The sequence below is a fragment of the Cornus florida genome, unplaced genomic scaffold (genome assembly GCF_030987335.1).
Source record: "Cornus florida cultivar Cherokee Brave unplaced genomic scaffold, ASM3098733v1 CherokeeBrave_3.0.0_Hap2_Chr09, whole genome shotgun sequence".
Taxonomy (NCBI): Eukaryota; Viridiplantae; Streptophyta; class Magnoliopsida; order Cornales; family Cornaceae; genus Cornus; species Cornus florida.
The window spans coordinates 46,038,106-46,110,194 of NW_026775579.1; the positions used below are offsets into that span (position 1 = coordinate 46,038,106).

At 36.2% G+C, this 72,089-nt stretch overlaps 4 protein-coding genes across 12 annotated transcripts; 3 read left to right on the forward strand and 1 right to left on the reverse strand.

The window, feature by feature from the left end:
* The first annotated feature begins 41,182 nt into the window (after positions 1-41,182).
* Positions 41,183-50,225, forward strand: LOC132273796 (uncharacterized). Of its 9 annotated transcripts, XR_009470255.1 has the most exons (4): positions 41,183-41,427; positions 48,817-48,852; positions 48,940-49,406; positions 49,665-50,225. XR_009470255.1 is itself a non-coding variant. In XM_059774865.1 (3 exons), the coding sequence occupies exons 2-3, from the start codon at positions 48,823-48,825 to the stop codon at positions 49,279-49,281; spliced, it is 372 nt and encodes a 123-aa protein (XP_059630848.1). In that variant the 5' UTR covers positions 41,183-41,427; positions 48,817-48,822; the 3' UTR covers positions 49,282-49,604. The 9 variants fall into 9 exon arrangements, 8 of the variants coding, with proteins under 8 accessions (XP_059630848.1, XP_059630853.1, XP_059630849.1 ...); XM_059774865.1 differs by lacking the exon at positions 49,665-50,225 and having other exon boundaries at positions 48,940-49,604; XM_059774870.1 differs by lacking the exon at positions 49,665-50,225 and having other exon boundaries at positions 48,947-49,604.
* A 739-nt stretch (positions 50,226-50,964) lies between these two features.
* Positions 50,965-54,115, forward strand: LOC132273797 (protein FAR1-RELATED SEQUENCE 5-like). The gene is made up of 2 exons (XM_059774874.1): positions 50,965-51,159; positions 51,901-54,115. Exon 2 carries the CDS (start codon positions 51,912-51,914, stop codon positions 53,970-53,972), a length of 2,061 nt encoding a protein of 686 aa, XP_059630857.1. The 5' UTR covers positions 50,965-51,159; positions 51,901-51,911; the 3' UTR covers positions 53,973-54,115.
* A 6,250-nt stretch (positions 54,116-60,365) lies between these two features.
* Positions 60,366-61,205, reverse strand: LOC132273798 (protein DMP2-like). The gene has a single exon (XM_059774875.1). The coding sequence runs from the start codon at positions 61,107-61,109 to the stop codon at positions 60,474-60,476; it is 636 nt and encodes a 211-aa protein (XP_059630858.1). The 5' UTR covers positions 61,110-61,205; the 3' UTR covers positions 60,366-60,473.
* A 1,559-nt stretch (positions 61,206-62,764) lies between these two features.
* LOC132273272 (RHOMBOID-like protein 8) lies at positions 62,765-68,131 on the forward strand. Its single transcript, XM_059774265.1, has 6 exons — positions 62,765-63,192; positions 65,949-66,112; positions 66,226-66,389; positions 66,479-66,750; positions 66,827-66,953; positions 67,792-68,131. Exons 1-6 carry the CDS (start codon positions 62,882-62,884, stop codon positions 67,912-67,914), a joined length of 1,161 nt encoding a protein of 386 aa, XP_059630248.1. The 5' UTR covers positions 62,765-62,881; the 3' UTR covers positions 67,915-68,131.
* The last annotated feature ends 3,958 nt before the right edge of the window (positions 68,132-72,089 follow it).

The following is a 72,089-nucleotide window of genomic DNA, read 5'->3' on the forward strand; positions in this document are numbered from 1 at the left end:
GGATAAACTTATCAGATAACAAAATGGGATAATCAGTGCACAGTGGACATGTAAGTGTAAATGGGATAAACAGATAAAGAAATGAGAGAGGTATAAGGGTGGTCCTGCAAATTAGGTAGCACTCTCTCACTGAAGTCACTGTGATGCACTTGATGGAGTCAAACATACAGATATGAGAATATAATCATATGACATCCATAGCAAAAATAGATATATAAAATAAAGAAAGTGCAGGTACAACAAAAATAGCAAAGCCGACAGACCGGCTGTAAAAATAATAATGTACAGTGACAATAGTAAAGTATCAAAAGGAGAGAGGGATCATAAGATAGAAAGGACTGGGAGCTCAGGAGGATGAGATAGGACGTGCAGGTCTGGCTCCGCGGGTATCTCTGGATAGATCTCTGAACATGGTTGCGACATCTGTGTTGAAGGCGGCAAAATCAGCTATGTGGGCTGTGAGATCGGCTCGGATGGCAACAACAGCATCCTCAAGCGTCTGCAGATGTACTCCAAAGCCAAGGGTCATATCTGGAGTCTCAGGCATAGATGAATCAGAAGAAAGCTCATGAGTCTACTCCTGCTCATGAATGGGCGACCTGGCTGGAGAGTCCTGCTCTGCATCGTCGGCAAGGCGCTCTAAGTCTATGTCTAAGTGCTCAGCAGCTGGATCGACTGGTGCATCGTCCGCTGCGGGATGTGCTGCTGCTGTCTCTGCTGGTACCGGTGTCTAGTCCTAGGCCTGGGCCTGTGCCTCCTCCAGCTCCAACTCTACTGCAGCCAGTACTGCGTGGTCCTGCAGCCTAGTAATAATGGAGCTGTAAGTCATGTTCCAGTCCTTCCTGAGGAAGTGACAGGAACCTGTCTCGGGGTGCTCCCGAGGATGGATGGGGTAGCGCTGATCGATGAGGATCTAGGTGGTAAGGTGGCTGAAGGGAAGAGACTTAGCCCGTCCGGGCGTCTCTTTGCTGATGTACTCGTCATACAACTTCCTCATCATACTCCAGATGAGCGTGGGAATTGACACCTAGTGCCCGGTGTAGAAAGAGTAAAGGGATGTCAGATAATCGCCCCTCCTCTGAATCTTGTGCCCCGCCATATATATATTCCGATAGAGAACGGAATCAATAAACCAAAGGTCGTCGGGAAGGAATGTCTGGGTGGCGAAGGTCTCGCCACTAGCATGGTGACCTGTGAGAAAAACTGCCATGTCAGCATATGAAAGCCTGAATAACCTTGGATATGTGTCTTGAAGCTCTGGAGGACATTTGTGTGGACAGCGGCAAGAGCGGGCTAAAGAGTCTACTGTAATGGTGATCGGATGGCTATTGATAGAAGTGACCATCTCGGCTGTGGTACGCGGTGATGGTCGAAGGTTCTGGTAGAACAACCGAACCAGCCGTGGGTAGACCGGCTCTGTGATAGGGGCAAGAATAACGGCCAGGCCCCTCTGAATAATATCATGGTAGGCGGATCGGGTCAGCACCGATCGAGAAAAGAAGGCTGTGTCAAACTCTGACTCATGGTCGAGTGTCATGCGCGCATATCGAGACGTGGGCCTATCACGTTCCAGATGAGCTTGCTGAGCAAGCTGTGTTGGCTGAGCTGGTATATGTGAATGCTCAACTCCATGATGCGGTGGAGATGGTGATGGAGTGAAAGCAGGATGAGCCGCAGAAGTGAATGGTATGTGGTCATCCTCAGACTCATGAGATGGTGACTGAGGCGGGGTAGCCTGTGCTGGCTCCAGCTATGCATAAAAGGGCTCTGCTAGCTCCTCTGTCCATGGCCTAGCATGTCGGGTGGGCCCGTGTTGCCTATTGGCAATGGTCTTCCTCTTAACCATGGCCTGCAAAAAGAAAAAGAAAAACTTGCAATGGGAGTTAGTGCCAGAATAAGAAATTTTTAAGCACGAAATAGAATCATGCATGTCAAGTAAAATAGACAAAACAAATATGACATGAATCTATGCAAGTCGTAGAATATGAAACATGCTAAACAATGTAAGTATGAAATGCATCCAATGTGGAATATCACAGGCATTGGGCATAGATATGATAGCATGAACATAAGATATGATGAATGAAGTGTGTGTGTGAGATCTGTGAAGTTCGATAGATCATAAAAAGAAGTGAGATCGATCACAAAAGTTGGATTGATTGAAAGTAAGTGAGATCGGTCTCACTACTTCGATCGATCGAAGACATGAGTTCGATCGATCTCTCAAGATCGATCGGAGATACTAGTTCAATTGATCGAACTGTGCGACGTTGAAAACTCAAAGGTCACAAATCTGTGACTTTGGAAGCATGGGGCCCACATGAACGTGTTCGTAGGCCTAACAACACATCAAATCAACAAGTATACATCACAAATCGAGGCCCAAACTTCAACAAATCAAAACAAATCTCAAAATATCTACAAAACATATACACGTATATACATATATATATACAATGCTTCGAAGGCTCATCAATGGCAGATTCATCATAAAAATGGCTTGGATTCAACACATAGAACATGTATGGATAAGATTGAAGCTTAAATGAACATGAGATGCTCGGGTCTTACCTCAACCGGAGGAGAGAAGTGGATGCGAAGAGGGAAAGATGGAATCCGAGATGAGAGAGAGATGCGAAGCTTGGAAACTCGCCGGAAAGCTTCGCTGGAGATGGTGAAGTGATTGGACAGTGACGGCGACGAAGAGGGGTTAGGGCTTAAGAATGAGGGTGAGTTAGATCGATCTTCGTAATTGATCTTGCAAACCCTCGGTTCTATTTTTAAAAACATTCCCGACAAAGTTCGATCGATTGAACTTAACTGTGATCGATCGAACTTTGATGAACTCTCTTCAAAGTATTTTTTTTTTTTTTAGATTTAATTGAATAAACATTAATAATTAAAAATTAATTAAAATAGAATATTTTTGAATTTTTGAAAAATAGAATAAAATAAAATGAAAATAAAATAAAATAAAAGTGAAAATATTTTTAGATTTTTAAAAATTTGAAAAGTCAAAATAAAGTCAAAATAATGAAATGAAGACTGAGATCGATTAAGACAAAAGTTCGATTGATCAGACAGAGAGCAAAAATATGCAAGTTTTTGGCTCAAAAAATTGGCTAAGTGTTGGAACATGAGATCGATCGAACTTGGAAGTTGGATCGATCGAAGAACTTCTTGATCGATCTTGGAAGGTTTCGAACGATCAGACAGAGAGCTGAAATATGCAGGTTGATGCAGGCTCAAAATTTTTCTAAGTGTCGAGTCATGAGATCGATCGAACTTAGAAGTTGGATCGATCGAAGATCTCTTGATCGATCTAAGAGTTAGTTTGAACGATGGAACAGAGAGGTGATTTAGCTGCAGGTTTCTGCAGGTCGAAAAATTTTCTAAGTGTTGGATGCAGAATGGAGTTCGATCGATCAAACTCAAGTTTGAGATCGATCGAACTATGCAGAATGCTCAATAATGTCATGAAAGCTTATGCAATCCTCACTAAAGTTCCTTGAAATGCATATGAACCAAAAATAAGTATCTAGACTTTGCAAGAGATGAAATGAAAGATAGAAATGGGGGAGGAATAGGGTTTTAACAACCTACGAATGCCTTTGCTAGTCTTTAACGCCTCTAGCAAGACATTGGGCTCTTTTAGCCCTGATCAAATATCTTATAATGCATCCCCTCCTTGTTGGGGTGATAGATGCTTTGAACTCCTCCCAACAAATGGTTCTTTGAAGAACTTGTTGGATTAAGCTCAAAAGAAATCTTTGGTCCCTTGTCTTTGCAATTACAACCTTTGGGCTTCCATGCCCTTTCAAAGCAAGAATTTGAAACAAGATTTTGAGAATGCAAGGTTGAAGATGATCCTTTGGAAGTTTTGGTTTTACACAAAAGCTCATTTCCTTGACATTGAAGATCATGACATTTATCTATAACATTAACTTCTCCTTCATATTTGTCAAATGAATTGGGTGTGGGATTAAAGATATTCAACTTCACCTTCATGTGGCCAAATGAAATCTTCATTATCCCCGTCCTACAATTGATGTTGGCATTAGCGGTTGCCAAGAAAGGACGGCCAAGGATAACGGGAATTTGGCTCTTAGGATTGGGAACCGGTTCCGTGTCTATGACAACGAAATCAACCGGGAAGAAGAATTTATCAATCTTTATCAAAACATCCTCAATTATACCCCTAGGCTTCTTAATGGATCGGTTGGTAAGTTGCAAAACTACTGATGTCAGTTTCAATTCACCTAGGCCCAATTTGACATAAACCAAGTATGAAAAAAGGTTAACACTTGCTCCTAAGTCAAGAAGCGCCCGATTAATGATATGATCACCAATAATGCATGATGTAGTGGGTGAACCGGGGTCCTTAAACTTTGAAAGAGTGTTATGTTGCAAAATTGAGCTTATTTGCTCGGTCAAAACCACTTTTCTTGGTGCTTGGCTCTTGTTCTTCCTCGTTTGGGTGCACAAGTCCTTTAAGAATTTGGCATAAGCTGGAATTTGCTTGATTGCATCCAATAGTGGAAGATTAACTTTCACTTGCCTAAACATTTCCATGATTTCATTGGTTTTTGCCTTTTGCTTGTCTTTTGAAATGGATCCTTTTAAGGCATCCGAAAATGGAACCTTTGGTCCAAACACTTTTTTAAAATTTTCTTTTGAACTCTCTTCAACACAAGAAGTTTTTAAATCATTTTTCAATAAAACATTTTCAACATCATTTTTCAAAACTTCTTTTTCAAACACATCTTTTAAAACTTTCTCATTTACAAGATTATGTACATGCAATGAAGGAGGAATGGGATGTGAAACGGGACGGGTGACAACTTGAGGTTGCACTGGTTCACTCTCTTCATTGGACATTCCAACTTGATTGTCCACAATCCTACCACTCCGCAAGGTAGTCACCACATTAACATGTTCAATGGTGTGACCTTCCGATGAGGAATGGGTTTCCACAACACATTGTTGCTTAAGTGGGGCATTTATAGGCATCTTTCCCTTCTCTCTTACATTGAGAATGCTTACTATTTGCCCTACTTGGGTTTCTAGCTTCGCAATAGATTAAGAGTGAGAATGAAGCAATTGAGTGTTAGCCTCTAAAATGCCCAAAGCATTCAAAACATTCTCTTCAAAGGCGGGACTTCTAGTATTACCTTGGGAATAAGATTGGTTAGGAAAATGAGAATTAGCAAATTGATTCCCTTATGATTGATAAGGTCTACAACCTTGGGATCCTTGGTTTTGAAGTGGAGGTGGAATGTACTTCCCTTGAAAACCGCCTTGGGAAGGGTTTGAGCCCTCTCCTTAGTTTTTCCAAGAGAAATTTGGATGATTCCTCCAACTTGGATTATAATGAGTACCATAAGGATTGTTCCCTTGGTTCACAAAAGCTGCATTGACTTGTTCATTAGGTTCACCTTGCACTTGTCCGTGAGGACAATGAGAAATAGAATGAAGAACACTAGAACAAGTCATACATGTTTCATTTGATGCACGATGAGAATGGTTAGGGAAGGATGATACTTGGTTCACCGAGTTTTGGTTAATCAAAAATTGATCAAACCTTTGAGATAAAGACTTCATTTCGGCGGCTATTTCATTTGAATGGTCGACTTGATGTAAGCTAACACTCTTCTTACCTTGTGAATTTCTACCATTCTTGGATGATAGTGTTCTATGCAAAGAATTTTCACTCATGCTCTCATAGAGACGCCACATGTCATCCTCATTCCTATCAATGTATGAGCCACCCATGGAAGCATCAATCATACCTTATAGTTGTCCAATAAGCTCTAAAAGAAGTATTGAACTAATTGCCATTTGGGCATGTCATGATGTACACACTTCATAAGCAATTCATTAAAGCGTTCCCATGCCTCATGAAACGTTTCTCCATCCCCATGTGAAAATTCTCGAATTGAGGTTCTCATGGCATTGGTCTTAGAAACCGGATAGTACTTCTTCAAGAATTCTTGTTACATTTCTGCCGAAGAAGTGATTGAAAAAGGCCTAAGATTGTTAAACCAATACTTTGCCTTGTCTTTTAAGGTGAATGGAAAAAGTTTAAGTCTTAAAACCTCTTCCGGCATGTCCGTATATTTTAAGGTAGAACATACTTCAATAAACTCATCTAAATGCTTGTAAAGTTCTTGACTTGGAAGTCCATGATAGTTATGAAGCATTTGAATGGTTTGTGGCTTAATTTCATAATGATGTGCTCTAAATGGAGGCAATTGGATGCATGTAGGTGCATTATACTCATTAGGCACATAGTGGTCTCTTAAAGTAAGAGGTGGATTAGCTACTTGAGGTGCAACATGAACACCTTGGTTTTGAATTCCTTGATTATTGATGGGAGGTTGTGGAGCATACATTGGCCTTGGCATTCCATATGGAACTTGGCCTTGTTGTTGTGGTGGTTGGTGAATGAATGGCCTAGGCATGCCTAATGGTACTTGTATGTTCTCATTGTGTACATTAGGATGAAGGACACCTTGTTGGTCTATGTGACTAAGGTCCTCAACATGATTATCATTATGGCCATCCATTGATAGATTGGCTCTATTTGAACTTCCTCTTCCCTTAGGATTTCTAACGATAGATTCAAGATGCAAATCAAGAGGGACAAGAGTTGGTCTCAATGAACGATGTCCATGCATGCACAATGCAAAACACAACAAACACAAAGAATGACAAATACTATGCCTTCACAACAATGCAATTAGACTTCCTCCATAAACACTTAATTCAAACTCCCATGCTTTAACAACAATGATGCAAGACAATTAAAAATAAGCCTCCACGCGGGCCGACGATTTAACTAAGGGATTGAGTAAAGAAAGTCTCACAAAGGTCCTTTGGCACTTCAACTCCAAATTTAAAGCTTAGCTTAGTAAATTTTTAGAATTTTTTAGCATTTTGCTTCCTTTGCTTGCTTGAATTGAATGCTCGATGGCTCCTTTGCTTGTTTCCTCTCTAACAATGCACCTAGTTAAGTAAGAACAACACAATAAGTAACCAAAAAGAAAAATAGAAGTAAAGTAAAGACACGATCAAAAAAGTATTAATCCTAATCAATTCCATAAATCCGACGTTGCCTAATCTAATTAACAAATCCCCGGCAACGGCGCCAAAAACTGGCCGGTGTATGCCGCACCACCGCTAAGCTTGAAGAGTGTGTGCATTATAAGGCGAGGGCCAAGAGTTTTACATTTATAGAAGCCACTACTACCTTTCACTAAAAATATAGCTAGGGTGAGTAGGGATCATCCCAAGGGATTGTGAGGATCAAGCAATGTCGTGGAATCGTTATTAGGGCTAGTAGGTCGAGTAATCAAACAATAGGTTGGTTGGTTGATTAAGGAACAACTAAATTAAACTAAGTGATAGCAAAAGAATGCAATTAAGAGTAAGTAAGAGAGAGATCTTAGGGTTTAGAGATCACCACCAAGCAATGCATTTCTATATCATTGACAAGTGATTAATGAGGGTAAAATGGTGTGTTGCAATATTGATGTGTGTATGTTTGGTTAATTCAACAAGCAAGGATGACTAGTTAAGCTTGTATTGTCTAAACATCATGTGAAAAGCACAATATATCTAAACAATGAAGCATATATTGTCTAAACAACATGTGAAGGGCACAATAAATCAAAACAAGTCATTAATCCTTTCATTAAGCTCATAATCTAAATACAACACAAGGATAGAGATATATGTTACTTGCATTCAAAAGCTTGGATCATCAAACAACAAGCATAGATTGTCCTCTCATTTAATACTACACTACAACTACACTATATCTACTCTACTAGCATGAAAATAAACTAGGGGAGAGGCATAATCCATCAAGGCATAAGTATGAACCATCAAGAGAATCACAAAAGCATTCCTTTAAGCACTATGTTTTGACAATCTCCAAATCTATAGCATCAATACGCATAGACATGCATCAATAACACAAAATCTAGAGACAAGCACATGAACATCTATTCTAGCATATATAGACATATGGATAGAATGAAATGATCAATTGGAAGCATTAAACCACATAAAACATTGAATAAACAAGATCTAAATATATCAAGGTGTCAAAACATCAATTACAACACTAATCCCTCAATAATACACAAGATTAAGATATAGAGAGCATGCTTGGGGCTAACTCTAGCCCCAAGAGGATGTCTAGCCACTCATGGGGATGATGCTCCAACCCTCAAGGGCTAATTTCATGGTTGAAATCTGCTCCTTGTTGATGAAGAACTCCAATGGTGTCTCTAGCCTCCTCTTCCTCTAAACTTCCTCTCTAAGAGATGATATGAAAATAATGTTAGCTCCTTTGTAGAAAGCAATCCTTATCCTTGTATAGGTAGGTCAAAATGACACCCAAAATGAGCTGGGGTCGTGCACACAATATTCCCTAATGATTGGATAAAGGACAACTTTCAATGATGGAATTTTAACTTTTTCGCACTAGAGGAAGTTCGATCGATCGAACCTTGGACTTGGATTGATCAAACTGGCTGAGATCTATCGAACTTAGGCTGGATCAATCCAATTGGATGAGCTTTTTGGGAAAAGACAAATCTGAGATATTTTGGAGAGATATTTATTGGAAAAGGACAAAAATGGTTAGTGGGTGGTATAGCTATGGATAGGATCAATCATTTCAATATGGACAAAAGTGTTCTATCGATCGAAGGATGGTGTTAGATCGATCGAACTTTTGGATTTTATGCTTTTGGTTCTAGGCTTGGATCTATCTTCAAGTGCTGAGATCGATCATTGTTCGATCAATTGAACTTTTTGCTGCTTGTCACCTTTGGCTTCATTTGCTTCTTTCTTTCTCCACTTTGCTCTTTTCTTTGTTTAATCCCATAATTACTTCCATTAAGCTCTTATTTGGCTGAGTTAGCTTATTTTCGGGATAAGTGCCTGAAATGAAAATAATATGAAATTAATCTAAAACGGTAAAGTAAGATAGATAAAGGTACTAGAATGCCTAAGCTTAAGGGGTTTAAATACTCACTTTTCAGCGCTCATCAAAGGTCACAATTAAGAAATGTATGTAATTTTGTGGCATTCGTTTCTTAATTCGAACCTAAAAATATACATGAGGCTGAAAATGATAAATCTTGGCTTTTGGCAATGCAAGAAGAACTCATTCAATTCAAAAGGAATAAAGTTTGGAATCTTGTCCCTAGACCTCAAAATAAAACAATTATCGGCACAAAATGGGTTTTTAGAAACAAAAAATGATGAGTCAGGAACTATTATTAGGAACAAAGCTAGACTTGTTGTAAAAGGATATAACTAAGAAGAAGGTATAGATTATGAAGAGACTTTTGCTCCGGTTGCTAGGCTTGAGGTCATAAGAATGTTACTTGCATTTGCATCTCACAAAAATTTCAAATTATTTCAAATGGATGTAAAGAGTGCTTTCTTAAATGGTTTTATTGATGAAGAAGTATATGTAGAACAACCACCGGGCTTTGAAAGCTATGATTATCCAAACCATGTTTTTAAATTAACTAAAGCTTTATATGGTTTGAAGCAAGCTCCTAGAGCTTGGTATGAAAGACTCGGTGGGTTTCTACTTTCAAATGGGTTTTGTAGAGGTAAGATTGATAACACACTCTTTACTAAAATCATTAATGGTAATTTGTTAATCATTCAAATTTACGTTGATGATATTATTTTTGGATCAACAAATGACACTTTAAGTAAAGAGTTTGCCACCTCCATGCAAAACGAGTTTGAAATGAGCATGATGGGTGAACTCAACTTCTTCTTAGGGCTGCAAATCAAACAAACTCTTGATGGAATTTTCATTTCCCAATCAAAGTATACTAAAGATTTGATAAAGAAATTTGGCTCGGATGACGCCAAACAAACTAAAACTCCCATGAGTCCTTCCTTAAAACTTGATAAGAATGAGAAAGGTAAGGAAGTTGATATTAAGAAATATAGAGGAATGATCAAAAGTCTTCTATATTTAACAGCTAGTAGGCTGGACATAATGTTTAGTGTGTGCTTATGTGCTAGGTTTCAGTCTTGTCCCAAGGAATCTCACTTGAATGCCGTCAAACGCATCTTTAAATACTTAAATGGTACTATTGACTTAGGTTTGTGGTATCCTAGGCATACATACTTTGAACTCGTAGGATTTACAAATGCTGATTTTGCTGGTTGTAAAGTTAAAAGAAAAAGTACAAACGGCGCGTGTCACTTTATAGGTTAATCACTTATTTCTTGGCCATGCAAGAAACAAAATTCAGTCGCATTACCCACCGCTGAAGCTGAATATGTTGCTGCTGGTAGTTGCTATGCACAAATTCTTTATATCAAACAACAGCTAGAAGACTTTGGTTTATTCTTTGACAAATCCCTATCAAATGTGATAACACCAGCGCCATTTGCATATCAAAGAATCCCATTCAGCTTTCTAAAACAAAGCACATAGAAATTCGATATCACTTCTTAAGGGATCATGTATCTAAAGGCGATATTGAATTAATGTTCATTAACACCGAGAATCAATTGGCTGATATTCTCACGAAGCCACTTCAAGAAAATAGGTTTTATACACTCTATCGAGAAATTGGAATGGCAATAGAGAGAGAAATTCATAACATCTGCTGAACCTTCAGAATCAACCCCACAGGATCAGCATTTCGGTAGACCAAAACAATGGTTCGGTCGACCGAAATAAGGATTGATGATTCTCTTTATAAGCCATTTCGGTCGACCGATGAAGCCATTTCGGTCAACCAAATCTTCGAGGCCCCATCACGTAAGGCCCATATCTAGCTTTAAAGAACCACGAATCTCATTTTAACTTTAAATCTTAAAACCCTATCTCTCTTATTCTCTAAGGCGACTGTGTATCGTGCGAATCCCTTGCGAATCTTTCACTCTATCTTTAAGGTAAATTGCACTTCGAATCCCTTATCTCTTCGTCAAAGTTCATCTATTTTGCTTTCTATCGTTGTTGGATCATGTGAGTGCCTAGAAGAGGTCTAGGCACTCACATGATACTAAAGCTGGAGGGTCTAATCTCCCAATTCCTGATACTTACAACCCATATCCTGCCCAGCTATGCGCCTATTTCGATCAACTGAGTTTAAAGAGGTTTATGAAACAAAATCCTTCACAAAATTGTTAAAAAAGGCAAGTTCTTTGATAGATTTAAAACTGAGGAACTCATCACACACACTTTCTCTCTTTTTGAAGCAATAGGCTTGGGTGAATTCTTATCCATTAAGGTTCCTATCTACCCCAAGGTAGTTAGGTTATTCAACACTCATCTTGAAAGGATAGTAGGGCATAACACTTTCCTTTCCTTCGTTATAGGCACTCAAATTACTCTCCCTCTGTTAAGTATTCGTCGTATTCTCAACATTCCCAATGGCAATATCACCTATTACACGGCCTATGACTGGTATGATGGGGAAGTTAACCCTTACCAAGTCGTTCAACAAATGAGTCAATTCCCTACCAACAACATTGACAAAATCTATGCAAGCCAATTAACAATACAAGCTCGTCTCATTTACCATGTCATCATTCACAACATCCTTCCAAAATCCAGTGGTCGCTCGGATGTCTCATTCATGGAAGCTTTTCTTATCTGGTGCATACTAAACGGAAAGAAATTCGATTTAGCTTTTTTTATCTTTCATCACATGATTGATTGCGCTAAGAAAGAAAAAACTCACCTCTTCTATGCCATGCCTCTCACCTTAATCTTCAGAGCATACAAAGTGCGAATAGAGGGCGAGGATAAAAAGGAGCTTACTAACCTCTACAGATTTGACCGAGACTTGCTTACTCGAATGGGTCTGAAAAAATCCGAAGCCAACATTTGGTATGATCTTAAGTTCGGTATTCCTTAAAATAAAGGCCAAGATATAGCCATGGATGAGCAACAAGTGGGAGATGTTGAAGAGGGTGGTGGTGGAGATAGAGAAGAGGAAACAGAGGTTGAGGAAGAAGAAGAAGAAGAAGAGGAAGCTGAAGGGGAATAAGAAACCACTGCAGTCCCCCCCCCCCCCCCCCTCAGAAGAGCAATCCCTTCGTGTGATAAGCTCCGAATATTGCATATTCAAGCGCCCTTATTTGCATTAGTTAATTCCATTAGTTGATAATAATGTATAGTTTAGCTTTATTTGTTTGTTTTCGTTTATTTTCAAGTCAGTTCCCCCTAATGTAGCTAAAGGAACGGTTTTGACAATCTTTTGAAGAATCAAAGTAAATCGTTGCTGGGACTGTTACGTGAGCCAAGTTCCTTGAGCCATTATATGTATAAATGTTGCGGCACTGTATTCAAAAGGGCGACCGCATCACTGGACCATCCAAGGAGGCTAAAAAAAAGGCTGAGAGCTTTTGGAAGTCAAACCTCCGCGGGCTCCCGCCGCCCCACTGTGGGCGCCAGCCAAATCCCACAGTAGCAAGCCCTCCTCCGCGGGGCCCCGCAGCTCTCGCAGGCCCCCGCCTCGCGCTCCTGTGAGCACTCGCCGCCCCATCACGAGCACCCGCCAAAACCCCCAGTACACCACTTCTGGATGCAAGCACCAGCGGGCGCCCACCGATCTGCAGAGAATAGCTTCCTGCTCCTGCTTTTGTGCTAATCCTTGTTCCCTCTGCATTTTGTGTGGTCCAAATGACCTCTAGGGTGGTTGGAGCTCGTGATGAAGTGGATGGAAGTAGGTTTTTCCCTAGATAAGAGGGAGAAGGCTTGTATAGATCCATATCTCATATTTGGCTAGGTTCTAGAGAGAAAATGAGTGAGTTTAGAGGGTTTTGGGTGTTCTTGAGCTTAAGGTGTGAAAATGGAGAGGGATTCTTCATCAATCTCTTTATTCCTTATTCTTATGGGTAAATAAATCCTTCTCTAGGGAGGTGATGAAGCCCTCCCTTGTAAGCATGTTTTAGTTTTGATTTTATTTTGGGGTAATGATATATAGTTTTGGTTTTTCCATGATCTAGAGCACCTTACTTCTTGTAATGGATTTTAATGAATATAAATGATTATTTTGAGTTGATTATCTTGTCTTAGATGGTTTCTTCTCTTAATCATATTGCTTGCACTTTCATAGTGACAATGGAAATGAGATCATGGAATCGTTTTATTGGTATGAAGATGGAGAACCTTGATAGTCCATGGCTTAGGTTCCCCCTTTGATGGTTTATGCTTGATTCCTAGCTTTATGTGCATTCATTATTAAATTAATGGCTTGATAATCTTTGACTTAGTAAGCATGTTTAAGGCTATACCTTAGTTTAGGTAGTTTAATCATGTGGACCTTTGATAGGTTATTCTTACCCTTTTGATTTAATGAACTTCTTGAAGATATTATAGTAACCAAGTGTTGCTACATATCATGACCATCATATATGTTGCATAAAACTTGTCTCTATGTGATGAATCAAGATCTATAAATCAAAATCCCTCGAAAAGTTTTTAAAACTAGCACGTTTCCCAACAGTGGTATCAGAGCATGGTTTAATTCATTACTAAAGATCATGTTTTTATCAAAATTCATCATTCATGGATCCAATTTTGATATGCATATATTTATTTATTGATGTATGTTGCTGTATGAATTAATATATTGATATATATTGATACATGATAATGTATGAATAATTGTGAATGAATGATAATGTATGGTTGGGCCATGGATGAAACTTATAGGTTAAATAAATGTAATTTTATCTTTGGATGAATGTAATTAAGGCTTTGTTTTAGCCGTTTGAAAGTTCAATGATGTAATTTAATTTTTTTCCATTGTATTTCAAATTGTAAATATTTATTAAAGCCATGTAATCTTCATCAAAGGATATTATGAAGCTTCAAGAAGGTCTGAAAGAGTTAAATTATGCTTCAGTAATTTTCAGGAATTTTCTAAATTTTTTTAGAATTTTTCTAGAATTTTTTAAGGCTTAATTTAATTTTCTGGAATTTTTCGTATTTTTCTGGGAATTTTCGGCCTTTTTTCCGGTACCGAAGGTTCACCGGCGGCGAGAAAAGGCATCGAAGGAGGTAGGAATCAAGTGCATTTGAGTTGTGGTGAGCCTGGCGCGTGAGGAGCACGCGCCAGGAGATAGAGAAGGCTGGGACATGCTGGCGCGTGAGATACACGTGCTAGCACAATGCATGTGCGCTCCACGCGCGTGGAGGCGCATCCAGGGCTGTTTCACACGCCACAACGCGCCCCAGGTGCGTGCCAGCTCGTGGGATCGCGTCACATGCTCCCCAAGTGCATGCCAGCGCATGGGGGCACATGGGAGCGCGTGCCTTGACCTGCCAGCTTCCCTAGGCGCGTAGGAGCGCGTGTGGGATCCTTCGGGCTTGTTCCAAGCAGCGTTTTCCTTCTCATAACGCATACAAGCTTCCTATGGGTGTTTACAGACTGTTGAAGGACGCCCGTACAGCTAGAATAGTATTTAAATGTTAAAAGCTGATTCCATTGGCCATTTAATTTGCTTTATCAGTTGTTTATTTATTTATGTGATGCATAGAATAGATACTTGTTAACATTGGATCCATGATATTTTATCTAAATGACTTGATTTATATTAATTAAATTATGAAAATTAATTGGATTTGATTACTAATTAATTAGAGGGCACTTATTGGGAAACGAAAAATTATTTTTGTAAATTATTTTTAAAGTTTGCCTCAAATTAAATATTAGTGAATTATTTAAAATCCAAATATTTTCTAAATTTAATTGGATTAAAATCAAAACGTTTTGCATGCATTATATCATGTAAATGAATAAAATAAAATAAAATAAAAAACCCTAATTATGAATGATTAAAAATTGAGTGGGAATGGGGATTTTTATACATTACCCCATGGCCTTCGTTATTAAAACCATTATAATTAGATCTTCAAAAATAAGGCCCCACACATGATTTGAAGTGTCTTAATATTACAAGAATGGTTGTCTCATGAAAATAATAATATTAAATGTTCATTGTAATTATATCTTTAAAAATAAGGCCCTACGCATGATTTAAAGAGTCTAGATTATGATGACAAGATATTTAATGTTTTATTTTTCATTAGAGCTTTAATAACGTTATGCACTCAATCTAAAATCAATAGTGTTAGCTCCCCAATGGAGTGGTATACACTAGGTGATTTTAGAAAGGCTAAATATAAATCGGGAATCATTTCATATGATAGACAAGGCATTGTCTTAAGAGATATGGAGATGATGGGATTTGCCCGCCAATAGCAATAATGAATTTCGCCAACCGAATAAGTTTTTGGCGTATTGGTTATTCGATTTTTCATGCAATGGCTAAGGGACCCACATACTATTTTAATGGAAGTGCTCGCCTAATAGTAAATGAATCGCAACAATAGTAATAATGAACTCCTCTAATAGGATAAGTTATTGACATATTGATTGGTTGATTTATTACGCTATAGAGTTGAGGGACCCGCATTAATTAAAAGAGATTGTTCACCAATAATGATAATGATCTCTTGTTCGATTGAGATTTATTATATTATGTGGTTAACAAACTCATTTTAATTTTAAATATGCATGACAGTATTAATAATTCACCTTGTATATTATATGAATGCATTTATATTCAGATTAATTATGTCTAATCCAGTTTATCTGCTTGCTTACATATTCAATGTAACTGGACCTCATTAATATTGACTGGGAAAGGACTTAGATATTTTATTCACAACGTAAGGGTACAAATGTATTTACTACTCCTAAACCTAATCCTTTTACTTTAAGATACCTAAGACAACTTTAATGCTTTGAATAAGTGAAATAAGGCAAATGATATGACTTGGTGCAATATTCTAGAGTTTACCTCGAATACGCTCCAAAACTAACATTTACATTATTTTATTTTCTTCAAGCGTCATGTTAAATGTCAATAAGATGTTTTGGTGAGATTAGATAGAGAGTATGCCAGAGTACTATGTCAGACTTGAATACCATCAAGATAGCCAAAGGAACTCCAATATGAAATCGAATTTTGAAAAATGATTGTTTATTATTTAAAAATTAGTTGGAGATCAATAGGGCTGACTTGGGTGGTAAGTTTCAAGTTGACATGATTATTGCCTTGTTACCAAACTCGTTCGACTCTGTTAGATTGAACTAAATAAGGAATCAGTTTGAGTTCACACTCGCTGATATTCTTGTAGAATTGGTAACAGATGAAGGGATAATCAAGAGTATGGGCATTCCTATCAATCTAACCTAGTCTATACCATCTTCTTCTAGGCCCAAGTGGACGGGCAAAGCAAAGAAGAAGGATGATAATAGGACTAGGCTAGCACAAAACATGGGTATCTAAAAGGTTAAAAGGAATAAGGCAGTGTATGTTGAGGGCGAAGGATATTGTTTCTTTTGCCGCTAACTATGACACTCAAGGACGAACTATCTAAGTAATGACGTGGCATAAGAAAATATATATTTAATCATTGAGCCATGTTATGAGGTTGTATCTATTAATTCCTGATAGATAGATTCTGGAGTCACTAAACATGTTTGCAATTCATTGCAAGGATTTCAGGAATCCAGAAGCCTCGATGATATGGAATATATTTGTACTTGACCCGAAGACAAGGTTGTAGCTAAGTCAGTGGGAGTATTACATCTGAAATTAGAGAGTACAAGGATATTAGTATTACAGAACTATCTTTATGCACAGAAGTAAGACGCTATCTCATTCTTGTTTCACTTGTGGTATATAAAAACTGGATTGTTATTTAGTAAAACTGGTTTTATAAAATTGAATAGATATGCGATTGCTTCTGGTGCATTGAAAGATGGTTAATTTACTATAATCACAAACTCTTAAGATTTGCAGGATGTATAAACTAATGTTGCATCTTCTAGATTGAATGTTAAAAGAAAAATTGTTATTCCTGACTCATTGTATTTTTAGTGTCTATTCTTGGGTTGTAATCAATCAAAATGAGATTCAAAGATTGGTCAAAGAAGGTTTATTACCTAGTGAGGCAGAGGAGCCTAATCCAAACTTGTGAATCCTGTTTTGAAGGATAGATAACTCTAAAGGCTTAATCAGCCAGATGAAATAGACATAAAGGACAATTGGAGTCGGTACACATAGACACGTGTGGTCTTATGAATATCCAAGCAAGATTACTCACGTTTTGGATAAATTTATCTAATGTGACACAAGTCTTAAATTTTTGGTATATTTCGAAAGTGTCAAGACTGGCGTGGAGCACAGATTAGGTAAACTTATCAAAACACTTCAATCTGATCGTGGATATGAGTATTTCTTGGGATAGTGCAAAGACTATATAGTCAATAAGGGTATTGTATACCAGTTTTCAACAATTGACGCTCAATGGATTGAGGTGTCAAATAGGAATAACAGAATTTATGCTTAACATGGTTAGATCTATGAACAGTTATGCTACATTATCTCTTTCATTTAAAAGTTTAGCGTTAATGATATCGATGCGCATTATGAACTACATTCCATCTTAGTCTATCTCAAGGATACCGTTTGAGCTGTGTTTTTAACTAAATATTAGTTTAAATCACATGCACATATGGGGTAGTCTTGCACATGTGCGCTTGATATGGACAAGTAAGTTGGAAGCAGATCATAGGTATGCTAGATTTGATAGCTACTCTAAAGTCACTAGGATGGATTATTTTATGATCTCAAAGATAAAAGTTGATTATTTACACTCACTGTTTATCTATAAGAGAATCATATTATGAATCACATACCTAATAGCATAACGTTAGAGAATATGGTATGAGTACCAGATGTACCACATGTGAACACACTTATTATAGAGATTGAGAATAATATATGAATTCCCTATTGATGCGTCAGCATCATCTAGTACACAAATTCCTGCATCGGTACATTGATATAGTGGGAGGATTATCATCCAATCCGACAAAATCATGTTTTTAGGTGAGACCATTATGGACATCCCTGTTAAACATGAGTTGGACCCGGTAAGCTACACGGAAGTGTGAACCGATATAGATATAGATCGTTTTGGTGAGTTACTATGAAATTAGAGTTAGAATCTATATATTCTAATAAAATCTGGGATCTTGTAGAACTTTTTAGTAGGGTGATACCTATGGAAGGCAAGTTAATCTACAACAGGATACCAAAAGATTTCTTAGTGATTAAATCATGAGTGTACAAGGGAATGTCATTATTTTTCTAATTCTATATTTATTTACGACATCCTATTCATTTAGAATGATAAGGAAAATTTTGTCATCAGTAAAGAGGTAATTGTTCAATTATTTTGAAATGAAAGATTTTTAAGATGTATGCTATATTCCTAGGATCAAGCTTTTGCAAGATCAGGTTAAAAGGAAAATAGGCTTATCTTAATAATCCTAAATTGATAAAGTGTTGACCAGGTTTGGTATGCAAAACTCAAAGAATGAGTTCTTGCGTTATTGATGTGGATTGCTCTCTAGTAAGTAGTTTTCCAAGACTAGCAGAGGAGATTGAGCAAATGAGACTGTAACAATATGCTTCGGCATATGGGAGTCTCATATATGCCATGGTCTATACCAAACAGGACATCCGCTACAAGGTAAGGATTGTCAGTAAATATCAGTCCGAACTCGGACTTGATATCTGGTTTGTTGTGAAAAATATAATAAAGTATCTTAAAAGAACCAATAATCTCATACTCAATTTTGGATGTGATGATATGGTCCTAGTCAAGTATGCTAGTTCTGATTTTTAATCAGAAGTAGATACTATGAGGTTCATGATTTAGTGTATGTTCACTCAATGGAAGGGAAATCAGTTAGTAGATTGTTAAGTAGATTTCAACTGCTGACTCAAACCTGAAAGGCAAAGGAAGCCTATTGGTTTCATCTCACTGATTTAAAGGTTGTGGAGTATACTAGCCTGCCTATTGAGCTATGTTGCGACAATAGTGCAGAAGTAGTCCAAACCAATGACCCAAGGTTCTATAGATGAATAAGATACACTGAGAGGAAGTATCATGTTCTACATGATATTGTCCGATAAGAAAATGTACTTGTAGCTAGAACATTGCATTGGAACATAACTTTGTTGATCCATTATCAAAGGTGTCATTGATCAATAATTTTGATCATCATCTGGATAATATTGGAGTTAAGTGCAATTTGAATTGGCTATGAGGGCAAGTGGAAGTTGTTGGGATTTATATATCCTGGCATAGCAAATTCCTGTTTAGATTAAAGTGACATATATTCCTGACGTTTCTAAAATATTTATGTTTTATACAATTGGTGAATTCAATGTATTATGTTTCGATTCATTATAGAATTGATAGTATCCTCTTGATTACAAGAGATATTTATATATGTATGTGATGGCGATCAATACATAAATATAAATAGTAATCATAAATTGTTCATAGTCGGTAATTATTGATGGAATCATAATTAATTAAGACTTAAACTGGATCCGCGTTAGGTTGATATATATTGCGAGAGCCGTCGTATGCAATTGCTCCCTATCACCGTCATGGCATTTGACTCTTAAGCATGAGAAAAGTATAGACTCTTTTATTAATTAATAATTATTTTGATTTGTTCGGCGGATTCTTCGGGATCCTTAGACCGACACTTTGGGTAGTTATGTAATTAATAGTTAGAGGGTTATATTTTCAATATTTACATCATTGCTACTTGTATTTATTTTGTATTGATTATGGTTGATCACAAAGTAAATTCGAAGGCCTTCGTGTGTTTTTAAACAAAATGATTTATTATATATTTATGTATTTAAATTATTATTTTTGTTAAACAAATGTTTTATTGTGATCGAGCCAGAAATAATCAAAGGTACCAAAATAAATATATTAATTAAGTAGTCAAATTGATGACTTTATTTATCCGATAACTAATTATGCATAGAGGGGTCAAAGTGTAATATTGACTTAGAGGTTATTTATTATTTAATTGGAGTTTAATTAATTTTTTTTAGTGGAGTAGAAATTAATTTATGAATTAATTGAATTGGGTCCATGGACCGGGCCAATAATTAATTCATTGTAGCCAATAAAATAATAGGCCCAATGGATTCTCACTCATAGCCCAACTTGATATTGGAATCATATTAGATTTGAGACATGTGAATTAGAGATTGAGAAGGATTTGTTGTTTCATTTTCTTTATCTTTATGTTGCCTATAAATATACATGGTCTATGTATATTTTGAGGGTGATTTTTGGAAGAAGGAATCTATTTTCTCTCTCTAGAAAATTAAGGTTTATGTTCTCATCCAATGGAGGCTCCCACAAGCATAGTTTTCCAAGGTTATTCATAGAGGCTTATGAGTGATTCCTAAAGGCAAAACAATTACCAAGAAGATGGAGATTCAAGGAGAAGGCATCTTACTAAGGGATCTACAATAAGTGAGAACATTCACTTTAGATGAAAGATTTAAAGGTTTACTTAGACCTTTGATGTAAGTATTCAATCTATGATGTATCATTCAATTAAACAGATTGAATACTTACATCAAAGGTCTGAGTAAACCTTTAAATTTTTCCTCTAAAGTGAATGTTCTCACTTATTGTAGATCCCTTAGTAAGATGCCTTCTCATTGGATCTCCATCTTCTTGGTAATTGTTTTGCCTTTAGGAATCACTCATAAGCCTTCATGAATGACCTTGGAAAACTAGGCTTATGGGAGCCTCCATTAGATGAGAACATAAACCCTAATTTTCTAGAGAGAGAAAATAGATTCCTTCTTCCAAAAATCACCCTCAAAATATACATAGACCATGTATAATTATAGGCAACATAAAGATAAAGAAAAGGAAATAACAAATCCTTCTCAATCTCTAATTCACATATCTCAAATCTAATATAATTCCAATATCAAGTTGGGCTATAAGTGAGAATCCATTGGGCCTATTATTTTATTGGCTACAATGAATTAATAATTGGCCCGGTCCATGGACCCAATTCAATTAATTCATAAATTAATTTCTATTCCACTAAAAGAAATTAATTAAACTCCAATTAAATAATAATAACCTCTAAGTCAATATTACACTTTGACCCCTCTATACATAATTAGTTATCGGATAAATAAAGCCATCAATCTGACTACTTAATTAATATATTTATTTTGGTACCTTTGATAATTTCTAGCTCGATCACAATAAAACATTTATTTGACAAAAATAATAATTTAAATAAATAAATATATAATAAATCATTTTGTTTAAAAACACACGAAGGCCTTCGAATTTACTTTGTGATCAACCATAATCAATACAAAATAAATACAAGTGGTAATGATGCAAATATTGAAAATATAACCCTCTAACTATTAATTACATAACTACCCAAAGTATCGGTCTAAGGATCCCGAAGAATATGCCGAACAAATCAAAGTAATTATTAATTAATAAAAGAGTCTATACTTTTCTCATGCTTAAGAGTCAAATGCCATGACGGTGATAGAGAGCAATTGCATACGACGGCTCTCGCAATATATCTCAACCTAACGCGAATCCAGTTCAAGTTTTAATTAATTATGATTCCATCTATAATTACCGACTATGAACAATTTATGATTACTATTTATATTCATGTATTGATCACCATCACATACATATATAAATATCTCTTGTAATCAAGAGGACACTATCAATTCTATAATGAATCGAAATATAATACATTGAATTCACCAATTGTATAAAACATAAATATTTCAGAAACGTCAGGAATATATGTCACTTTAATCCAAATAGGAATTTGCTATGCCAGGGCATATAAATCTCAACAGTTTTTCCCCAAATTAGTTTTAATCTAGCATATGAATAGGGTTGGAAGTGGATTCATCTCCCTAGTCCTCTCTCTTTATTTTTCTATCTCTTACTTCCTAGCACAATATTGTTTTATGCATTGTTCCATTCTTAGTTTTCGTGACAAACCAACAAACCTCTCTACACCCCTTTCATCATTCTAAAAGTGGTTCTAAGTATCTTAGTTGCCATAACCTTGTAGTCCCAGTGGTTTGAATTACCTGACCAATAGCCCTATTTTACAATGATTTGTGTTATTGCAAAGGTTGATGTATAATTGTCATACCGATCAAATCGTGCACTTCTCTTAGAAAACATTGCTCTTTCTAAGGAGCAAATTGCCTTTGGCAAAGAGAACAAGGAACATATTCTCGAGATACGTGAACGCCTTTAAGAAGTAGCCAATGAAGTCGATCTTGTAAAATGCGACCTTGCAAATCTCCGAGTCACGGGACTTCCTCATTTCTGATGCTCTCAAGACCCCTCCCCTATCTTTTTGATGCATGACAAAGGGGGAGAATTGATGTTGATGTAGGTTGATGTTAGATGTTGTGGACGTTAGATGCTGATGTAGGTTATGGATGTTAATGTTGATTGCAGTTGTAGTTGGAACATTGGCCGTAGTTGACACATTAGAAATAGACTAGTGATGATGATGATGTACCTTGAATTTGAATTCTTGAATCAATAGAAATACATGTTTTTGGCACTTGTGATTTGCATGCTTTCAATTCCTTTATGTTATGCTCTCTATTCTAATAATGATTAAATGATTGCATAAGGAAAGGGGGAGATTTGTAAATCTCTTAATTTGCCCTAAATTTCAAAACTTCAAAACTATGCACATTGATAGGGGGAGAACTAGTCACACTCTTATTCTCATTTGACGAACACATCAACGAATTGTCATCTTTAAAAATGGGGAGATTATTGACCTTGAATCTAAGGATTTTGATAATCATAATTCATTAATGATGTTCTATGTTCACTAATATCTTCTTGAGTGAAATTACAGATCAAAGCTTTCATCAAACAAAACATTGCAATAGAAGAGCAAAACTGAAGATGCAACCCAAGGCATAAGAAAAGGACTAAGGAATCAAGAGTTAAAGTCAAGCCTTCAACATCTCATCAAAATGGGGTTAGCTAGGATGGTGAGCGTTTTAGGAAACCTTGTTAAAGTACATATGAACATCTTGAAGCTCAAATTTTCCAAAACCATGCATATCATTTCATTCACAATGTCCAAGGAACAAAGGACCAAAATGTAAAACATCATCTAAACATGTTCCTGAAAATGAAGGTCCATTTCGGTCTACCGAAATGAAAGTGCTTAATGAATCGGTTTACCGAAACAAAGATACTAAGAATGGACCAATCTCAAAGCTATTTCGGTCGATCGAAATAACTGTGAGTTTTACTTTGGTCTACCGAAACAAGGATGCTGAGAATGATGAAACCATTTTGGTTGACTGAAACAGAAAAGGGTTTTACTTCGGTCTACCGAACCAAGAGTATTGAGAGGATGATGACCAAGCTTAAAACCATTTCGGATGACCGAAACACAAGGGTGTTTTATTTCGGTCGACCGAAACTGCGTATTTCAAAATTCAAACGAGCATTTTTTTCTTGAAGTGCATGTCCAGCAGCTAGAATCTATATCAGACAATTCTGAAAGTCTATATAATGACTTGTAGCCTTTATAAAAGCTATTGCATTTATTGAGAAAGTTTTACTAGCAATCAAAAAGCCTTTCATCATCATTTACACATATCTCTTATCATAAAAGAGAGTTGAGCTTCAAGCTATTCATATATACTCTAGAGTGAGCTGAATCTTGTACTTTAGATCTAAGAGAGATCACTTTGTACTTCATCAATCTTGTTCAAATCTTGTAAGGGCTGGTGTGGCCCAAGAAAGTCTAAGAGAAGGTGTTTCTCTTAGCATTTAGAAGCAATGAAGAGCTTCCTGTAAAAGGTTTGCTCTCTACCCGCAAGGAGAAGCCATAGTGAATTGGGAAGTCTCAAGAGAGGTCTTGAGCTGAGGAGTAGGAATTTCCGAACCTCGCTAAAAATCGTTGAGTACACGTTTACAACTTCTATCTCTATCTCTTATATTTATTGCTTCATGTATGTCTTGATATGCCTCTTCATAAATGCTAACAATTAAAACTTAAAATTCAGATTGCACCATTCAATAGTTGTCAAAGAAGTTGAGTTTAACTCTAGTTGGTAAATCAATATTAAAAATTGACCTTAGTTTGCTTAGACTCTAATCACCCTCCCTCCCCCCCTCTAGAGTCTATACTTGGGCAACAAAAAGTTTCTTTGCTTCCCCATACAACAGCTAAATATTTATTGTGCTGCAACTTACTTGTAATGAACCGGTCATTTTTCTCCCTTTCCTTTTTTGGTAATTTTCATTTTTTATCTTTTTTCCTATTTTGTCTTTTCCTTATTTCGTCTTTTTCCCGTTTATCATTTTTCCTTGCATAACCTCACTTTTTATGCTCGGATTTGATTCCACTTTTGCATGTATCCATGATATTTGATTTCCATAATATTTGTATTTTTACTTTTGAAGAAAATACATTTTAGTTGCTTACTTTTTTGTAAAGGGCATGGATGCATACTTTCTTGTAAACATTCTTAATTTTTGCAGTTTTAGTGTAATTATGTAAAATAATTATTTTTTGTCTTAGGGACCTTTTTGCAATTTAATTTGGAAGATATTTTGAAAAATGACTGTTTTGCAATTTTTGAAAAGTGTGACAAGTGTCACACTCTCATGGTGCCACTTGTTGGCAATGGGGTGGAGTGACTTGGATGCATAATCTCTTGATATTTGGAGGGTGGAGATTCACCCACTTGTTGGCCTAGAATTGGTGCACTTGTTGGCTTCAATAATTAACAAGTGTAGGCTTAAGATTAAGCTTAGGAAGGAACCATTGATTTGCGACAAATGTAGGTTCACCATTTAGTCTTGCATTATGTGTGTGTGAGAGGTAGTATAAGAGCACATAGTGAGTGGAGGAATACTAGATCCTCCACTCACCATATTCATTTCATCTTTTTCATTACACTTGTTCTTCAAAACCCTAACCTAGCCACCATTGAAAGAAAAGTTTGGCTTAGAGCTTTGACTTCATTTTTGGCCTCCTTCCACTCACCTTAGACCAAAAACCTTAAGAGATAAAAGTTTCCTCTCACTCTCCTCTTCATAAACCCTAGACTATTTATCCATTTTTTTGCTTGGTTGCTTTGGATTATAGAGATTCAATTCTCTATTAAGGTAGAGGTGGTAGTATGTTTATACTTTAAGTGTTTTATAATCCTTTGGGGTTTAATATATATTGTGTACAGACATTTAATATGATAGTCTTGCATATTATAGGAAACCCTCACTTCTTGACTTAGGGTTTATTGATTTAAGCATGTATAATATGTATATACCATGTGTAGAAGGATTATATAATATAGTAGTATGCTAAATTCTAGCATTTTTTCATGTGGTAGTGATATAGAACTCTTGTTGAATTATCAATGTTATATACAATTCCTAATGATTTGAATTGTTACATTTATGGTGGTAATAATTCTATAATCTTGTTGATGACAACTGTGATTTATTTTAGAAGCTTATTGCTAAAATGTTAAGAATTAGTGTATAAAGCTTATTGTTGAGGCATGATTAAATTGATAAGTTGGTGGTATTGTATTATGCATAATATCATGATGAGGACTTGTCATTTAGTATGCCATTTTAGACTTGGAACCCTAAGACATGGTTTGTATGGTTTCAAAATACTTGTGCATGGAAGGTGGTTTATATGCCTTAATTATAGTGTATGAATTTTGAACTTGATTATGATTTTGGATTCTTTTGGGGCATTATTACAAGTGATATGGCTAGAATTTGGTTCTACTGCAGGAGGTATGAGTTTTCTCCAATTGAGATAGTGCGTAGTAGGGTGGTCTTCCCAGCGGGTTAATGCTCGGAATAACCATTTTGATCTTGGTTTACCCCGGCACGTGATGTCCAAACCTTTCACTAATTGATTTCGTATTCAATTCCAAGTTGACAACCAATGCTTAATTGTAACTTGTAATTTTTGCTATTGGCGAATTGATGTTGTTAAGTACATTGATATTGATATGTGTTGTTAAAGAATCATTTAAGTTAGCTTAAGATGATCCCTTAGAACACCTTGAACATAGACATTAAGTGGAATGATCCCTTGTATTCGTCTATATTGATCTTGCAATGATATTGAAACTTTAGGGTATATGCAGATGCTTCTTCCAAAGAGTAACTTGATTACTCACCCTAGTGGTTTGGGTTGTTTTACAGGTAAAAAGACTATGTTCTTGGATGTTCATCATCCTTAGGGGCTTATGAGCAATTTAAAGCATTTTTGTTTATTGACATGCAAATGTTTACCATGCCTTACTTTTAATGATATATTTTTGTATACCATGGGTGTATGGTATTTTAAAAGCTAATGTAGCTTCCTTGATGTGTAATGATACTTAAGTACTTACTTTTGACACTATAAGCATGTATGTAATGAGGCCAAGGGCCAAGCATGTTCACTTTAGTACTTGTACACAATTGATACCTTAATTGGTTTCAAAAATGTATTTTAACCTACTTTGGAGGTTTAGCATATGAAATTATTATAATTGACATGTATGAGGCCATGAACCATTGTTTTACATTCAGTTATTCATATTAAGGTTGTTGACATGTTCACATATTCACATCTCCTTGAAAATTAGTTTTAAACCTTTGTTTTCGAACCAATTCATGATGAGATTTGAGGCTTGGGTTAAACCTCAACATTTTTGGAGCATAACAGGTCCTACAGTAGCTTTTCAAGCCATTTTGGTCATCTAAAATGTTAGTTCGGTCGACCGATGGCTTTTAGGAAATTCATTGCACAGTAAAAACTCATTTCCGGCAGCCTTTTTCACTGTTCAAGGTCATTTCAGTCTACTGAAACAACCTCCCCTCAAAAACATGCTTTCAGGAAAAAATTTGTCCAATTTAATCGTCTGAAACTCCAGTTCGGTTGTCCGAAATAGCCCTCATATGCCAGCCTTCTAGATTTTGTTTCAGCTTTGATGTTCCAACTTTAAGGAGTCATAACTTCTTCATTTCTAACCCAAATGGGGTGATTCTTGAGCCTAAACCCAAGGATTTTGAGTCAGATTTCTAATGGCACCAATGTCATTCTTAGATTAAAATCACAATGAGAGTTATTTATATTTTAGTGAGGTAGTGTCAGTCTTCGCTTAAACCGGGAAAGGGCAATTTTGTGGGATTCTTGGCGAAAGTTCTTAAAACCTCTTGAATGTTGTGAAATGATTAGATTAGGTTGTATTCACCTTGTTTGACTTGTTTAGAGTCAATTTTCTCTTTTTATTTGTGAATTAACCATTTTACCCTAAATTGACGGATTTAGCTCGTTTTGACTCTCGTTTGCTCATTCGCTTTTCTTGAGTTCCGTGACTTCACGGAATGTCACATTGGTGTCTTGGAGATGATTTATATATCAAAGGAATTTGGTTTCATCTTTTGCTTCCGTATTTCGAATCCGTTATCAGGTCAACTTTCTAGTCATCACTGACGCACCAGGTTGAAAAACTTGGGCCGTCACAAGTGGTATCAGAGCTCCTAGGTTTGAATACCTTAGGACGTTGGTTTTTGGGTGTATATCATGATTTTATTGATCTAATTTGATATATTCATATGCTTTTGATAACATGTTTCGGCATTATAACATGTTTATGTGTTTCTTGATAACACGCTTGGTAGTATAACATGTCTTTATGCTTATATGCCTATGTGGTTAAGAGCATCTTTGTTTGACATGTATGCTTATTTGCTTAAGTGCTTAACTGTTTTAAGGGCTTTCTTTGATTGCTTTAGCATGACCGTATGTTGCATACCTTGTCTCACTTAGTGTTTCATGCATTCATAGTATGAGTTGCATTCGGTCATAATAACTTGTGTTATTGTTGACCTCTCTCCTTTCATACGTTTAGCATCATGGTTGTCACGCGTGGAGAGTCTTCACATCAGGGCACTGAGGAGCAGGTGGCTGACACCGAGTTTATGAGGGGTCCGGGGAGGCCTAGGATTCCAGTTCGTGGCACGAATGTTAATCCGCCGCAGGCACCGACTTATGTGGAGCGGGTTGCTCAGGGAATCAATCAGGGGATCATTGAATCCATACAGGAGTTGATACACAGGCAGGTGGCAAGGATACAGATTCCGGCACCGGCACCAGCACCGATAGTCAATGAGGCGATGGAGTACTTTATGCGACTACAGAGGGTTAAGATTGATCCATTTGCGGGGAGTTCGGATCCGCTAGTCTTAAAAGCTTGGTTAGACCTTATGGTTCGCAAGTTGGACAGTATGGTGGTACCCACGGACAGGTTCAGGATTTCCTTAATTGCTTCTATGTTCATAGGAGATACAGATATCTGGTGGAGGTCTATGACCAATGTCCACAATGTTGAGTTGATGACTTGGAATGAGTTCAGAGATTTGTTCTTCAAGCGCTTCTTTCCTAGGGCTATGAGGCCGGAGATGAGGATACAGTTCATAAGTCTTTATCAGGGCCCTATGAGTGTCATTGAGTATGAGACATAATTTACTTCTCTCTCTTATTATGCCGAGGATATGGTGGTGATAGATGAGGCCAGGGTAATGAAGTTTCATGATGGGCTACATTTGAACATCAGGCTACGGGTCTCAATTCTTGATTTAAGGACTTACAGAGAGGTGGTCCAGAGGGCTTTACTAGCTGAGGCAGAGGAACGGGATCAGTCACGGATCAGGGGTTCACACAAATAGCCTCGTGGAGATAATCCATCATCCTCCGAGAGTCAATGGAAGAAGGCCAGGGCAGGGAACAATACTCACTTACAGGGGGCACCACAGCAGATTTGTCCTGCACCCACAGTTCCTGTATCTACGGGATCAGCCCATAGTGTGGTTTGTTACCATTGTCAGCAGCCAGGGCACATCAAGCCTCGCTGCCCACAGCTTGACAAAGGCCAGTCAAACTTCAGTTTCTACAAAAACAGAGCAGGGAACTTGCTTCTATTGGAAGTGACCAGGTCACCTCAAGAAGGATTGTCTAAGGTTGTTGAATGAGTCGCATAGTAGCACAGATTCACAGATGGTACCGGCACAGTTTGCAGTGGTTCAATCTGGTTTCAGAGTTCCTCAGGTACCACAGCCAATGGCGCCAGTTGGCACTTATTCAGCCAAGGGTTTTACACCTACTACTTTTACATATCAGTCAGGCTATCATGGCAATTCACAACAGGGCTCAAGGACTCAGGTTCTAGCCTACGCTCTTCCACAGGCGGATACTTCCGCAGGGACCTTTTCAGTTCGAGGTATCTTTCCAGTTTTCAGTTCTTGGGCACGGGTTCTTATTGACACTGGTGCATCACATTATTTCATTTTTGCATCATTTGCACATTCATTGGGTCTGGAAGTCACACTTTGGGATAGTCTTCTCTGTGTTGACACACCAGTTGGAGGTCTAGTGTCTTTGGATCGTGTTTGTCGGGGTTGTGCTATTAAGATAGTTGGGCGGACCTTAGAGTTCAATTTCGTTATTCTCAACATGACGGGCTTTGACGTCATTCTCGGGATGGATTGGTTGTCATTATTTCTGGCTACGATTAATTGCTTCTGCGGGAGGGTGTCCGTTTGCACTCCCAAGGGAGATTGTTTCCATTTTGTGGGAGATCAGGGCGATTCCCACCAGGCGATGGTTTTTAGCATAGGTGACTGAAGTCACCACAGATCCTACTTGGCTAGTTTGCTAGTTGACGAGGATAACAGTTTGGGTTGTGTTCTTCCGGCAGTTGTTGAGGATTTTGTTGATGTCTTTCCAGAGGAACTGACAGAGTTACCTCCTTTAAGGGAAGTTGTTTTTGCCATTGATGTCATTCCTGGTACAGCACCCATCTCTATGGCACCGTACCGTATGGCACTGGTAGAGCTTGATGAGCTAAAAGGTCAGTTAGATGATTTGAAAGCTAAGGTCAGTTGGATGATTTGAAAGCTAAGGTTTATTCGTCCTAGTGTTTCACCATGGGGAGCACCGGTTTTTTTTTGCGTAGAAGAAGGATGGGTCTTTGAGGCTTTGCATCGATTATCGCAAGTTAAATCACGCTATGATCAAGAACAGGTATCCTTTGCCTAGGATTGATGACTCGTTTGATCAATTAAAGGGAGCAACATGCTTTTCGAAGATCGATTTGAGATTGGGTTACTATCAGTTAAGGGTTAAGGATGAGGATATATCCAAGACCGCTTTTCGTACACGGTATGGCCATTATGAGTTTCTGGTGATACCATTTGGTTTAACCAATGCTCTAGCAGCTTTCATGGATTTAATGAACCGTGTATTCAGTGACTATCTTGACATATTTGTGGTGGTGTTCGTTGACGACATTCTCATGTACTCAGCTTTGAGGGAAGAGTATGAGTATCACTTGAGAATAGTTTTGCAGATCTTTAGGGATAACCGATTGTATGCCAAGTTCGAGAAATACGAATTTTGGCTACCGGAGGTGAAATTCCTTGGACATGTTGTGTCAGGGGGCGGTGTTGCAGTGGATCCATCGAAGATTGAGTCTGTGATGGATTGGGAGCGTCCGAAGACCGTGTTTGAGGTTCGGAGCTTTCTTGGCCTAGCTGGCTATTACAGGAGATTTATTCTGGATTTTTCTCATTTAGCGGCACCTATGACTCGACTTACTCGCAAAGGAGTCAAGTTCATATGGAATAAGGCTTGTAATTTTGCTTTTCAGGAGTTGAAGATCAGGTTGACATCGGCTCCAGTTTTGATCATACCTAAATGTGGTTTGGGTTACGTGGTCTATTGCGATGCTTTGCGGGAAGGATTGGGTTGTGTCTTGCTGCAAACTAAACGGGTGGTAGCTTATGGGTCTCGACAGTTAAAGACTCACGAGTTGAACTATCCGACACATGATTTGGAGTTGGCAGTAGTTATCTTTTCCCTGAAAGGGTGGAAACATTATTTGTACGGGGAGAAGTTTGAGGTTTTCTCCAATCACAAGAGTCTCAAATATCTCTTCTCTCAGAAGGATTTGAATTTGAGACAGTGCAGATGGGTTGAGTTCATGGAGGACTACGACTTTGAGTTGCAGTATCATCCGGGAAAGGCCAATGTGATGGCCGATGCATTGAGTAGGAAGTCACGAAGTACTCTTGCTAGCATTTCTGTCCACAGATGAAAGATGCTAGAAGAGCTTGCTGATCTTGGTTTACAATTGTATGAGGATGTTTCACCGGCTATCTTATTTAGCCTTGTGGCTCAACCGGCTCCTGTTAGCAGAGTTATTGAGGCACAGCAGGAGGATGGGGAGATGAAGTCCATCCACAATTGGATTTCAGGCAGTAAGAATGTAGATGGTTGGATCTTGCATTCAGATAGTGGTCTCAGGTACAGAGGGGGGATGTTTGTTCCTTTGTCTTATCGTGACATTGTTTTTTGGGATTTTCACCATTCTTGACTCGCAGTTCATCCTGGTGGTACGAAGATGTATCACAAGTTGCGGAGACAATTTAGTGGAAAGGCACGAAACGGGATGTTTCTCAGTTCTTGGCTAAATGCCTTACTTGCCAGCAAGTGAAGGCAAAGCATCAGAGACCGGTGGGTTTGTTGCAACCACTACCAGTGGTAGAGTGGAAGTGGGAGCACATCACTATAGATTTCGTGACGGGACTTCCGAGATCCAAGGCAGGGAATGATGTTGTTTGGGTCGATTAACTAAGATGACTCACTTTTTGCCTATGGTATTGATAGATGACATAGAGAGACTTAGTGGACTGTATGTGGGGCAGATTGTCAGACTTCATGGGGTCTCGGTATCCATTGTTTCGGATAAGGATCCTAGGTTCACGTCTCACTTTTGGCAGAGTTTTCAAGAGGCTCTTGACACGGGGCTTCATTTCAGCACGGCATTCCATCCTCAAACTGATGGTCAGTCGGAGCGTACCATTCAGATATTGGAGGATATGTTATGGGCTTGTATTTTGGATTTTGGGGGTAGTTGGGAAGACTACTTACCCTTGGTTGAGTTTGCCTACAACAATAGTTACCAGACCAGTATCACCTTTTTAGGCGTTGTATGGCAGACCTTGCAGATCTCCAGTTTGTTGGACCGAGGTAGGTGATGTAGGGGACCACGTTTTTCTCAAGATTTCTCCACGGAAGGGACTTCTGAGATTTTGGCAGACGGGTAAGTTGTCTCCTAGGTTCATTGGACCATTTCGGATTTTAGAGCTCGCCGGTGAAGTTGTTTATCGTTTGGCGTTGCCGCTAGACTTGGATAAGGTTCATAACGTCTTTCATGTCCCTATGTTGAGAAAGTACTAGCCGGATCCATCGCATGTTTTACGATGGACAGATGTTGTTGTTGATGAGGACGTGACCTACGAGGAGGGTCTAGTTCAGATTCTTGATTCACGGGAGCAGGTTTTGCGGACCAAGACCATTCCATTGGTTAAGGTCTTGTGGAGGCATCACGGTGTTGAAAAGGCTACATGGGAGCTCGAACAGGAGGTTCGCTCTCGGTATCCTAATTTGCTCTCTCTTTCAGGTACGACTCGATTTCGGGAACGAAATCCTTTTAAGGAAGGTAGGTTGTAAATATCCGGTCATTTTCACCCTTTCCTTTTTCAGTGATTTTTTTTTTCGTCTTTTTTCCTATTTTGTCTTTTCCTTATTTCGTTTTTTTCCCGTTTATCATTTTTCCTTGCATAACCTCACTTTTTGAGCTCGGATTTGATTCCGGTTTTGCATGCATCCATGATATTTGATTTCCATGATATTTGTATTTTTACTTTTGTAGAAAATACATTTTAGTTACTTACTTTTTCATAAAGGGTATGAATGCATATTTTCTTGTAAACATTCTTGATTTTTGGGGTTTTAGTGTAATTATGTAAAATAATTATTTTTCGTCTTAGAGACATTTTTGTAATTTAATTTGGAAGATATTTTAAAAAATAACTTTTTTGCAATTTTTTAAAAGTGTGACAAGTGTCACACTCTCGTGGCGCCACTTGTTGGCAATGGGGTGGAGTGACTTGGATGCATAATCTCTTGACATTTGGAGGGTGGAAATTCACCCACTTGTTGGCTTAGGATTGGTGCACTTGTTGGCTTCGATGGTTGACAAGTGTAGGCTTAAGATTAAGCTTAGGAAGGAACCATTGATTTGTGACAAGTGTAAGCTCACCATTTAGTCTTGCATTGTGTGTGTGAGAGAAGTAGTGTAAGAGCACATAGTGAGTGGAGAAATACTAGATCCTCCACTCACCATTTTCATTTCATCTTTTTCATTACACTTGTTCTTCAAAACCCTAACCTAAAATTCCGTTTCTATTGCTTTAATGATTAAATCCTGAAATTGGCATTGATAGTATGTTTGAAGCATGATTTTAGACTTGTAATAGATTCATAAATTATGTTTTCAATATTGGATTATATTGTTATAGCGTGTAGCGAATCACACACTGAAGATTCGACATGTGATGTTATTATAGCGCGTAACGAATCGCGCTCTAAAGATTCGACATTGTCATCATATAGTTGTTGTGGATTTAGAGCATGTGTTGTGTGGTTATAACCTACTTGTGCATGAAGGTAGTTTCGTGTACTGTTTAATACATATATAAGTTGTTAACTTATTTATTTTGGAGTTGCTTGGGACATTGTTAAGCTGTGATGGTTAGGGTTTGGCTCTAGTACGGGGACAAAAATCCTCTAAGTCAAAAGTTCGCGCGTTGGGTAGGCTGCCTGGGGGTTAGTAGCTCCAAATTAGCCCTATAAAGTTCGCGCATTGGGTAGGCTGCCTGGGGGTTAATAGCTCCAAATTTGCCTTGTCTCGGTGGAAATCCGAGTTGTGATGTCCAACTCTTCCGCTATTTGATTTCGCATTCAATTCCAAGTTGACAACCAATGTTTAATTGTGATTTGTGGTTTTGGTAATTGGCGATTTGATGTTGTTAAGTACATCCATACTAAATTGATATATTTAATTGATTTCACACTTTTAGATTGCTAGTTGATAACTTAGAGAATCTATGTCTTGATGTGTGGTATTAGATATTCTAATTATGCTAAATTGTTATATTTAGTTGATGTTGTATTTTAGACTTCAAGTTGATAACCTTGAGAACCACTATGTTGTTGCTTTGTGTAAGCATGCTCCTATGTTGTTGCTTTGTGTAAGCATAACCCTATGTTGTTAAAATTGCATGAATGAGGTGATTGATGCTCGAAATGATCTTAGGTAGGATGCTCCCTGAGTCTCACCTTGACATAGACGATAGGTGGAATGAACCACAATAATTAAATCATGCAACTTGTAAAACTTTAGGTCGATGCATGCTCATTTCCTACGAGTAACTTTATGTTACTCACCCCTATGATACTGGGGCATATTTCAGGTACAGGATACAAGATTGGAGATTGCAATTGCTTGGGTGATTTGCTAAGTTGAGCTTCTTTAGAAGCAATCTTGTTCACATGCAAGTGTTAGCATGTTCATGATTTGTCTATGAAATGTAATTTTTCTAACTTGGAGGTTTGACATGTCAAATGTTGCAAATGTATTGTAATGAGGCCATAGGCCATTGTAGCACATCTATTTTATCATATTACATACACTTGCATGCTCACTTTGGCAAACAATACCTTCCTTGATGAAACAAAAACTCTAAGTAGCATTTTTAGGGAGTTTTATCCTATTCTGTTCCAGGGGCATTTCGGATATTTCACAATGCATTTTTTTCATTTTTCCTAGTAAGTCACGTAGAAAACTCAATTTTGAGGGGGTTTTCTTCTTTGTATTTTTCCAGAAAACATTATCTTGGCCCTCAAAAATCAATATTTTTCCAAAAAATCTTTACTGCCAAGTTTTGCAAATTTTTAGTACAAATGTAGTTGGTACTATTCATCGACTTTTTTTTTAAAATCGTCACGACCGATCCGAAACTTCTGGAGTTCTTGTGGGTGCATTTTAAGATTGCATTTTCAATTTAGGCAATTTAAAAACCTCCCGAAGCCCTATTTCCAAAACTTGGGCAGTAGCTCGGATTAGTTTTTTTTCTCTTGACCTGATTTTCTTGGGGGTATTCTGGGCATTTTACAATACATTTTTTTTTGTTTTCGTCCCTATTTAGGATAGGAAACTTGATTTTAGGGGGGGTTTATTCTTTGAGTTTTTCCAAAAAAGTCCGTTTAGATGCCCGTTTTTACTCTCAGTTGCAGCAGTGGTGGGTTGTCCTCGTCGGGCCGCCACGACATCATTTTTGTTTTTGACCTTTCTCCCCCGTCTGGACTCCAAATTGAGTAAACTTTTTTTTGAACTTGACTAATTTGTCATTGTCTTTCCAGTGGTATACTCGATAGCACCTGAATCCACTTTTTACAAAATGACCATTTTGCCCCTAGGTTCTTTTTGTCTGTTTTTGAAACGACACTTCTGCATTTGTTTCCTTTGGGTTCCGTGACCTCATTGAGGGTCACATTGGTGTCTTAGAGATGCATTGTATCTCTAGAGACTGTTGTTTTACCTTTCGCTTCCGCATTTCGGATCCATTATCGGGTCATCTTTTGGTCATCACTGACGCACCGGGTTTACAAAACTTAGGCCATCATACTAAGCATGGGTTTTCATTGAATGGGTTTGTCAATTAATTTGATGGTTTATACTTATGTTTGATGGGTTGTTCTACAATTTAATTCATGCTTGTAGGTAGGTAGACAATCTATGCTTGCTTAGATATTCCATGGCTTATTATTGCAAATTCCATGATTCTCTAGATTGATGTGTGCTATAATTGTTGCTACTTAGATGGGTCATGCTTAAAATTGGTGGGTTGTGCTACACTTAGTTTAGGTAGACAATTCATACATAAATTAGATGATCCATGCTTAATATTGCAAATTCCATGATTCTCTAGATTGATGTGTGCTATAATTGTTGCTACTTAGATGGGTCATGCTTAAAATTGATGGGTTGTGCTACACTTAGTTTAGGTAGACAATTCATACATAAATTAGATGGTCCATGCTTAATATTGCAATTGGTAGTCGCATTTTATTCACAACAATGTATTCCCCATTAATGGAAAGCAAGTGGTTAATTACATGAGCTTAGTGGTGATTCCAACACCCTAAGAGCTCTCTTTATATCTCTTAAATCCCTATCTCTAACTAGTTTACTTTACTTGCATTTTAATTTCATTACACCTTAGTTTAATCAAATCAATCTCTCTCTTTGCAATCTTGTGATACATTAGAGTCAAAGTTAAATTCCAACACGTATAATCCCTTGGGACGATCCCTACTCACTCTTGCTACGTTAGTAGTAGTGTTGGTAGTAGTTTTTATAAATTTAATCTTAACCCAAAAGGCTTTTCTTGAACCGCACATTCACTACATTATTTTGGCGTATAGGAACGGCTTTCATCCCGTCAAATATGTAACGTCTATAATGATTGAAATAATATACCCCATAACTATTATTTAACTCATGTAGTTAATATAAATATTATATAACCCGTATAATAATATTTATAATAAATAATTATATTAAATATTATTTATGTTTTTTTATTAAAATATTCCTAACAGATATTGGGTACGCCGGACATACCATATAAATCAATCAAATTGCACCATTCAAGTTTATTAGTCCTATATACTCATAAAAATACTGTTAACTAAGTTTATTAGTTCCATAGGATTTCATCTCCTCGTTCATTGCTGTTTTCCATCTAGGGTCAGCTAAGGCTTCCTGCACACTGTTAGGAATAGATACAGTAGATAATTGATTTACAAATGACAAATTTGATTCTAACAAATGATGGTTCGACACATAATGACTCCTAGGATACTTAACTTTACCAAGAAAGTTCGGGTTCATATGTGGGTTTAGGAATACCTCTAGTGTGACATTGTGATAATTTTTTTCTGAGTGGCTCAGGCACTAAATCAAGAACATCCTCAGTAGGCGATTGGTTTGAGATATCAGTTGCGAGGGACTCGAACTCAGATGATGATGGGGTTAGCACCATACTTTCCATTTCTAGGCGTTCATTTTCCATTTCTGGGCGTTCATCACCATTTTGATCTAAACTGATACCACTCGAATCCAATTTGCCTGATTCCTGATTGGTTGGTCCAACTTATGAGTCATTAACATTAGAATCATCATCCTCAAAAATGTGATAATCATAATCTAGAGTCTGAATTTCGTTCTGGTATGCCCCCTGAAGTTCAGATGCAGAGGAAAAATACATCGAGTCTTCATGGAAGACAACATCCAGTGTGATAAACATTCGTCGAGTGGGAGGGTGATAACAGCGATACCCCTTTTGATGAGGAGCATATCCGAGAAAAACACATCGCAATGCTCGAGGAGTTAGCTTGTTGCGTTGATGCTTATGGAGGTGTACAAATGCTACACAACTAAAGACATGATGAGGTAGATTTGGGACGGTTGGGGCAACAACTGCGTTAGTGAGAGCCTGTAATGGTGTCTGGAAGGCAATAGATTTGGAAGGTACTCGATGGATGAGATATGCTGCAGAGGTAAGTACTTCTCCCCAATACGATAATGGCATTTGCGCTTTTATCAATGAAACACGACCTAACTCTAACAAGTGTCGATTTTTTTACTCTGCAACCCCGTTCTGCTAGGGTATATTGGAACAAGTGGTTTGATGAATAGTTTTACGTGCTTCCAAAAACTGCTGAAGGGCAAAACTCTGATATTTTCCATCATTGTCACTACGGAGAACCTGAACATGTGCATTGTATTGAGTTTCAACCATTTTATGAAACTTCTGAAACAATAAATTCACTTCACCTTTGGACTTCATCAAGCACAACCAGGTCATCCTGGTACAGTCATCAATAAAAGCAACAAACTAATGGGATACACCTAAAGTAATGACTTTGGACGGACCCCAAACATCAGAATGTATAAGCATAAAAGGATGTGGACTTTTATGCAAACATAATGGATACGAAACACGGTGGCTTTTTGCTAGTTCACAAACATTACAGTGGAAACTAGAAACATCACATTTGGCAAACAAACTAGGAAATAATTTTTTTCAGATAACCAAAGGAAGCATGCCCCAAACATCGATGCCACAGCCAAATTTCAGATTTTTTTTCTCCCCCTCAGAACCATCCACTGTCAATGCTTGTCGTAGCTTGTTAGAACTTTTGGACATTAAGTCTAAGTAATACAGTTTCCCTCGCCTAATACCACAATCAATCATCTGCTTTGTTTAGATGTCCTTAAACACACAAAAATCAGGCCAAAAAATGACAACACAAGATAAAGCTGTGGTTATTTGGGAAACTGACAAAAGATTAGAATCTAAAGATGGAACAACTAAAACAGAATCTAAAATGCGGATTATCAGTGAGTGTCAAAGATTCTTCCCCAATAACTGGGGTCGAAGTCCTATTGACAGTAGAAACAAATTTGCGTGAGGATGAAATAAGAGGTAAGACCTGTCTAGAATCAAATGTCATATGATCTGTGGCACCAAAATCAATTATCCATGCACTATTAGCAACATGTGTAGAAATATTGAAATTCTTACCACCAGTATTTGTTGTCTTAACAACTGCTGCAGTGGAGGTCTTTGTTGAATTCTTCTTCCAACGACGATGATCTCACCATTCCGGATATCCCACAAGTTTGAAATAGCGACTTTTAGTATGACCAATCTGGTTGCAATGAGTGCATTTGTAGGTAGTCTTGTCTACTCCAAATGATTCAATATTTTTGTCATTCATTTTTTGTTTTGTTTTGGGAAGTGGTTTATCACAGAACCAGTTTTCAAATGAGGTTACAAAACTGGTTTAGTTGTGAACTAATTCAAAACTAGAATAGTATTACACTTGTGGCCAAACAGAGGGTTTTGAATTTATTTTTTTCAAATAAGTAATTCAATTCTCATAACTGCCATTGAGTTTTGAGCAGAGAAGAAAATGATGCATTGTAGCGAATTTGAGGGTAGTGATTCGGCAACGGCTGCGATGGAGAAGAGTAGCGATTCGACAATGGCTATGATGGTAGCTTTGATTGAGGATGCGTCTGATGGAGAAGGAACAGATTCGGCGGCGGGTGAGGGAAGGAGCAGATCCGGTGAAGCAACGGCAGAGAGCGGTCTGATCCGGCGAATGCGACGGCGATGATCTGGCGACGCTATGATTTGGTGATGCGACGGCAGTCGAGGTGCAGCGGTTCGGTTTGGCAACATCGTCGACGTTTGGAGATCCGGCGATGCAACGATAGAGAGCATCGTCGTTTGGAGATTCGGCTATGCGACGGCAGATCGCTGGCAGCAGCAGGCAGCAGTTTGGCTGCAGCTTGTGATGGGTCCATCGTATTTGTATTTGTATGGGTATGGGTATGGTGTAAGGATATGTGTATGTGTATGGATCTGCTGTGTAAGAGTATGTGTATAGGTCTGTTGTGTAAGGGTATGTGTATGGTTCAATGAATAAAAATAAATTCGAAGAGATTCAAACGTATGGTTCAGTTACGGTTCAAGGAGGGCTCTGATACCATTTTGAAATTCAGTAAAAAAATATAGAGATTAAAATTATATTCAATATTTTCACTAATGGTATTACATTTAATTTATAAAATAGGACCTACTTAAAATAGGTAACTAATTACCTACCAATTAGCTCTAAATCAGGGAATAAATAATTCAATCATACACTGTACTCTAAGAGATAAAATCTCAACAAGACATGAGATTCTCAAAAGTTTGAGAGGCCCTAGACAAACCTTTAAATGTGAGACTTTTTATTAATAAGATAAATTTTTTGAACATAAATCCTAGACAAACTTTCAAATGTGATTAATATGTGTTTCTATTTTTAAGAAATCAATCAGCACCACTGTAATTAATATGTGTTTCTATTTTTAAGATGTTAAAAAGATAATCTTTATGACAAAAGACCCTTTTTCAATTACGGAGTACTGCTTTGTGTATATATATGGCCAACCTTGCTGAGTGATTTTTGAAAGAGAAAATAAAATAATAATAATAACTTATGCGAATAGATTCTTTCCTTTTTTTTTTTATACTCTTTCCTTTGCACTTTTTTCCATTGTTGATATATATATATATATATATATATATATATATATATATATATATTACACACACAAGTTTTCATAATTGTAATAAGTGTTAATTGAAGTAAAATTATGAAATTAAGTTTTTAGTTAAATGGCAGAATTTGAGTTTTTGTTAATTTGTGGAAAAGTGAAAGTAATCCATTCACAACATGCACACACGTAAACAAAGAAAAAGAAAGAAAGAAAAGAAAAAGAAAAGAATTTATCTATGTATTAGGATATTTTTTTTTTCTTTCTTTCCTGAATCACTCAGGAAGGTTAAAAAAAAAAAAATCATATATATATATATACACATAAATATTTGAATAAAAAAACACATAAATAAATACACGAAAAAATTAATAATTGAAAAAGGAAATAGAAATAAATATTAATGATAGTCTATTATTAATTTTTCAACCAATTAAAGTAGCAATTATAAAAGGATAGCAATTCAAATTGGAGTCCTTCCAAATTAGAGGCCTTACTTGCAGGTATACATAGTCCGCGCACCATACGTCTACTCCCACAACAGGTGTGATATTATGGACTTATGATAGATGTGGACCAAGTTCCAATCCAATCCAAAATTCTCCGACTAAAAAAAAAATGAACCCATTAGAATATATTTAATACACTATTATTTAATTTACAGGTATTAGTTTTAAAATTGAATTAGACTATCAACTAATAAATGATCCTCATTATCTAATAAATTTTTATGCAGATATATTGAATGGATCTAACATATCATGTACTCATTCCATCTCAAAATAAAAAAATTAATATTTAATATTAATTATTCCGTCTCAAAATAGAGAATTTAATAATTTTTAATAATATATTAAATGGATTGAATATCTCTATTTAGAAAGGAAGAGAGTAATTAATATGTCAAGCTAATAAAAATATTCTATCAAATAAAATCTCTTCCACCTAAGCGTTTTTTATTTTTATTTTTGGGGAACAACCCAACCATGGGCTTTGGCTACCAAGCCGTTCGCATCATAAAATAATCAGTTATTGATTTTTACTATTAGCAATTAAATTTTGAAACCGAATTTGTCCATATTGCAAATACTCCATAATTATTACAATTGTGACGTATATGATATTATACACACAGTAACGCACACTATACACATTACACGCGCAGTTGTAGAATCCGATCCCTATTTTTCTGGGTCATCCTTCTTTTTCTTTGGGTTGCTTTCCAGCTTCTTCTTTCAGCATCCCAGGAATCAAACCGGTCATCTCGTCATCACTACATCGGCACAGAGAGTGAGTGGGGGAGTAAGTGAGGTTCGTTTCTCAGATCTCAACGTCTTGGGTGTGTTTCTTCATCGTCATCGCTTCCTACACGTAATTATCCATCATTATTACCTTCTTGTTCTCGATTTACATTATGATTTAGAATGATTTTATGCTCATACATTAAAATCATTTATTTTCTGTTTAGAAATTTTGTAATGAGAGGACTATGTACTTTTGATTATAGTGCCCTTTAATTGTGTATTTCATTGATGAATCACATTTCTTTTGAACCCTTTAATTATTTTTCTGTTAATTCTGTTTTGTGATCTGGGATTCAAATTTATTTATTATTATTTATTATTTATTATTTTTTTCATTGTAAAGATTTCAAAATCTGTTATTTTTCTTGATATTACATTGAAGATTTCAAAATCTGTTATTTTTATTTATTTATTTATTTTTTCATTGTAAAGATTTCAAAATCTGTTATTTTTCTTGATATTACATTGAAGAGTTGCAAAATAGTTATGTTCGGTTTTGGGGATTTTACAATTAGTGATCTTAGATTTAGTATTTAATAAGGACTTCATGGCATATTATGCAAATTTAAGAACAACTTGTGGTTCAATTTTATTTCTCCCTTTTGGGGTTGTGCTTGTTCCAGGTTGTGGCCTGGTAAATCCATTCACCCTAGTTTTAATGTGATGAGTTGCTTTTGGGCTCTTAGTGTTTTGGGGATGCCGGTACGTTCTGGAGGGAACAATGTATTTATTCACTGGACATTGTGGATATTTCAAAAATCAGTATTATTCAACAAAGAAAGCATCAAGATCAATTTCATGATAAAAGGTCATCCTTATAGATCGCTTGCTTTCTTGAGCAGAGGTAGAAGCCCCAGTTGATTGATCACTCAACCCGTCTTGTCTTGTGTGAAGATGCAGCTACGGAGACAGAAGGGTTAGCGGGCTAGTCTTCGGTCTTATGGAATTAATGATATAAGGAAGAGGGCGATGCCCTCTTTCTGCAGTAGAGCAGGGAATGTGGAGTGGTCAATAAGTAATCTAAGAATATCCTACGATTTGGGACACCACAAAGTAATCATTCGATAACACTTTAGTTGGATGCAAGAAAATTGTTTTCTGTTTTAGAACTTTTAGGGTTTCTCAGAGTTAGAAAGATCATAGCCTGATTAGGTATAATGAGCACATTATAAGTAGAACAAATAGGACACTCATTTTGATAATGTGGTCCATTAACTTTATCACATTTTAATTTTAGTGTGAGGAATTGCTCCGAGCTCTTGGACCTTTGAATTCTCTTGCTCCGAGCTCTTGGACCTTTGAATTCTCCTAATGCCAGTATGTTTTATAGGGAAATTGCATACATGTGGCAAAGATCAGTGAGAATTTTAAGCATTAGAGATTTTTCTACTTTAAATATTTGATGAAGCAATTTACTCCAACACAATTTGGTTGCATGGAGACCGACACAATTGTACATATTCAACACAATTTGTAGGTCCCTTTTTATAATTATTAATGGTGGTTTCTGAAAAAAAAAAAAAAACCTTACGTTGCGCCCCCACCCCCATAATTTTTTTAAAAAATATTGTTTCAGTATTTCCAATGTGGAAACTTATTTGAACTAGTATTTTTTACTCTTCATCTATAGGATTACCGCTAGAGTCCAAATTTATCTAAGTTTACTGGATCTTAATTTTAGGAATGGCATTAAAGTGAATAGTTTGTTTAAAAAAAAAAATTTTGAAAAATTGGTTTCAATGCTCACTGTCGAAATTGACTGTTTAACTGGTTTCAATGCTCACTGTCGAAATTGACTGTTCAACTGCTATGACTCAAGATTAGGATTGGTAAACAAAAGCATAACATCACACACCGTTATAATGGTCATGCTTGAACAAGGGTCATGTTGTCTCAAATGGTTCGATTGAGACTTTCTTGTTTCATTCATGTATATATATTTTAATGCAATTGTAATTGAGGCATGGCTAATTGGTCAGATGGTCAAAACATGTTTTTTTGAATTTTTATTGTTATATCTAGGGCTGCAAGTTGGGTTGGCCCAACCCAGCCCAATCCCAACCCAACCTCAACCTGAATCTGGTTGGGTTGGGCCAGCCCGAATTGTATTCAACATGAGTTATGGTCAAAACCCAGCCCGAATATTTTTGGGCGGTCTGGGTAGGGTTGACGGGTTGAGATTTTTTTTTTCTTCCCAGAATTCATATGCTACGCATATTATATATATTTGATTATATTGTTATTAAAATACAAAATACTTTTTAGGGCAAATCATTTCAGCCTCCCAATCGACTACATCTCTATTCTCTCTGAACTTGCCCCCTTCTTTCTCTCGGCAATTGCAAACGACAAAGTTTACAAGAATCAGAAGTTCAAAACCCATATATTTCAGTTTTATCTATCTGTATGCAAGAATCAAAAGTTCAAAACCCATATCGGCATATCATTTCAAATTGTTCAAAAAATCAAAACCCGTATCTTTCAGTTTCCATCGCCCGCTGTTCTAGTTCGGATTCTCTGTTCGCAAGCTTCAGCCGCTGTCTCTCAACTCTCAACGCTGTTAAAGTGAATAGTTTGTTTTAAAAAAAAAAAAAATTTTTTGAAAAATTGGTTTCAATGCTCACTGTCGAAATTGACTGTTTAACTGCTATGACTCAAGATTAGGATTGGTAAACAAAAGCATAACATCACACACCGTTATAATGGTCATGCTTGAACAAGGGTCATGTTGTCTCAAATGGTTCGATTGAGACTTTCTTGTTTCATTCATATATATATATTTTTAATGCAATTGTAATTGAGGCATGGCTAATTGGTCAGACGGTCAAAGCATGTTTTTTTGAATTTTTATTGTTATATCTAAGGCTGCAAGTTGGGCTGGCCCAACCCAGCCCAGTCCCAACCCAACCTCAACTTGAATCTGGTTGGATTGGGCCAGCCCGAATTATAACCAACATGGGCTATGGTCAAAACCCAGCCCGAATATTTTCGGGTGGTCTGGGTAGGGTTGACGGGTTGAGATTTTTTTTTTTCTCTCCAGAATTCATATACTACGCATATTATATATATTTGATTATATTGTTTTTTAAATACAAAATACTTTTTTGGGCAAATCATTTCAGCCTCCCAATCGCCTCCATCTCTATTCTCTCTGAACTTGCCCCCTTGTCTCTCTCGGCAATTGCAAACTACAAAGTTTACAAGAATCAGAAGTTCAAAACCCATATATTTCATTTTTATCTATTTGTATGCAAGAATCAAAAGTTCAAAACCCATATCGGCATATCATTTCAAATTGTTCATAAAATCAAAACCCGTATCTTTCAGTTTCTATCGCCCGCTATTCCAGTTCAGATTTGCTGTTCGCAAGCTTCAGCCACTGTCTCTCAACTCTCAAGCTTGCCCCCCTCACCCCCCCCCCCCCCCCCCCCCCCCCCCCGGGCAACTGCTAACTTGTATGTATGTGTTTTGTTTTAATTTTTTTTTCTAAATCAATTAATCAAGGTCTGTAAGAGCGTAATTCTTGCTTTACAAATCAATTAATCTTGGTCTGTAAGAGGGGCGACGGCGGCGGCAGCAGAGGGGACGGCGACGGGGGCAGAGATAGAAAGAAAAAAAACAAAAAAAAAAAAAAAAAAAAAAAAAAAAAAATTTAAATTTTTAATTTGAGTTTTGGGTTGGGTTCGGGTTGAGCCTAGCCCAACCTGAATATGTTTGGGTTTTGACAAAACCCAACTTGAACATGAACCCGATTTGTGAATTTAAAGCCCCAATTTCAAAATTTTTGGGTTGGGGTTGGGTTGGGTTGGGTTAGCCCGTCCAAGTTGCAGCCCTTGTATCATGTATATAAATATAGCAGTTTTTTTAAAAAAATATTTTCATTTCTTTTCCATTATTTGTTTTTTGTTTTTTTAAAATTTTTGTTGTGGGGAGGGGTTGGGTGGAGGGTTGGGGTTGTAATGGAAAAGACTACATTTGTAAAATGATATATGACTATAGTGAGTGAAAGGCTATGGAAAAGAATTTTTAGTTAGTTTGGATGACTTATATGCTGATGAACTCAAAACTTGGTTGTACATGAGAGTTTATTGAACTTTGGGCAAGATGATGTAAAAAGATAATGGGTTTCATAAAACCCTGAAACTTTCCTATTTCGCTTGGTTGTTGAACTAGAATAAATTTGTATTAAAACTCATAAGTTCAGTTACATAACATCATCAATGTTATTCCATGGGAGAAAGGGTCATTCAGTCCTTAATGTGAGGTCCACATATGATTTTTGCATGGATTAAAGTGGAATGAGAAGGATGAGATACCAGCATTTATGGGCTATTATAATTGTGAGTAAGGTTTACTAAACCTCATGACATAGGATTTTTGGGATTGGAAAGAAAGAAGAGTGTTTGGAAATAACAGATACATAAAGTGGCCGACTTAATCAATATGATTCTTTATTTTCACTGTCCTGTTTTGTGGTAAAACAATATTTGTCTTGAAATTTGGCCAATGTTGGCTACAAATTCATGGACACGTCCTATACATAAATAAATAACATGTTATATGATATTATTATATAACATACTTGATTAGTTTAAATTTTAGTGGGACGTGGTGTTAGAAAAGGAGGGTTTTCATCAATATCTCCATGTGATAATCTTCTCTTCTGTCAATTTTGAATTTTTACTTTCTCCATCTTCACATGTGGGGTCGACATGTTTGATTTGAGTTTGTGATTAAAACAAACATTACATATCCATACCCAATACCGTTAAAAAGGCACTCCTTGGCGTCTTGTTATCAAGGGTTGTCTCAACCTATTATAGGCAGTGTAACTGGTCGGTCGCTTGCCATCTGTCCCAAAAACTTAAGCTGTTACTTGTTAGGTGGTGCTGCCTCCCAGCCCTTTTAAGTCCAAGACTTCCCCATCCCTATTTGATATGGGACAGACACATGGACGTTCTCCCCCATGTGAACATGCGACGCCCTAATCGTGGTCCTACCCCTCCATCCTACCGACAAGGAGACTTAGTAATGACTTGAGTACCACTGTGTGGGCACTTGGCATGACACCAGTTAAGGGATTGGGTCTTACTCTGATACCACTTGTAACAGGTCGGGCACTTGCCATCTAACCCTCAAGTTTCCTACCTGCTCTTTTAAGCCTAAGATCCTCCCCATTCCTATCTGATGTGGGATGGACCCTATGACACCAGGCCCCTTGAGTCAAGCTCACACTTTTTAGTAGGCTCCTAGCTCATAAAAGCATGCCTTTTATTTTCCAATCATTCATTCGGTCCTATTCTTTTAATGACAATTAATTTTTTATTATTATTTTTTTTTGGGTACTCATACACCATGCCTCCATTAAGGCATGAACCCTAGCCTCTCTTTGAGAAGTAGGGGCTTGGTATCACTAAGCATGTGAATTAATGACAGTTAATTAACATATTTTATATCTTATTATAATCATATTCAATGTATCATATTGTTTAATCTTATCAAATCTCTGATGAAATTCATAAGAATATGATTCTATGCCAACATTAATTGCATCAAGCGCTTGATTCAAGATAGTTATGATAATATGGTATATGTTTAAAATATACATGATAATATAACCTTTTTTTTTGCACATTTGTAATGGCATTTGATTTGGTTAGTGCATTTTCATATTTGAAGGATTTTTCACATTTATTTACTTACCCTTTTCGTTGACATTTTGAACTCCACTTTTATAAAAATTTTAATTAATCGTGTTGCATAACTTGAATTATTTTGATTGCACATTGATTTAATGAATTCATATGCAAATTGAAAGAGATATATATATATATATTTCTTTAGCCAATCCATTCATTTGATATGCTAAAAAATCCCTTTATTTTGATCTCTACATTTTGTGTTGTATATTTTAATTTTCAACTCTCTTTATACTTATATTTAATATGCATTTTTATCACAAATGCTCCTTACTTCGATTAGGCTCAACCCTTATGTTGCACCTTGTGCTTAGGCTCTAGGAGACTTTGGTGCCTTATTGTGTCTTGAGCCTTTAACAACTATGCCCGTACCCATACGCACCCACATATAGCTGTCTTGACACATGTATCTTGGGCTGAATAAGAGAGTTAACGTAACCACAATTGAAACATGGATTACTATTTATAAAAAAAAAAGAAAAGAAAAGAAAAAGAAACATGGATTACTACAATGTGCTCATAGGAAGTATGATTTGCAGATTCCTGGCTCAACTGTTCCATTAATAATGTAAGGTATTATAAAGGATTTGAGGAACCAAACAACTAAAGGGTGAGTCATTCCACACTAACTATGTTTTTTCTCTCGCCTTAGGAGAGTCAATGTAACCATGATTGAAACATGGATTACTACAATGTGCTCATAGGGAGTATGATTTGCAGATTCCTGGCTCAACTGTTCCACTAATAATGTAAGGTCTTATAATGGATTTGAGGAACCAAGCAACAAAAGGGGAATCATTCCACACTGAGAATGCTTTCTCTATCACCTTTCAGAAGGAACTTAGGTTGTCGGGAAGAAATATGAAAAAATAGAACCATTGAATCCCGAGTGGGTTTAAATTGAACTTCTTGTGAGATCTTCATTCCTGTTAATGATTCATGCTTGATCATACTTATTGTGCGCTTGAGCTAACCAGTTGACCAAAAGACTTGAATGGAAGATCAACCAGTTGACCAAAAGACTTGAATGGAAGATCTAAAGACACTTCCATCTGATAAGAAAGTGGAGTAACTTCCTTTGTTTTCCAGATACGGAGTCAGTTCAAATAAGCTAATTCAGAGTCTGGTTGGCATCCAGGCCGAAACATAAAAAACATGCAATATTGAAAAAGAAGAAGTTAATAAAAATCAATGTAGATTTTGATGTAATCACATGAAATGGTCGTTAGAATGAGGTTGTATCATGAAAATGCACAGTTGTCTGGTAAATACTGGTTTTCCACAGACAACCTTTTGGAGTGCCTGACATATAGTTCTCATGGCCCAACCAGCTGGTCTGCATTTACATGCTTCATTTCTAATTGACCTCTGGCAGCATTTAATGTTGTTCAGTGACTTCAGTCATTGTAATCCTTTGAGATTTGCATGTTTCTGGAAGTTTCATTACTTCTCTATGTATATCCTTTTTTTCTTCTTTTAAAAAAAAAAAAAGTGCATTACTCGGTTTATACGAAAGAGTGAAAGACCCGAGACAAACTAACATTTGACAGTATTTTACAGAAAGTGCTTGTAAGTCTTATTTTGTACCATTGAACTAGGCAAGTGACAATGATGCCTTGTATACTTTTCTCCTCACATTCTCTATTTTGTTTTTTGGCATTTAGATTTTTCTGTTGGAGTGGGTTGCTTTTTTTTTTTTTGGATAAGTGTTGGAGTGGGTTGCTTGAAAGATGATATTTGCACTTTCTACCTTGCAGATAAAAATGGGGAAATTGATTTTGTTGCAAAACCAAGTATAAGTTCTTGTTTATTTTGTGACACTTATTTTACTTTGGTCTTTTGTGACACTTATTTTACTTTGCTCTAATCTTGGTATATAGTTTGCAGGACTTTCTGTGGTGAGTACTGCTGGAAGACCAAACATGAGCCTGGCATGTCTTGTATGCCATAGCGTAGAAAGTCCATCTCATTCTTTTAGGAGTTACTCCGTTTCAAGTTCAGATAACGAGGGAAGATGTTCTGCAATTGCCAACTGTTTGACCAGGAAGGCATCTCTTCCGCACACTGCAGCAAACAGTTCTATTACATCGTCTAAGGTGACCCCACAACCAACAATTCCAGGTAATGGAGTCACGAGCACCCCACGACTGGTTCGGAGCCATGCTGTCAGAAGGGACCTCGTGAGAGACTGGAATTTTGACCAAGTGCTTATGGAGCGGTAGTCTACAAATTAGAGTAGGAGCACTGTGCTCTTGCTTGGCGGAGTGAGACAAGAGAGCTTTGAACTATTCTATTTTCTTCGCGCTCTTCTGTTTTGGGTGCCGTTGAACTCTTTCCTGTAATGAAGGTCTGAGCATGTGGGGAAATTTAAATTTGAATCATTTGTTCTCTTCTTTTTGTACTCATGGCCTTGTGGATCTGGCATTGTGCCCTTAATTTACAAATTTGCATCCACAGATCTAGATAGTACATGGTTCAGGTTGAGCATATGATTTCTTGATTGAATCAACTTTGGCACATAGCCTTCGTTTTTTGTTTTGTGTTTTTTTGTTTTGTTTTGTTTTTTGGTAGTGTTTTTTAAATTACTAACACACAAAATTCTCAGGGAAAGAGAACAAGGTGGAATTTGGAGATAGTTAAAACTAGAGTAAGGGTGGAATTATGAGATTGTGCAGTCACTTCAAGTAGCAACCATGTGGAATTGGAATTGACAGCATTTGTTACCACTTCCTGAACTTTGCAATGGATGAAAGAGTCTCCTTTATATTGTTGTCTTGCAAGATTTTACAGCTGCAACATACTTTGCCTCAGTATTGAATTATACACTTGTGCAATGGTGCAATTCATGTTCCATTATTGAGGTTAATTGGTCGCACAATTTTTATTTATTTATTATTTTTTTTTGGGTTGACGATGGTGGTATCGGACCATAATTCATCATTGGACACATGTAATCCCCGACCTTGACATTTTGAGGTGAAAGTCTTTGCCATTGGATTATCCTTGCATTATGTACGAGTGCTTTCATGGCACTGCTTTTGTCAACCCTCTATTCTGCATCAATACTGTACCACTTGTTATTTATTTATTTATTTATTTAATTGAAACAATACTGTACCACTTTGTAGCTGAATGGCATCATACAAAATAGCCTTCCAGCTGGTCACTTCTGAATTTTTTTTTACAGCATATGTGTGTGTAAACACCTTCCTAAACTATGTGCATTTTACCATAAGCATGGTGTTGTATTTACTTCATAAAAAGTTCAATTATGAGAAACATTTGTTATGCTTTGCATGGTGTTGTATTTGCTTTAGAAAAAAGCTCTGAAAGTAAGGAAAAAAAATATAATGGGGTAACAAATTATTAATTTTTTTAAATTTCTTGTTTCACTTTTTTTTTTTCGTTACTATAACTTAACAACTATAGTATTTTTTATTTGTTTGTTTCAATAGAATGTAAATGCAATATTTTTTTTTTTTTACAATCATCCAAACAATATTTTTAGTATTTATTTATGTTTTGAAACATTGAACAAAAAAAAAAAAAAAACACATATTAGTTACCAAACATGTTTTTATTTTGAAATAAATCACCCCGCAATGAAAACTTTTTTACTTATAAAATTGAAAATGCAAAATAGAAATAATTACTAAAAGGCCCAAAGAAATTCTTAAAAACGAAAGAATAATTTTCATCATAATTTCCTTTCCTTTTCTTTTATTTTCTTCCCATAAAATTCTTTATAGTAATACTTTTCTCATACAAAATCATGACATTTCCTTTCCTATATTTTATTATATTATAGTAGTCTTCACACTCTAACATATTACGGAGTATGTGAAAAAGTTAAAAAGAAAAAATATATGTATTAAAATTGGATCATACCCGTATTTTACGGGTTAACCGAACCATGAGATGGATCATATTTTGTTTCTCTCACTCCCTTCTGAGAGATCGTAGTCTCTCTCTCCACAGCAAATCTCTACACTCTGCTACCCAACTCCATCCGAAACCCTAGGTGGTCGCCTCCTTCATCCTCAACCTTAACCCTGCAATTTTCTGAATTTAGCAAGGATTGATTCATATTCTTGATGCAGGTATGTTCAAATATTATATTTTCACATTTGTATATATATATATGTTTTCAAAGTGCCTAATCGAATAGGGTTTGTATTCTGGAGTAGCATTTTGTTTTTCTCAATTCTTATTTAGGTTTTTTTCCCTTTAAAAAATGGTTTCTTTACTTGCAAGATTAGATAAAGAAAATGTATTTGTGATTTCAGGTTAGAGTTTAATTCAGTTTTATTATTTGTAGAGATACTTTTTTAGGAGTACCGAACATATTTCTAACTGTTCATATCTGTATAGACATGTTTTTTAGTAAAATTTTATGAAATCGTTGTTTTGCTTTCTTTGATTCTTTTGAAGATTTAATTAAATGAGAATTCAGGTTCTTGGATTATCTTGCAGTTTTCTCTTCCCCTCTTCCTTCTCTGAATTTTGAGTTTTATTCTCTTTGCTCAAAAATGAATGATTATTTAATTTTGGAGCTGAAAATAAGCTGAAACAATAGAAAATCATGCATTAGTTCTCAGTCTATAGTTCTCTTTGCTCCCCTCACATTATTAAGTATTCCTGATGAAGTTAGAAAATTAAATGCTTATATGTCTTTAGATGTCAGTATTGTGTTTAATATGCATTCTTTGTCTAATAAAGAAAATGTATTTGTTTTAGAATTTTAGTTTTGACTTTTTTGGTAGGGGCATTTTGTTGAATTGTTTTAGAAAAAATTTCTATTTTTTGATTGTCAGTTCTGATTATATATAATTATGCTGCAGAGTGCAGACTAATGGAGGAGATGGATTATGTGAGCTTAAGTAGTGAGCCACCGAATAGTTGTGAAGCTGATATGCAAGTTGATGATCATTTCCCTTCTTCTACTAATGAATGTTCCTCAAAAGCTGAAAATCAAGAAAAAAAAGATGAACCAGAACTTGGGATGGAGTTTAGTTCCAATGAGGGGGCATATAAGTTCTACCTTAATTATGGTGGTAAGCTTGGCTTCAAAGTAAGGAGAAATCATCAGAGAAAAAATGCAAAGGGGCTCATCTCGAGGGTTACCTTTTGTTGTTCAAAAGAAGGTAAAAGAAGAGAGGACAAACGGTACAATGGTAAAAAACCTTTGTATCATCAACCTATTACAAGAGTTGGTTGTGTGGCTCATATGACATGCCTACTTCAAAAGAATGGTAAATTCAAGGTCGTGTCATTGGAAAAAAGCCATAATCATGAATTAATTAGAAGAGCTCCCACGGAAAATATGCTGAGAGTTAATCGAAGTATTTCTAAGGCTCAAAAAGCACATGCTGAAGATGCACACCGGTCGGGATTACCAATAAGAGAAACTATGGAGTTGATGAGCAGAGAAGTTGGGGGGAGCGAGCATGTTGGTTTTCTATATGAGGATTTCCCAAATTACATACATAGAAAGCGGAAGATGGCAATGGAGAAAGGAGATGCTGGAGCTATATTGGAATATTTTCACAATATGCAAGTGAATGATTCATCATTTTTTTATTCAATACAGCTCGATGAGGATGACATGATAACTAATATTTTTTGGGCTGATGCACGTTCAGTTAGTGACTATGGCCTCTTTGGAGATGTTGTGTGCTTTGACACTACTTATCGGACAAATGAATATGGTCGACCTTTTGCACCATTCGTTGGGGTAAATCATCATAAGAAAGGAGTTGTGTTTGGTGCAGCTTTACTTTATGATGAAACCACAGAATCATTTAGGTGGTTGTTTGAGACTTTCCTTGGTGCAATGTCTGGAAAGCAGCCTAAGACGATTCTCTCAGACCAATCCGTTGCAATGGAAAAAGCAATATCAGATGTCTTTTTTGAATCTCAACATCGACTATCTGTTTGCCATATTTATCAAACTGCTGCTAAGAATTTAAGTCATGTCTTTCATGGATCAGAACAATTTGTTCATGAATTTGGCAACTGTTTGTTCGATTATGAAGATGAAGATGAAGATAAGTGGTTATTGGCTTGGAATAGTATGTTAGAAAAATATAGTCTCAAAGAGAATGCATGGTTGAAAGAGTTATTTGAAGTAAGAGAAAAATGGGCAATGGTTTATGGACGACACACTTTCACCGCGGACATGACATCTACCCAATGTAGTGAAATTATGAACAATGTGTTAAAGAATTACTTGAAGCTGAAGCATGATCTGTTGCATTTCTGTGAGCATTATGAGAGGGTTTTGAATGATAGGCGATATGAAGAACTACTTGCAGATTTGAAGATGATGCAAACTATGCCTACGCTATTGATTAGTGCGGAGATGTTACGTCATGGTGCAGAAATTTATACTCCAGAAGTTTTTGAATTGTTTCAGAAAGAGTACATGAGGTGGGGCGATTACAATATATATAAAGTGGGTAAGGAGGGGACAAAAGTTGAATATAAAGTATCTTGTGTTGGAAAATCTGAAGAGCATGTGGTTAAATTTGAAGCATCAACACAAACAGTCACTTGTAGTTGCATGAAGTTCACTTTTATTGGAATTTTATGTGCTCATGCGTTGAAAGTGCTGGATAAGAAGAATATAAAAAGGATTCCACCCCAATATATCATGAAACGATGGACAAGAGATGCAAAGGCAAGGACTATCTCTAATTATCATGGAATTGAAGCCAATGTTTGTCCTAAGAAGTCTGCTGGAAAGCGTTATAGTCATTTGTGTCGTAATTTTCGTGAGATTTCATCTTTAGCATCGGAACATGAGCTGTTATATGCATATGCAAATGAGCGTGCTCTTTTGTTGCTTAATGACTTGGAGGAGATGAAGAAAAAAATTTACTCTGAACAATTCAAGCGGTGGCCAATTCAATGAGAACTCTCTGCCTTGTTAATTAGCAGTATTGTACTCTTTTCATGTGTTACAAACTCCTTTAATTTCATGATCTTGCTACTGTTTTTATCTTGCAATTGGTGTTTAAATTCTAAGGTAATTTAGATTACGTCATTTCTTTTTTATTTTCTTAGTTCAAATGCATTGTTGTTTGGTTATTCATTTGAGCGACATTGTTTTCTGAATTATAATTGACCATAGGTAGTTCTCAGCTAAACAGCGAGAGCAGATTGATGACTTTAATTTAACAGAGATAAGCATGAAGATACAAATTATGATAAACAGGGACATTTGTTGGTAGGTGGGTCTTTGTATAAAAATTGAGATAAGCATGAAAATACAAACTGAGATAAACAGGGACTTTGCTGCCTGCTAGTTTGTATCAACTCTGGAATTACAAACAAACAGATAAGGATTGAAGCTGAAGTATTCAAGAATATCAGATACCACTCTGACCTATAATTCATGTGGTTTAATAAGCCAAAAGCAGTGAGATAAAAGTCAAATGGTATAGCATGCTCAAAAAGGTTCTTAATAGGTCAAATAGGAATTCGCCTCTCAAGTCTGTCAGTGATATAATATATATATATATAAGGAATACTTGAATATGTCTCAGAAGAGCACAAAACCATCTGTGATCAATTCTAATTGAAGTTTGCTGAACTTTTTCCCTGTTGGTTTGTGATTAGGAGTTTCCATAGCTGTTCATTTGAATTCTGTTCATTGTGTTTGTATGATGTGATATGAATTTCCTTTCCTTCCCTTCCACAAAATTTCAGCAAAATGGGACCATGAAGGTTAAAGAAGTAATGTGGAAATGAAAATAGAACCCTGATTAAAAGTCTCATAACACAAACAACAAGAGCTGATAACAAGATATTGATTTACTGATTAATACAGTTACACTTTACGCAGATTCTTTGGTCCCCAACAGTATAAATAATGTACAAAAGCCAAATGACTAGCTAAGACGGAAAAATTATGTACAAAAGCCAAGGAGGCATCTCTCCTGGAACAAAGACAAAACACACTACAAGGCAAACACCAAAGCATCCAAAAACCTAAACTCAACAAACTAACTGTAGTAGGGATCAACCACAGCTCAAAACAAAACCCAATTCATCTACCAGAACACAAAACTACTAGCAGAAACAGAGCAGCCACTTATAAGCCAAAAACTCTGGTATTTAAGGCATGAACGGTCACATTTTGGATATCTACTGGCCTTCTCATCTTCCTTGAGGGGGAATATCTTTTGGTAATAACTTGTGTTGATAATCCAAGTCAAGCGCTTTCCTCAAAGCTAAGGCCTTTGCCATTGTAGAATCATAAACTGAAACAGGCATAAATACAGTTACACAACAGCTGTCTTAATAACACCAGCATGGTAGGGGGAATTTTTCAGCCTGAGAACTATCATATAGATTGATTGGCTTGGAATCAATAAGTTCTTGATATAATATAATTCTGACATCCAAAAATTCCTTGAACTGGAACCACGTTTGTCAACCATCTTGATCCCATTTCACTTGCATTTTGGCGACCAACTGATATAGAAACTCATCTCTCTCATCATCTTCACCCCATTTCACATGCATTTTGGGCACCACTTGAATATAGAAATATACCTGAAGACTGAAGTGTTCTTAAAAATGGTCAATGAAAAGAGACTATGAAATATGCAAAATGTCAGTTGGTTACCCTCAATGAGCGACAGTTATCTATCCACTTCCCATCTCTAAGGATACTTGTAATTTCTGGATGCCAACTGCTTGTGATAAATCTCGAAATCTCTGGATGCTGCTAGTGTTATGCATATTGATAAATCTTGATAGCTTGGTGATGAAAAGTGCCGGGGCCTTGAGTCATTTTTAGAAGGATAGAGATTTGCTAGAGAGAGAGAGATGTTGCATAAATTTTAGAGAGGTGTCGAACTTTCATTAGATGGTGGATAGGCTAGTACTCATGTTGTTGTAGCTTTGTTGCATAGTACATGGGGTTGGTGACCAGGTTCAAAACGATATTAGAATTGCTACTTTAGTGGATGATAGATAGGGTAGAATTTCTGGAACTACAAATGCAGAAGGCCACTTTCAGTTTGTATTCTTGATCTTTATGCAAGGGCAATAGAGAATGGAATTTTAGCTTGTCATGTCATGGATGTGTGGTCCTAGATAGTCACAATTTAGAGTTTTGTTAGGTTGAGTAGCATGCAATGTGTCAATTAAGCAGGCTTGTTTGTAACTCTACATGCTGAAAGAGCCTATATGATTTTGTAAAAAAATTGTATTGTACTCTCTTGGAGATTCTTCATAATTTATAAATTCAAAGAACTTATCATTCATTTCCGCAGCGCAAGGTTCCTTTTGCACTGTGTGTTCTCAGGAACGCTTGCTCTAACTATTAGCTATCTTTTGTGATTAAAATGGTTTTCCTGCAGCAAAGTATGTTACCTTTTCAAACTTTTAGAAATTTGTTGTAGTCAGTCATATGATGTTGATTTCTTGTGAAGTTCTGGGATTTTAATTATTTATTTCAAGTATCTAAATCCAAATGATAGGGGTGAAAACCAAGAAAGTGTAAAATGAACGTACCACGGAAACCTAGCAGCTGGGACAGCATTCTGTTGAGTTTAATTTAATGTTTTGATGAAGTCCATGTAATTCATAAGAACAATACTCATATCATCGAATCAATCCAGGGAGTATTTATGTGAAATACTTTAATTACCCTATTTTATCTCATCTTCTTTGTTGCATGGACCAGAGAAATAATTTTTGTGATGTTGTGTCCCGAAGTTGGTTCCGGGTTGAGTTGCGACCTATTTTCGACTTGGCGACCTGAGGAAATTTTTGACCCATTTTTTTTTCTTGCGGGTTGTGGATCCTGTTTAGTAATATCTTGTAGCCCGATATATAAGGGCGTTTAGGGTTTGGAGTGGGACATTGAGAGACTTAAAATCGCAGAATAGAGAGTGAAAGTGAGAGCGAGAGCTAGGGTTTGGGGTGCCTGAAACTTGTAATCTCCTGATTTTCGCGTGGTTAAATCTTTTGCCAGATCTACACCGTGGATGTAGACACAACTTATGTCGAACCACGCTAAATATTTATGTTCTTTGTTTGTGTTGTGCTTATTTTTCTATCGTGTTTCATGATTTGTTCTTGGGCTCACTGCGTTTGTCATAACAATTTGTTTTCTTCTTGCTTTGCTCTTTCATAAGGAAAACCACTCTTGACAGACAGTTATATTGTCATTGTAACAATTCTTTAGGAGACAATAAGATCAGTATTCATATGGAGAAACATGTTTTAAAGCACTTATTCCTTGGATGTCAAATATTTGTTCCAATTCATGTGGCGTCTGGCACAATACTTTTTGATTGAACTACTAGCAGGAAAAGAAGCTACTGCATACTACGGCAGCTTATGATTTAGAATCTGGATTGTCAAATTATGTTAAACTTGAAGCATTCTTTTACAGACCCTGTTGCAATGTGGCATGTCAGAGCTGAGATCTCCCTAGCTGTACTCCTAGTGGTAGATTTTGGTGGGTGGTACACGCTTGACTCGAAAGCATCTAACGGTAACTCATCAGATACAATTTAGCATACCCAAGTTTTGCTACTCAAAGATGGAATTATGCATACACCTATCTACTACCTAGGATGCAATATATCAGAAAACGGGAATCGCCACACCTTTCTCTACTTTAAAGGAGCTAAACATAGACACCAAGTCAGCATTCAATTTCTTTATGTTACCTCAAAAAGGAATTAGGGTCTAATTTGAATCTGTTCTGTTAATTGCCCAAATGATATGTTCCTATTCAGAATTTCTGATGTTCAGCCATGTTAAATGATCCTTTGCTTGATAGTTCTGTTTGGTGATCTATAACATCAAAACTACTCCTGCTTGTGAGCCTATAATTATTATTTCACTAATTGAAGCTGCATGAAATTTTCTTGGTTTTGATATCCAATATTTGTTTATTATACAACTTCCATGTGAACTTAACTTTGAGAAGGAATTTATTCAATCATTGTTTTTATTCTATGCATACTTGTGTTCTTGTTAAAGGATGGAATATGTATTGTAGCTGTGCTGTTTCAGTGGAGGGGGATTTGGTGTCACTTCAAGGTCACTCCTGCTTTTATCAATTTTTGTCCCCAGGTCACTTCTCCACTGTTGGATACCCTCTGTTTTTTCTATCCACACAGCTAGTTATGCTGTATCATGTTATTTTGCAGAAGTTTTTAGCTTTTTTTGTGATAACATTATTTCTTCTCATCTTGATTCTTTAAGACAGTATCTGTATGTCTTATTTAGTAGCTAGACAGACTTGTGTAATTAGGAGTCATGCCCTATGTTACTTAGACACGGGTTTTTTTTTTTTTGGTAGATATGTGTCCAGGTGTTCAAAATAGGCATTTAGCTCATTTTAAGGCAATAATTGATTAAAATGAATTATTGAATATGATTTTTGGTTTCATGTCCAACCAAATGTACTACTATGTCCGACATGGGTATTTCACATACTGTTAAAGAGTCCATGTAACATACGTTTTGCTACTTCACAAATTTATAAATTATTTGATCTTTTGTATTTATAATCCCATGTTTAATTCATGAGATCTTAATCATGAAGTGTGAGCCAGTTTATTTCAGCTTTCAGTCCCATCAGTTGTTTGAATCTTGCATCACTTAAGAACACTGCATGTTTCTCTAATATTTTACGAATTCTTGCCCTGAGTTCAGGAAGGAGCTTGTATGTGGGTGACATTTTTGCATAATGTTAGCTTAGAAATTTTATGTAGTATAACTAGTTAAATTTGCCTATAGTGAAGTAGATTTTTTCATATCATGGTGTTTGTTATACTAGTTTGTTGATTATTTTAAGTGCCAATCCTGGATTTGGCACCTGATAAGTTAAAAGAACAAAAATTTGGGTACCCATATCATAAGTGATGAAGGGACACCTATTCTAGTGTTTCAATACCCTTGAGAAATAAATGGTCTCATATGCCAACTGTAGATAGGCTGCATTCAAACTAGAAGTCATTATTGTGTTATAAGTATCTTTCTCTTACATCTGATTACAGTGTTGGTGCTACTGATTAGAACAACCTACATATTGACAAGAAGAGAAAGTTCCACTGCTAATCAAGCATTTGAAATATCAAAAATCTGGTTCATCTATACCATCTTTTCCGATTTTTAGAGGTAATTATTATTTTCCATTAGAAAGGATCTCAGATTAATAAGTAAAACTTACTTCTTTTCTTTTGTGCTTGTAAATGGAAATTTGTGTGAGTTTTATGGTCATCCTGCCTTCAGTTATTCTCTCGGTAGCATTTCTAACTATTTTACTTATTTATCTATTGAGAGGACTGGTTCGAGAAAAATTATGGGACTAATTGGTTCACAAACCTGGTATTATTAGAAAGAAGGTTCCCTTAATGCCACCGGGAAAGAGCTATCAATAGATGGGGTGTGATTGGCAAAGTTCTATTTGCACTGAGCTGGGTATAACCCACTTCAGGCAGACTTTCGATGCCATTTAAAGTGTCTGTATACTTCCATTTGAAAGGATGGTAGATTATTCAGAATTTTCTGTTTTTGTTGCAGTTAGTGATGCTTTGAAGCCAAATTGGCTAGTGATGCTTTGAATACTTCCATTTGAAAGGATGGTAGATTATTCAGAATTTTCTGTTTTTGTTGCAGTTAGTGATGCTTTGAAGCCAAATTGGCTAGTGATTCATCTTTAGATGCTACTTTTGACAAGCAGAAGGATGGATTTTGTCAAATTATGGCCTTGGTTCAACCCATTTACCGGTACGATAATGGTATTATTTTCATTCCCTGTAGTGTTTTTTTGTTTGTTTGTTTGTTTCTCTCTCTCTCTCATGATGAATGGTTCATGTGTATCAATGATGTATCACACCCATATGACTTGGTTTCAAATGTGCTTATTATGTTTGTTTCTGATTCACAATTCACATAGCATGCAAAATTAGCTTTCTTTGCTTCTTTTTTTCCAATCCCCAAGTTTCTGCTGTGATCTGCTTTAGCCTTTACTATAAATCTAATTTATATGTTTTGTTAATGCTACATATATACATACATACACATATATACATATATGCAACTATATGAAAGTTAAACCAACAGAATTTTGATCCTATTGGCACCCTAATAGATGATAATAGTGTTGAATTGAAACCCGTAAAACATGATGAAATGTGTTATGTTGATTGTTTAACACCCTGTGATATAACTTTGAAACGATATAATGCTGTTCTTTGTCATCAGTAGCTGATTTTTGTTGTATTTGTCTTAACATTCGTAGAAAGGAAGAGGGAAAGAAACTATTTTCTGGTTTGTATTTGATGGAAACAAAATGTCTTTCAATTTCTGCAGTATTCGTATACAGGAAGAGGGAAAGAAACAATTTTCTGGTTTGTATTTGATGGAAACAAAATGTCTTTCAATTTCTGCAGTACAAAGCATCCCGCTGCAGCAGGAAAGGATATCCAATTCCTCTTCTCCTGGAAGGAAACATTACAAAGAGAAAACTTATCACAAACCCAACCACCAGAGGAGCAGAATTGATGACCTTTCTGGGCACGGCCCGATAATAGCATTCCAGGACATCAGTATGAGAAGCTGCAAAAGTGAGGAAAGCGATTAACGAAAGTGATGTATGGAAGAGATCAGCCCATCGCAGCCTGTAATCAGATGGCACGCATGGTTTCTTCCGGCCTCCATTAAAAGTCCATATCCCATTGAATGTCGCCACACCATAGTACAACCTTCCTGTGGCTGTTCGAAAGCTATCAGTGACGGAAAAGAAGACGCAAGAGGCAGCTGAAAAGACCAGAAAGAAACCCATCAGCCAGCGGCTCAAGGTATCACATTTGCCATCATTAGTTAGCAGAGGAGCGAAAATGGTGAAGGCAAGGATGGTGGCAGTAGGTAAGAGAACATTGAGGCGTGCAGTGCCGCTTAAGATCATATTGATAGCATATATGAAATGGGATCCATCGGTGTCATCATCTGCTAGATAGTAGTTGTTGTCATCTTCCCTGCTTTCGATCAGGTCTTCACGGACAGTGTCATTCATCGTCACCAACCGGCCAGTGATGGAATCCCGGGGAAGAAGAGGGGGTAAGGTGAGGACATTGTTGGAATGAGGTGATGTTATAATAGTTTGGGAATATGTAAGGTGGATTCTTTGTTGAGCTTTGAGGGTAAAGCAATTCTATTTCTATGTTTCTCTCTTTCCTCGCTTTAATTTCTTTAGAAAAGTGGAAAAGTATCCTTCCCATCAAAATAATTAATTATATACTTATCAAAAAATAAAATAAAAAATTAATCAAGTAAGTTTTGAAGGTTTGATCATTTGGAACAGAATGGCTACAATTTTATTCAACATGGTCATGAAAAAGGCAGCCTTGGAACAAGCTTTATGTTGTTGTGTGTGTGTGTGTGGGTGTAATATACATATATCTATATGAGCTTTCACATGTAGGAAAGGGCCGAAAGGCATAAAGGTAACTTCATTCACACATTGCACCATTGTGTGCTATAATAATAGCTCCAAACAGAAGAGTGATAACACTAGTTTGGTTTAATTTCTTGAGAATAGAGAGAAAATTTCAAAATATTTTGAAAGTTTTCTTTGAAAATTGAGTTTAAAAAGGTTTAAAACAATTGTGGTTTTGGAAAACAACTGAGGATGCATCTCGAAGAAGAGAAATTGTAACATGGTTTTGGCGAATCATAACATGACATGCAAATAAATGTATCAATTTTATTAAGTATCTTATTTGATGTAAAAATTTCTCATTAAGAATCATCATGTTTATTTGCATGTTTGAGTGGATTTAATTAGATTTTTCTTTTCGTTCTATTTTGATTTTTTAAAAAAACAAAATAAATTGAAGAAATCCTTTCAACTTTCCAAAGGTCAAGTCTTAATTGGAATGAAGTAAATATTTTTTTCTTTTTTCTTCGCGAGAACTCCACACACTTAATAAAATGGTAATAATATAGCAGCTTTGTTAGTTAAATTCAATGTGTTATGATGTATTTGTGATTTGGATGTTATGTATACTTTTATGTGATTGATTCAGGCACATAGAACACTATGTCATGCATAACATTAAGAGATATCTTAATTTTAACTTACTCAGGTAAATTTATACATTTATGTTTTCTTTTTTTTGTTATTTTTTCTCAATAAGAACTAACTTTAAAATTGTTTCATTGCAACTTAGATTTAGAGGTCATAAGGTCAAATCAGATATTGAAACGATAAAAATCTCATGTACTTGTGCTTAGAGACCGTAACAAGGTGAGTTTGAGGCCGGATCTTTCCTCCCTCTTTTCGGCATCGGTTCTAGGTTAAATTAGCAAACAACTCTGGCATTATTTTCCCACGGCGGTTTAAGTTCCTCCACCATTTTTAATTCCAACTCATTTTTTTTTAATTTTGTTTTCCACTCAAATATAAAAAATCATACAATATATTTTTCCAAAATTTACACAAATTAACCAAATACATATTAACATCCCTTTAAAATTTTCTTTTTCCTCCAACTAAAACAACGTGTACTACATCGGTATTGGGTACTAGTAGACTAGAAGTACAGGTTAACAGCTTTCCCGCCAAATCTAACTGTTTCTAGAGAGAGAAAATATCTTCCCCAAGCCCAACTGTTCTAGAGAGAGACTCTCTCTCTATTTTCTTACACAGATACCCTTATATACCTCAAAGCGCCAGCTTCATTCCATTAGACCCCTCTCTCTCTCTCTCTCTCTAGAACTCTCTCTCTCTACTGCGAAAGCTCATCTTTCTGGCCAACTCCCACTGGCATTTCTCTTGCAAAATCAATGGCGCCAGTGACCCCCAAAGACCAGACGCAGATCGAAATCAAGCCTCAACAGCCAAGATTCTCCGTCGATTGCGCCGATGATTCACTCAAAGGTCAGAGGGTTCCCTTCTTCGGACCCCTCTCGCAGAAGAGAGAGAATACCTGGGTCATCTCGCTCTTCGTGATGCTTCACCTGCTGGCTTTCGCAGCCACCATGATCGTCAACGATTGTTGGCAGAACTCTCACGGCGAGTGCGCGTTGAGTCCACTAGGAAGGTTGTCGTTTCAGCCTCTCTCCGAGAACCCTCTTCTCGGTCCCTCTGCTTCAGCGTGAGTCTGTTTTCTCTTCTCTACTTGATTTCTCTATCTGGGTTTAATTTTCTTGTTCTAGTTCTTCGATATTTCACTGATTTCACTTTATCTTCTTTTCTTTATTTCTCCATCTGTGTTTGGTTTACCTGTTCTTATAATTTGATATTTCACTCTCATAATTGTGTTGCAACTGTAAGGTTTGACGTCTGGGTGGGTTTCTTGCATTTTCCCTCTGTTTGGTTGATGAGAAAGCAGAGGAAACTGTAAGTTCTTTATTGTGTTTATGTGGATTTGGTGTTCTTAAGAAATCTTTGTTTGCATTTGTTTAGCTTGGCATGAAATTTGACATGGGTTTCTTACATTTTTCACTGTTTGGTTGCTTAGTAAACAGAGGAGAAAGGAAGGAGCATAAAATATTAGTTTTTACTGTTTGTGATATAAAATTAGGGGGTTTCTTACATTTTCTACTGTTTGGCTGCTTAGAAAACAGAGGAGAAAGGAAGGAACATAAAATTTTATAGTTTTGTATCTCTGAGATACAAAATTAGGGGGTCTCTTGCATTTTCCACTGTTTGGTTGCTTAGAAAACAGATGAGAAAGGAACATAAAATTTTATAGTTTTTGTCTTCCTGTGATATAAAATTAGGGTTTGTTAAAGGGGAGGTTCTTGTTGGCTAGTGTTCCAATAAATGAGAAAACCTAAGATCAGAAGTTCAACCTTCTTAAAATTAGGGTTTATTTGGCTGTTGTCATATTTTATTGTTCCTGTTTATGTGACATGTACACATGAAACAATTTCTTGTTCATTTCTTGCTATAAGTTTACCCAGATTAGTTTTTCTTCAATCAAATTTCTTTGCATTTGTATTGATATTTGTTGATTAAACTTCAGTTTTGATCCATTAAATTAATTGCTCTTGTGATTATTGAGAAGCTTGTGGTTTAATTTTATTTCTAATTTGTTTTGGGAAAATTTGATGGAAGAAATTGCACAGTTTTGGTAATGTGTTGATTAGAACTTCCAGAACAATTTATGTGGTTTCAAACTTACATTTCATTGGTTACTGGGAAAAACTGAGGAAAATTTATTTGATTGTGTTAATTGTGTGCTTTAATTGATATTAACTGTTATGGATTTTGTTTCTGAAAATTTTACCTTTTAAATGCTTTTTGGTTTATTTCTCCTGCTTCCTTTGGGTTACAACTATATCCAGAAACCCAACAATTTCTGTTGTGAATCTTCGATTTTTGGTTGTTGTTTTTCAAATTTTTTTTTCCTTTTTGTTAGTTGCTGCTCTGATATATTGGGGATTTTTAGTTTAAATCATTTGGTTGCTGGGAAAACCTGAGGAAGAGGATTAAAAAGTTTATTTCATTTCCGGTAATTGTGTGTTTCAATTAATATTTTCATAATTTCTAAAGAATTTATATGTTTTGTAGTTATTTCCTTGTAATCCTTATGTTTCTTCTTTTTTTGTCTTTTTTCTTTTCCCTTTCTGTTTCCAAGATTAAGGAAAAGAGAAGAAAAGTTGGAATCTTTCGCATTGCTTATTTGAATTTTTATATATTTTGAATCAACCTGTAAGAGTCAAAATTTTGATTCACTCTAGATTCCTAATTTTTAAACAGAATCTTGGAATTTTTTTTTTTTCCTTTCAATTTGATTGAGCTACAAGTCAAACAATTTGTAATATTCGACGTTTTCTTTTTCTTTTTTTCCTCCATGTTCAGGAACCAAACAGAGCTACTGATATAGATTTGGCTGTCAGCGTATGACTTATTCAATCGATTCTGAACTTCCTTTTTGGCTCCATATGTGTGTGATAGAAAATCTCCTAGAAAAATTGACATAGTAGAGTGTTTCCTTCTCTTTCATTCTAGTGGAAAGAGGTGAAAACTTCTGTGATTCTGTTCAGTTATACACGGAATAATTTATTCCGTACTAACACTGAACATGACATAGTTGAGAGACTTTTCCAATGAAAAAAGCCTTAGCTACTGTGATGTACACTCAAAATAAGTTTTTCTAATGACGACCAAATGATACAATGAACATGAATATGCCATCTAGGAATGATTTCTGGTGCATAAAACAGATGCCCCCTTGGTAAACTAAACACACTTGATTTCTTTGAATTCTTCTTTCAATTGTTTCCAAGTTCATCAGGGGTCTGCACCTATATATGCTCCAACTTAGCCTAAGAGAATTGTCAATATTATTATAGTCATTTCCACTGCTAACCTAATCACTGACGTTTCCGAGTTCCACAGCCAACCACAGATTGTAATAATTCAGTTCTTTTATGCTGATTTTTGTTGTAGAAAACTTTGTTACTGTATTTTTTTCCTTTGATGTAAACAAAGCATAATTCTTGCCGCTTTTCCCAATTATAAGAATATAGTCTCTGGATTCATCTGTGTGAATTGACTACATCAAATAGACTCTTATGATGGTGATTCTCATCTGAATTTTGCCATGTATATGAGAATGCATGAACCTGCTTGTAAGACACAGATTGTGTACGTGGATTGCAGAATGGGGACATATTTCTTGAAAACCAAAACAATTTCTTCTTCAGAATCATGTCATTTTTATACTGCAGCTGAACGGCATTATCCGCCATCTGTTGATTTAGTGCAAAATTTATTGTGCTGAAAATATTTCAAGCAGTTAACACCCTAAAACTAAAAGCAGCGTTTCTATTCCTTGTTAGATATTCTAAATTGTATATGTTTTGGTTGCCACTAATTGGTAATTTATTCTTGCTGCTGCAGGCTGGATGAAATGGGGGCTCTTCGAAAAACGCTCTTGACAAAACATCACCAAACTTGGCGTGTTTTTACATATCCATGGTTGCATGCTGGGGTTGTCCACCTTCTCATCAACCTCTCCAGCATTATTTTTATTGGAGTTCACTTAGAGCAAGAGTTTGGACCATGTAATATTTGTTTCCTTTTAAGTTTATTTTGAGTTAAAAATTATAAATGGTAGATACTCTAATTCTTTTCAGACAATTGTTTACCTTCTTTGTTTTTAATTCACTGTTTGCAGCAAGGATAGGAATTATCTACATACTCTCTGCTGCTTTCGGTGGTGTGGTGGCTGCACTATTTGTCCAAGACCGACCATCAGTTTCTTCCTCTGGTGCTCTATTTGGGTTGCTTGGTGCCATGGTTTCAGGCCTTATCCAATACTGGAACTTTTACAGCAAAAAGGTCCTTCATCCTTTTATTTTCTCAGATTTCTCTCTTTATTTGCCGTGCTGTTTAACTTTTCTGTTAATATCTCCTTTGTTTGATTGCAGTTTTCAGCTCTTCTGGCTTTTTTCTTTATCTTCACAATCAATCTTGCCCTTGGTCTGATGCCTTATATCAACAATTTTTCAAATATTGGAGGATTTATATCAGGATTCCTTCTTGGATTTGTGCTCCTGTTCAGTCCTCAGCTTGGGCAAATGGGTAAAAACAAAGGAGGTTTATTTGATTATGATGTCGAAGATTCCCCCAAAGTCAAACTGAGACAGAAGCTGGATAAGCCTTTGATGAGGAGTGTTTCTCTTGTTCTCTTCAGTCTGATGTGAGTTCACGTTTTGTTTATACAATAATCTTTCTGCTATTTATCAGTTTGTCCCTAACAGTGTCCTCTTGTGCAGTTTTGCAGGTGGTATTATAGCCGTTGTACATGGCATAAATGTGAGCAAGTACTGTCGCTGGTGTCAATATATTGACTGTGTTCCCTCCAAATGTTGGAGCTGCAATGACAAACCAATTCATTGTGAGGTATGTATTGATTTGGCACTTTAACTTGACATCTGAGAAAAAATAATATTTCTGTAAAAAAAAGTTATGAAAGAGGTAGCAAGAGAAAATAGAATAAAAGGAACTTCCACCTTATTGTTCTTGGTAAAGTTCTCTGGGCATACAAGTACACAACAATGGCTTCTTTTTATTTTGGACATGACAATGGTAGCTTCAAATGTGTAAGAGTGACCAGAAGTATATACTTCCAACGGTAGCTTCAAATGTTTAAGAGTGACTAAAGTATATGCTTCTGTCCTCACTTAACAGAATGGTGGAGGAAGCCCTTGATTTAATTTTTTTAAAAAGAAAATTGCTATATGCTTCATTTGGTAGCTAAAATGAAAGAAAATTGAAATTTATTGCAGGTTGGAGTTGAGGTGGCTGACTATTGTAGCATATTAACTTTTCTTTTTTGACTCATTGTCAGCAATCAAAGCATTAGGTTAACACAGATTGACATTTGCCTGAAGCTTGTGACATATGAACAAAGTTTATACTAAGTACCAAATGCTAATCTTCACTGTCTATGTAAATTGACAGTTGTTTTTATGTTTTAGTTGCACTGAGTAGGCTATATTCCCTATTCTGTACCTTTTTCTTTTCTTTTTTTTTTTTTAATATGAGAAATGATCTTTAGCAGCAGATTCTCTAGGCAAGTTCTTTGTCTTATCATATATGGTAGTTATTCCTAGCTCACATTAATTTCCACATTATTGTTATCTATACTATGTTTTATATGTATAAACATTGTTATGCAGCTGAGATGTGATTATAAATTTGAATATCCATGCTAATTATACTTGTATGGTATGTGCAGACCATGGCAACCGTTGGTCGTCTCACTTTGACTTGTACCGGTACTGACAAGTTCAGGATTTTCCCCTACACTGACATTTCACAAACAAGGATCAAGGACTTGTGCACCCTGATATGCTCTTAGAAGCTTGCTGGTTGTAATGATTTTGTCTAGAATGTGAACATGAGAAGAAAATTCTCATCATCTTGGGTGTTTGCAGGCTTGCAGCATAGCTACAAAAGTAGGATTTCATCATGTATACAATGAAAGTGACATCTTTAGGGCTTCTTCGAGCCCAAACATTTTGGGCTGGCCCAAATCATCCAGCCCATTTTACATCCTTAACACATGAGAAAACTGATTGGCACTTTGAATGTTGATACCATCATCCACCTTGTATGTTTTGCAGCATAATAGATACAAAAGTAGGATTTCATGTTTGCAATGAAAGTGACAACTTTCGGGCTTCTTCGAGCCCGAACTTCTTGGGCTGGCCCAGGTCATCCAGCCCACTTTACACTCTTAGAGGGGCACTCCTACAGGCCTATGAAAAGATATATTACAGTAAAATTTTAGCATCATCTTTTTATCTTTTTCTGGAATGATTTGATATTGAGAACTTTTAACCAAACCTAGTTAGGATTAGCAGAGGACCACTGTGTTAAGTTGTTAACTAGTTAGGATTTGACTTGCATACAGTTAAAACAATAGAACCCCTATACTGCAGTATCATTTTGGGCTAAAGATTAGGCCGTCCTTAAAGGGCCAAGAGAGCCGCAAAGGTGTTTGAACCTTTTTATAGGCAAAATGATTGGGCCTAGAGTCTATAAAAAGCCAGGCCCTATTAACCAGTAACTGGTCATTCTAGTCATCAACATAGGAGTGGTAACAGAAGTCATAGGTACTCATTTTGCCAACTCTTAGCCAACTCTCTTGGTCATAATTTGTTTGTTTTGTATTTATTATGTGGACCCAATGATTGGTACCAGTTCCAGCTGATGAAAATGCAAGTCCCTGGGCCATCGTCTCTCACATTCAGCTACAACCATTTATAACACTCACCTAGGCTGCCAAAACATACCTTTGAACCCATTTTTCCAGACTACTAAACATAATTTGCAGGTGGCTGGCTGGCATCCCTATCTTTAACTACTTTCTCTTCGTTATAATGTCCTTAATTTATTTTTTATTTTACCGGTGACTTGAACACTCAAACTCAACCTTCGAGCTTAAAATGTAAAAAAATACCATAAAGTTACAAATAAACCTATATTATTTGAATTCGGAGGATTCTGAGGGAGCAATTCTGAGGGTGTAGGCCCCATCACTGATATCATGTTGTCGGACCCACATTCCCTTCTCACATGCCCATCATTCTGCATCTTTCGAATTCGAAGAATTCGAAGGATATGTGGTTACTTTAAGTTAGAGACTTTGGTAATATATGCATAGTTTATTAACTAACAATGATTTCCAAAGAAGAATTGAGTAAATAAAGTGTATCAAGCACTGTTATTAGTGGTACACATGTTCCCAACATGCCTTGATTTTGCATGATAAATAGAGAAGAAAATTTGCATAATTTTATAGTTTGGAATATTAAATATGTTTAAGGTGCACAGGGCTAAACATCAAATGCTTAAAATGAAAATTGAAAGGAGACAAGTTCTTTCAAGTGGTTGGGTTGGCTTAAAGCTTTCTTAATCAAGATCAACAAACAAGATTGCTCTGAAAAATTCACATGGCCTGCATGTTTACACATGTTTATGTGTCATTTTGCCAAAGTGGCCATTATCATCGTGACATGTGGCGCGCTTAGACTTGTGTACATGGTGATGTAAGAAGAAGGCCCTAACCCTTTTTAAATTGGAAATTCCATTTCAAAATGAACAATCATGAAAAAGTACACTTAATGGTTCACTTTTGGCCCCTATTGAAACCCTAGCCACTTTGTACTACTTAGATTGCCATAAATGCTTTAGTGAAGGTTTGAGTTTTGATCAAAATATGTTCCATAATTTTGGAAGCTCCCTCTTTTAGGGGTGGAGAGGGTGCCAAAAGGCATCCATAGTGGGAAGGAATCCTCAAGTGGACCTCTGCCTAGTTCAACCAAAAAAAGGTACCTGCAAACCTTTCATCATCACTACTAGTCAAATATGGGTAATGGGTTAATAGGGCATATACTCATACTTCCCAAATAATAAGCCATGTACTTCCATAAACATAATAATATATATATATATATATATATATATATATATATATATATATATTGGCATGATCATATAAAGGAGAAATTAGTGTATGTCTCTGGATCAATTCGATTACTGGTCCCGAGTAATCATTAATTGGCATATACGCAAAAATTTGAATAAAGTTAACATAAAATTGACGCAATTAGTGATTGACCTACCGGTCCGGCATATCTCCTATCGTTTTTAGTTTTTTTTTTTTTTTTTAAGGCTATGCTACTTGTCCTACCCTCAATTTGATTTCCCTATCTCTTCACCCTACATGGGGTGTGAGTATGGTTAACCCTTCCCTATGTAAGAGCTCCCCATAAGAGATCTCTTCTCCCCAACACAATCTACAATGAGGCTAAAGTGGTGGTGGAATCGGTGCATTGGTCCTTTAGTGGGTTGACCTTTTCAATGGAAGTCACTCGTTCTAAGGACTAACACGAAATGCACCGCTTAAAATTGAAATTTGTCATCAAGAAAAATTAAACATCGATCTCTCGTTATGCATACAAATATATAAGTTATATACGTGTATGTTAAAGTCAATAGGTCAGTGGTTGAGCGGTACCAGGCTCCTATTCCTTAAAAGGAAGTTAGGAATTTGATCCTCGGTGGAGGCATGTCTGTGAGTACCAATTAAAGCATATATCCCAATTCATTCTAGATGTAAATGCATAAAAGTTTATATATAACTCATACATACATATATATGTGTGTGTGTGTACATTCACTCAAATTCAATGACATGCAAAAACAAGCTTAAGCTTCTCTCCCACTTCAATTGTATATTTTAATGTCCGCTGATTTTTAAGATGACAAGAAATTAAATTATATATAATATTCTAATACGAATCAATTATATAAGACCAAAGGTTGTAGTCTACTTTCTCACCTTTCAATACATATATATATATATATATATATATATATATATATTGCAGCCGATTAAATGTACTAATTAGACTTGCCATATGTATACGCATCATTGAAGAAGTTTAAGTTACTCCAAAAGGAAGGTTCCCTTAATTAAGCAAGATTGACTATAATTTTCTTCTAGAAAGTTAATTATATACAGTGAGAAAAAACGTACAAAATCTGAAAATATTACTTAATTTCCTCTAAAACTAATGTATATTCTAGTTTGGTTGGAGAGAAAAAAGGAAAAGAAAAGAAAGGTCATGGAGAGAGGGATGTTATATTGTCTGTGGTATAAATCATTAAAGAAAAAGAAAGAAAACAGATAAATTTAGAGGATATTGTTATCTTTCAAAAATGAAAGGAAATAAAAGGAAAAGAGATATAAAGTTTAATAAAACTTTTCTATTTTGTCCTTATCCTTGATAATTTTATAAAAAATAAAACCTATGAAAAAGGGTATGATATTAAATTATTAAATAGTATTATTTTATTTCATCTCTATCCTTTCTTTTTTCCCATTAATCAACCAAACACAATACATGGTTAACACTTATTACTATCTTCTTATTTCCTTTCTTTTCTCTCCTAACCAATGTTATCATTTATTTTCTTTTCCATTATTCCAAACATAGTCTAAAGGAAATTCTTATTCTCTGTTTCAATCCTAAGAAGACAACAACAATAAAAATCATGTTTAATAATATGATTTTTGTTTATATATATATATATACACTTACTTTATTTCTTTGAGAACTTAAAATACTCAAGTTCTCAAAATAGATACTATGAATTACTACAACACTGGTAAGTAATAAATATATATATAACATAAAATGGTATAGAAGAATTAGTAGTCTAATAAATACTAAAATTTGTAAGAAAGGAACCAAAAAAAAAAAAAAAAAAAAGGGGGCCGAGAGGAGTTCGTGACCTATATGATAGAGTCATGCAATGCTCTTGGTGACAACAACATATAATACATATATATATATATATATCAATTTTCAACTCCATGACTCTTTCAAAGCTCAAAGTGATGGAAGAGAGATCATTTCATGGCCCAAACGAAAAGAAAATCATACTTTAGAAGGTTGAACATATTAAAGGTACCCAGTTGCATAGTTTTTGTCTTGCCACCTGTGCTATAAATATATAGCTAGG

Bases quoted from the DNA above. Each gene is read 5' to 3' on its own strand.
- LOC132273796 (XM_059774865.1), top strand. From the start codon at position 48,823: ATGGGGAAATTGATTTTGTTGCAAAACCAA. The intron at 48,853-48,939 runs GTATAAGTTCTT...CTTGGTATATAG, and splicing joins TGATTTTGTTGCAAAACCAA to TTTGCAGGACTTTCTGTGGT.
- LOC132273797 (XM_059774874.1), top strand. From the start codon at position 51,912: ATGGAGGAGATGGATTATGTGAGCTTAAGTAGTGAGCCACCGAATAGT.
- LOC132273798 (XM_059774875.1), bottom strand. From the start codon at position 61,109: ATGAATGACACTGTCCGTGAAGACCTGATCGAAAGCAGGGAAGATGAC.
- LOC132273272 (XM_059774265.1), top strand. From the start codon at position 62,882: ATGGCGCCAGTGACCCCCAAAGACCAGACGCAGATCGAAATCAAGCCT. The intron at 63,193-65,948 runs GTGAGTCTGTTT...TTGCTGCTGCAG, and splicing joins CTCGGTCCCTCTGCTTCAGC to GCTGGATGAAATGGGGGCTC. The intron at 66,751-66,826 runs GTGAGTTCACGT...CCTCTTGTGCAG, and splicing joins CTTGTTCTCTTCAGTCTGAT to TTTTGCAGGTGGTATTATAG.